The 72,089-nt window shown below is 40.8% G+C and overlaps 2 protein-coding genes and 1 long non-coding RNA gene across 4 annotated transcripts in view; 2 read left to right on the top strand and 1 right to left on the bottom strand.

Moving 5' to 3' along the window:
• LOC118237091 (zinc finger protein 436-like) overlaps positions 1-4,839 on the top strand; it is a 13,035-nt gene extending 8,196 nt beyond the window's left edge. The window contains exon 2 of the mRNA XM_035435524.1: positions 2,600-4,839. Coding sequence (XP_035291415.1) covers positions 2,600-4,305 — 1,706 coding nt within the window. The 3' untranslated portion in view covers positions 4,306-4,839. The remainder of the gene's footprint in view (positions 1-2,599) is intronic.
• Positions 4,840-17,350: 12,511 nt separating this feature from the next.
• On the bottom strand, positions 17,351-39,574 carry LOC118237096 (suppressor APC domain-containing protein 2-like). Of its 2 annotated transcripts, none has more exons than XM_035435535.1 (4): positions 39,227-39,574; positions 24,256-24,402; positions 23,675-23,771; positions 17,351-17,760 (listed from the first exon to the last, which is right to left on the bottom strand). In XM_035435535.1, exons 1-4 carry the CDS (start codon positions 39,383-39,385, stop codon positions 17,741-17,743), a joined length of 423 nt encoding a protein of 140 aa, XP_035291426.1. In that variant the 5' UTR covers positions 39,386-39,574; the 3' UTR covers positions 17,351-17,740. The 2 variants fall into 2 exon arrangements, with proteins under 2 accessions (XP_035291426.1, XP_035291425.1); XM_035435534.1 differs by having other exon boundaries at positions 23,670-23,771; positions 39,227-39,569.
• On the top strand, positions 39,325-52,935 carry LOC118237097. Its single transcript, XR_004767119.1, has 5 exons — positions 39,325-39,402; positions 40,293-40,378; positions 51,252-51,461; positions 51,568-51,661; positions 51,919-52,935. It is a non-coding gene; the product is annotated as an uncharacterized LOC118237097 (long non-coding RNA).
• Positions 52,936-72,089: the final 19,154 nt, after the last annotated feature.

Raw genomic sequence — 72,089 nt, 5'->3', positions numbered from 1 at the left:
CTGATATCAAAATTAGGCCAAGTTACAATAAAAATATCAGCTATCTTAGTTCACACATTAAACATGCTGTATTCCAAAGAAATGCTGCTCCCCAATGTTTCCTAAATTATTTCAAGTAACTTGGCCCTGTGTTTTTTCATCTTGCCGTCCGAAGAGAATGTGGTCATTCAAAGTGTATTGTCATTCAAAGTTTATGAGTCTCACATTGGGTAGCAGCATTGGGTAACAGACGACCTCAAATCCAAAACCACCACAGTTAGTCTGGTTTAGGGTTGCAAAATTCCGGGAATATTCAAGGATGGAAACTTTCCATGGAAATTAATGGGAATTTATGGGAATTAATGGGAAATAATGGGAATAAAATGGAAATATAGCCCTATTTACTCAGGCTGCATTTACCATGTCATATGCAAATAGAAACAAATCTTTCACCATATCATAAGCAGACATAATTGCGAACATTCTCTATGACCCCCCTCCAAAAAAAAGACTTTTCTCTTAACAAAGAAGACCCCTAAAAACAGTCTTCCGAGTGTTGTTTTAGAATTCTATTTACATAGATAGTTGAAGCGCGAGTTTTTAGAAAAAGTAAAGGAATGACAGACATGTGGAATAAACATGAACAAAATACATCCATTCTACTGCGCAAGGTTCTAGTGATGAGCAGTATACCGTGAGTAGTGCCGAGTGACGTCGGCAGCACACTACATGACCAAAGACAGAAAGTTTTGAAGAGAAGCTAACTGCTTGTCCAAAATTACCAATATTTATACGACGTCTCCATGCCACTTCACAGCGATAAAATATCCTATCAGACGGCGTTAATTTCATCAACTAAAAATATTAGTTACGACCCCTTTTTCCATGACAAAAACAAAACATAACGAAATAACAATTCAGAATAGGCCTTAGGGTTTAAAGTGAACAACTCATTTATAAAATAAATGTTTTACAATAAAGAATGAATAGAAATAGATTCATTAAAACTCCTCAATTAGCATGCTCAATCAAGCTACATCACGTGGTAACAGCTAGCTAGCAGAAGGTGTTAATAAAACTGTGTACTTTGCATTAGGCTACTATCTGTCGGTGAACTGAAATATAAAAAATATAAAATATATTCACTCCAGTAATAAAACTTACCTGAAAGCATGTAGTCCTTTGGCTCAGACAGTGCGGTAGTGTTGGCAGTAATGTGGGCTGCACACATGATGGGAGAATGCACTGCATGCAGAGGGTTGTAATTTTACTGAATTCCTATTTAAAGGTGCAGTGTGTAGAAGTTAGTGGCATCTAGCCATGAGGTTGCAGATTGCAACCAACTGAATACCCCCCCCCCACCCCTCCCTTTCCAACAACATAGGAGAAGCTATGGTGGCCTGTAAGTCCCAAAAATGATGTCATCGTCTACGACAGCATCGAGTAGCCAAGTGTCAAGTGATGAGGTTCCTTGATAGATATAGTATATATAAATTGTATTTAGTTAGTTAGTCTGTAAAACTATAGGTCATAGCTTACAAGTAAGATAGCGATTATGATTGTTAATTGATCCGCATTGTGGTAGCATTTTATTGCTAACGTTAGCTGCTTTGCATGGTAAATCATAGAAAGACATGATGCGTCACAAAAACTATTACACTACTAACTAACGCTTACATTACAGTGTGAAATATCCTCATTATAAAATACCACTAACCTATTTAAAGACACTCAATTTCAAAAATAACGTATATAACCGAAATATTTTGAGCAGTAATACTTACATAGCAATGAAATCTTATCTGTTTTCAATAGATAGAGACAGAGACAGAGTAAATCCAGTGCATGGTTACAATTCAATTAAATGGGAATCCTTTTAACCAAAACATGCCATAAGACCTAGTATTGCTTTTTTTAGGTGTATTCCCCCCCAAATAAGTTCACTGTTAAAAGGTAAGATTTTTATAATGAAATTGTGCAAAATTCCCGAGCTTAACTTCCGTTCCAAAATTTCCAGAAATTTACCGGAAATATTCCGACCCTTTGCAACCCTAGTCTGGCTCTGGCTAATGTTAGCCATTTCCCTCATTCCTAAACGGCAGAGCAAGATAGCTAGCTTTTTTTTTTTAAGCAGAAAAGTCTTTTATTTATTGCTGGCACATGTAAAACTAAAGTTTATTGAACTTAGTGGTACTGGTAGCCTGGTATACTGGTATATTGATATACAAAATGTAAGTGTAATACAGTATATTAATTTGCATCCAGATGAATGAACCAGATGGATTTGATAGGTGTAGAGATGGTATCCCGGTTGACATACACAAAATAGTGTTGTCACTTGTCTGCTGCAGGTACAGTTTTCAAGCGTGCCCATTGGTAACTCTACCAAAATAGCAGTTTCAGGTAACCAGTGGAACTATGTAATTGTTAAGTCTTAGTATGCTGAGCATGCTTACCGTGTTGCTTCCTTATTTCGATATTGGTTTGTTTGTCTGTTATAGTTTAGACATTTATAGAAATCTGTGGGTCGATCTGTTGATTTAACATTTATTTCAGACAGCTCTTTCAGTTTGGATAAAGACTATTCAATGGCCTATTGCTCTGTTTATGCTCTTTACAGAAGTCAAAGGGAAAGACTGCACTCTTGTTTCTATGGCTGTGAGCAGTGAACTTCCCAAGCAGTCAAGAGGTAAACTCAAGCATGAACCAGTCCAACAGCAACCAGGTGACGTCAAACAAGTCCTCAAGGATCACCACAGGTACCGACAGCAGGAGCCCAGTGGCTCTGTACCCATGACAAAACTGGATGCTGAGAGGTGTCTGGAAGCTCAAGCGGCAACAGCAGGATCTGTTGGCATTAAAAAAGCCTCAGATTGTGTGCCGTTAGCGCTTAAGTCAGAAAATGCAGAATACAACCTTGATGTGGAACAGGACTGCGCAATGGACCTTTCCACCACCCATGCCCCACCCAGTTTAGAGGCAAAGATGATTAAATCAGAGAAGGATGAGGAGGAATTCACAGACCCAGAATACTATGCCAACACACAGGCCCCACATAGTCCAGACTTGGATTCCAGAGACAGTGATTGTGGTGTGAGCACAACCATCATATCTGACCATCACTTGAACATTGGTACTAGTGAGGAAGAAGCAGTGGAAATGGAAGAGTCTGAGCAAGAGGAGCCTGGTGAAATGCTGAACAAGCAGCTCTGTAGGACGTTTGCATCAGATAATCACTGTCAGCCTAATGTTTCAGACTTTGCACCTGACATAACTGGAGGGAGTGACATTAGACCTTCTACAGAGCACCAACAGCCAGACCCAGATCTCTCCAGCACCCTTCTGAAATCATTATCTGCTGTGCATGTAAATATAGCAGAGTCTACCAAAAACAGCCAAGGTTTTTATCCATGTAACCTGTGTGAGAAGACCTTCAGTCGGGTGGGAACTCTTAAAGTGCACCTCAGAACTCACAGTGGAGAGAAGTCACACTGCTGCAGCTACTGTGGGAAGCGCTTTGGCCGGGCTGACCTGCTGAAAGCACACAAGCGCACTCACACAGGAGAAAGACCTTTCAGCTGCAATGTGTGTGGAAAGAGTTATGGTCAGCCTGGGCAGCTCAGAATACACAAGCGAATTCACACTGGAGAGAGACCATACTGCTGTCCTCACTGTGGGAAAAGATTCAGTGAGCACAACCAACTGAAAGTGCATCTTCGAACTCATACAGGAGAGAAACCGTACCACTGCAATGTATGTGAAAAGACCTTTGGCAATGCTGGAAACTTAAGAATACACCAGAGAATTCACACAGGAGAGAAACCGTACAGTTGCTCTCAGTGCGATAAGAGATTTAACGGCTTGGGTGATCTCAAAACACACTACAGAGTTCATACAGGTGAGAGGCCATACCACTGCAACCTGTGTGAAAAAACCTTCAGTCAAGCAGGCCATCTGACCATACACATGAGGATACACACAGGAGAGAAACCATATAGCTGTGCAGATTGTGGAAAGAATTTCAGTGTAGCAAGCAGCCTAAAGCTGCACCAGCGAACTCATACAGGGGAAAAACTGTACAGCTGCTCATACTGTGAGAAGACTTTCAGCAGAGCTGGACATCTCAAGAGACATGAGCAAGTTCACACAAAAGAGAAGTTGTACTCTTGCACCCAATGTAATAAGAGTTACAGTGACCAGTCAACCCTTAAAAAACACCTAAAAACACACACAGGTGATGAACCCCTTGCACAGAATGAGGAGTGTTTCAGTGGATCTGAAACTGCTGAAAATGACCTGGAAATTGAAACTGTAGAGATATTGTAGAACTAGCACCTTATCTTAATCTGTCCTAGAATCTGAAGAATGTTTTGCTAAACAATATCAAAATGTGTTGCTTAATTTTCTGTCCATCTTCATTCTCTGGCCATAAAGCCAGCCTACCCTAACAGGTACACAGTTGTGGGATCAATGTATTCCAGCAAATAAATGTTAGTGCATTTAAACTATCAGGGCTCTGGTGTATTGAAAACAGTGAGAACTGAATTTGAAGCTTTGGAGCAGTTTGCTGATCTATGAATTTTCTGAATCACTGAATGTTTTTCTTTATTACTGTCCTAATTATTTACATGAGTGATTGCAACTTCCCAATCTGGGAGTGTGAATATTAACCTGAATTAAGCTGCTTGTCCTGTTTAGTTGGGCATAACCTCAGACATTCAGGAGTTTAATCAACATTTGTCAGTAACAGTGCTTTAAAAGTCTACTTATAAACATTTAAGCATATTAGTGTAATGTGTATGACAATTAAATGTTAATGTAATTCAGAATGAATAAATGTTGGCAATGTGGATAAACTAAGTGTGTGAATGTTTACAGAATTAAATGTTCAAAGGAGTATGTGTTCCATCTCAAGAAAAATAATTTTCATTTCTTGGAAATGAGATGCCTGTTGGGGACTAAACCACTTAACTCGTAGAAAATGTGGCTAATTGGATTATATTAAATGTATTGCTCACTCCAAGACAAAACCTTACAGAAAGGTTAAGCGTTCAGTAGAGCACATCTTATTTTTCACAATTGTGGAGGCTGCAGCAAAATGTATGCATTATATAATGTGTCCAATTGCACATTTTAGGTCTAAACTCTGAACCCAGCACAAAATAGCATACTGTGTGCTCTTTGCTGATATACATTTACGAACCCTTTCAGAATGTTCGCCTTTTATTTCATTACAACCTTAAAGACATACTACATGGGATTTCTTTGCCTGTATTTACAATCAAAGAAGTCTCCTCTGTCCTCAACCCCACCGACTCACGCTGAGTAATTTACCTCGCCAAACTATCTGTCAATATCTAGAGGTAACGTTAGGACTAGATATGAATTTTTCAAGACTGATACCGATTCCGATGTCTTAGAGAACAGGAAGACAAATATGATGTTCTGCAATGTATTTTTCAATATATAGCCGATACATATTTGCAGATACAGTGCCTTCAGAAAGTATTCAGACTGCTTCACTTTTTCCACATTGTTACGTTACAACCTTGTTATAAAATGTATTAAATTCATTTTTATTCTCATCAATGTACACACAATACCCCATAATGACAAAGCGAAAACAGGTTTTTAGAAATGTTTGCAAATGTATTAAAAAATAAAAAAACAAATATCACATTTACATAAGTATTCAGACCCTTTACTCAGTACTTTGTTGAGGCACCTTTGGCAGTGATTACAGCCTCGAGTCTTCTTGGGTATGAGGCTACAAGCGTGGCACACCTGTATTCCGGGTATTTCTCCCATTCTCTGCAGATCCTCTCCAGCTGTCAGGATGGATGGGGAGCATTGCTTCACAGCTATTTTCAGGTCTCTCCAGAGATGTTTGATCGGGTTCAAGTCTGGGCTCTGGCTGGGCCGCTCAGGGACATTCACAGACTTGTCCTGAAGCCACACCTGTGTTCTTCTGTAGATTATTCATAATGGTTGCTTAACACATGCTAACAATCAAATTGCTTGGTTTTCCCTTGCTGTGCCCTCTGACTTATTATACTGAACTGTCAGGGGAAAGGGAGGAAGGGAGACCTAGCTGTATGTAGCCCTGCATATGCAAACAACAGTTTTTTCTACTTTATCCCAAGCTGTTGAGAATCTGCAGCTCAGCTTCAATGCCTTTTAGATCTCAAACTAGATTTAAATGGCTAAGTATCTGCGTTCATTTGCTAATTACATACCGCTTTAGATTTAAACTTTTCCCTGTGTGGTAACTGTTCTTTGTGTTAGGTTTCTATCTGCCGCTTTTTGATTCTTAGAATTGATAGAGTGGCTACTTCGGCTTAGCGATTGCGATTATTGTATTATTACTGACTGAACCTGTGTAATCAGCACGTTATTCGATTCAGGTTTTCAATTGCTAATTAGGTACACTCGGATGTAATAGTTTGTGTTCAGTCTGCTCTCTCCCCCTCAGAAGACGCTTCCAGCGACGTGGCCCCCCTCGACAACGGAACCTCTCTAACCTCTGCTACCCCCCGCTGACCCCCTGTGAGAACTTCACGGTCACAGGGGGGCTATGGAACTGCCAGTCTGCTACGCGCACGGCGGAGTTCATTTCCGCCTATGCCTCCTTCCTATCCCTGCAGTTCCTTGCCCTCACAGAGACCTGGATCACACCAGACAACTCTGCCACTCCTGCTGCCCTCTCGTCTTCCTACTCCTTCTCCCACACCCCCCGGCGATCTGGCCGTGGTGGTGGTACTGGTTTACTGATCTCCCCCACTTGGAAATTCTCTGTTCTCCCCCTCCCTGACTTGTCTATATCCACTTTTGAATTCCATCCTGTCTCTATCACCTACCCTACTAACCTCTATATTGTTATTATTTATCGTCCCCCAGGGCCCCTGGGAAGCGTCCTGGATGAGCTACACACCCTGCTCAGCTCCTTCCCTGAGGACGGCACCCCGCTGATCCTCCTGGGAGATTTTAACATCCACCTAGAGGCCTCCCAGTCTGCTGCCTTCCTACCACTACTCCACTCCTTCAACCTCTCCCGACAACACTCTCCCCCAACCCACAAGGCAGGCAACCTCCTAGACCAGATCTTCCTGAGGAACTGCTCCAGCTCCTATCTCACGGTTATCCCCCTGCATACATCTGACCATCACTTCATCTCCTTCTCCCTCCCTCTCGCTCCCCATCCTCCCTCTCCTCCTCCCACCCCCACTGTCATTGTCCGCCGTAACCTCCGCTCCCTCTCACCCTCTTCTCTCGCTCCCAGAGTGACTGCTTCCCTCCCCCCTCTTCAATCATTCTCTAAGATCCCCACTAACTCTGCATCCTCCACCCTAACTTAATCTCTCTCCTCAGCACTCGACTCCCTATGTCCTCTTGTCCCTAGGCCAGCACGTTCATCCCCTCCCAGTCCATAGATGTCTGACATCCTACGCACCTCCAGGGCCAGCCTCTGCGCTGCTGAGAGGAAGTGGGGCAAATCCAGGGACCCATCTGACCTTTCAACCTATCAGTCTCTCCTAACAGAGTTTTCTTCTGCTGTCACTGCCGCTAAGGCAAATTTCTATCAAACTAAAATTCATAACTCCATTTCTAACCCTCATCAACTGTTCTCTATTTTCTCCTCTCTCCTCAGCGTGCCACCTCCCCCACCGCAGTCTTCCTTCACTGCAGATGACTTTGCAGCATTCTTTGACGAAAATATCGCAGACATCCGCAGCTCCTTTGCCCCCTCTGCGCCCCCCGCCCCCTCTGCCCCCTCCGTGCCCTCCGCCCCCTGTTTCTCCACATTTTTTCTCCTCACAGACTCTGAAGTTTCCCAGCTCCTGCTCTCCCACCGCCCTACCACCTGCGCCCTCGACCCTATCCCCTCATCTCTCCTCCAGGCAATCACACCAGACATCCTTCCATTTGTCACCTCTCTCGTGAACTCCTCCTTATCTTCTGGATGTTTCCCCTCATCCTTCAAGAGGGCCCACATCACCCCGCTGCTGAAGAAGCCCACACTAGATCCTTCAGTCATCCAGAACTACCGCCCGGTATCTCTTTTCCCTTTTCTATCCAAAACACTTGAATGTGCTGCATCTAACCAACTCTCTGCTTTCTTCTCTCAGAATAACCTGCTTGACCCCCACCAGTCTGGCTTCAGGCCTGGCCACTCGACAGAGACTGCACTCCTCTCGGTCAGTGAGTCTCTCCTCTGTCCTGATTCTTCTAGACCTCTCCGCTGCATTCGACACTGTGGAGCACTCCATCCTCTTGTCCTCCCTGGCAGCAACAGGGATCTGCGGCACGGTCCTTGACTGGATTGAGTCTTACCTCTCCGACCGTTCCTTCCAGGTTGCCTGGGCGGGTAAGGTATCGCCGCCCCGTCCCCTTGCCACCGGAGTTCCCCAGGGCTCAGTCCTCGGTCCCCTTCTCTTCTCCTTATACAACAGATCCCTCGGCCCTGTAATCTCTGCCCATGGCTTGTCCTATCACTGTTATGCCGACGACACAACTCTTTCTCTCCTTCTCCCCATCGGACACACAGGTCCCTGCCCGCATCTCCGCTTGCCTGAGGGACATCCAGAGCTGGATGGACAATCACCACCTGAAGCTCAACCCGGGAAAGACGGAGCTAATCTTTATTCCTGCTCTAACCTCTCCCCTCCTCGATTTTTCCATTTCCCTAGGGGACACCTTAGTGACATCATCACCCTGTGCCAAGAATCTCGGAGTGGTGATGGACAACAGGTTGTCCCTCTCCAAGAACATTGCAGCGGTAAGCCGGGCGTGCAGATTTTTCCTGTATAACATCCGGAGAATCCACCCCCTTTCTCACCACCTACTCAACCCAGCTCCTGGTCCAAGCAATGGTACTATCCCACCTGGACTACTGCAACTCTATTCTGGCTGGACTACCGGCATCTGCCATCAGACCCCTGCAACTCATTCAGAATGCTGCAGCTCGCCTGGTCTTCAACCTCCCCAGACACTCCCACGTCACTCCCCTGCTCACTACCCTGCACTGGCTGCCTGTTATAGCTCGCATCAAATTTAAAACATTGGTCCTAGCATACCAGGCAGTCAAGGGATCAGCCCCAGCATACCTCCACAAGATCTTCAAACCCTACATGCCAGGCAGACCCCTCCGTTCTGCTACCTCAGGATGCCTGGCACCTCCCCCTCTTCGCACCTGCGCTTCCCGAACACGTCTCCTGTCTGTTCTGGCCCCATGATGGTGGAATGACCACCCCGTGGAGGTCAGAACAGCTGAGACCCGTTTCAAGCGACGACTGAAGACTCTTCAGGCTGCACCTCTCCCCATCTCTCCCTACCTCCCTGTAATCTCTTAAATGACTGTAAGCTTAGGGTTGTAACTAGGTAGCTGTTTCGTAGGTGATTTAGTTAATGCACCTGTCTTAACTACTGCTTGTATTTTTGCATAGACTGCGTTGATGCTGTTCTCGTTTGTGTTAGTGCTAATCAGTTTAACCTTCAGGGTCCAAGTTGAACTATGCGGTTGTTCCCTGCACTTGGAGCGGTACTTCTCTCTAGGGTTTTCAACATACTTGTTCCTGGTTATGGTTATACGCTTTGTTGTACGTCGCTCTGGATAAGAGCGTCTGCCAAATGCCTGTAATGTAATGTAATGTAAATTCATACAAAATAAATACATTTTATTTACCAGATCTAAAAGGACTGATTTTAAGTTAAAGCTGAACTCTTTGATTACCATGGGCCAATGCAGGACCCTGATTTAGAAACTGGCTACCTTTGAATGTACATGTTCTGACTGAATTGAACTGTTTTATTCATTTTATTTATTTTATTTTATTTTATTATATTTTATAATTGATTTATTTATTTTACATTTTTTAAAATTAATTTTCATATATTCATTTTATCGCTTGGAACCTTTAGCTTTTGTCTGTTAGACAGTTCTTTCTTTTGTCATCAGGGCTCCGTTGAAAATGAGACCTAGTGTCTCAGTGTGATTTCCCCGTATAAATGAAGGTTTAATAATAGCTTTGTAAAATGAGGCAGAACCTCTGGCTCTACGAAAAGACAGGGAAAGACATTAATTTTTTGGTTCACCAGTCACTGTGGCTTGAGGTTTTCCAAAGTCAATAGCAGCCATGCATTTGTTTGGGAATAACATTTATTTTATGTGTGCGTGCATGAGTGAGTGACAAAATCTGTGCATTGCATATCTTTTCAATGAATATTCTCCATGTGTCAGTGCAGAGAATGAATGAGTCACTCATCCACATTTATAAAACATGCAAAATTTTGCAATGCATCCATTATCTATACCCACTTATCCTGATCAGGGTCTTAAGGGATGCAGGAGCCTATCCCAGCATGCATTGGACGTGAGGCAGGTTGCCTATCTATCCCAGGGCACCCACATCATTCACTCACACACTCATACCTATTGGCAATTTAGAGTCTCTACTTAGCCAACCTGCATGTCTTTAGACTGTGGGAGGAAACCGGAGTACCCAGAGGAAACCCTTGGAGATACAGGGAGAACATGCAAACTCCACACAGGAAGGCCCAGGCCAGGATTCGAACCTGGGAGGTTGTGAGGCAACAGTGCTACCCACTGCACCACCGCTCTCAGCGGAGGAGAACTGGGTATGTCTGATGGTACTGATAATTATATGAATACAATGTGCTTACATTAATTTATGTCAATGTTAAAGCTCTGCTGATGCCCTTTTCTTTTTTTTTAAATTGCAATGACAAAATACCAGTATTGGTGGTGTAGCAATAACTACGCCTGTGTAGACTTACACACCACATACCACTGCTTAAACCGAACACTGCAACAAGTCTACTTTCTTTTTTTTGTAGTGCTAAATAAACGGAAGCGACTTTGAAGTAATGGACGTTCATCTCTCCAAATCAATGTGCTATGTGTGGTCTAAGTTCATGCTCTTTTACCGAACCATTGTTGTTTTCTGTGGTTCTGCAATTACTGTCACTTTTCCCATCAGAATTGGAGAATCAGAATCTGTGCTGTCCACTGGCATGGAGTGTCACTAAACGAACACTATGAAGCCACAATGAGTTTGGGTATGCCATTATCATTTAACCTCCTTGAGGTACACACACGTATGTATGTGATGCCGTGTTTGACAGTTGTTTGATTTCGACTGAGTTTGCCTTCTCCCACTGAGGAAGCCAGATCAATAGGGTGAAGTGCATGGCGAATGGGATGAGCATGCAGTGTGCAACCAGTGCTAATGGCAATGGTAGTATCATGTAGAATCACCATGAATTGACTTACCTGTTTCAGATGCAAACTACAATTTTTCATTAAAAAGTCACCTGCCAAACTGGTTAGTCAGAGTGAAGGACTTTTGGCGGGTGGTGGGTGTTAATGTCAAGCCCTGGATTTAGTTCATATCTCTCACAAAATGCAACTGCTCTTTTGATATCATACGCAGGCGGGTGCACACTCAAACACACACACACATATGCATGTGAGCAGGTAGTGCCTCTACAATAACTCAGTTGTTTGGGTTGTTCTTACCTTGACCTCAGACGTTTGACCTTTCCAGTACAGTAAAAACTGTTTACAATAATAGTGTCCTTTGTCCAGTGGTGTAAAAAGTAATCATAATTCATACTTAAATAAAAGTACAGATACCTTACTGGAATATGACTCAAGTCAATCAATGCAATACTACTTCAGTAAAAGTGTTAAAGCATCTGGTTTAAGTGTACTTGAGTGACAAAACTAAAAGTAAATTGTTCATAATCAAAAAAAAAAAAAAGCAATAAGTTTTTTTTTTGTTCAAGTACTGTATATTTATTCTCCCTATCCTTTGAGGTACAGAATTAACTTGAAGTGACCAGCTTCAGTAAAGAAATAAAATACAATTAGATGCATAAAGAAAAGTCCAATCCAAAAAGGATAATCCCAGTCTTTTCTAACTTTTTAATTTACTGTATAAATACACTGGAATCAAAATTTTAACAAAAAAAACTTTAGTGTCTTTCAGTGGTCCCTGCTGTGAACATAAGCCTGCTGTGACTGGTCAGACATGGCAAGCAAGAAGTGACAAATATTTAACGATCATAAAAGCTGGAGAACAGGAAGACAATGGCATGATCGCTCCATTCACCCCTCCTACTTTCATTGCTTTTCCCCTTCTATCCTCCTTCCCTGATTCCATTCCTCCCTCCATCCATCCATCTTTCTGACTGTATTCCCCCCTTTTCCCTCCATGATATCCTTCTTGCTTCCACCATCTCTTCCTCCCTCCATTCCTTTTTCTCCTTCCTTCACTCTGAACTTAATTGCTTCTGCCCTCCATCCATCTCTCCCTCCCTCCATTTATTCCTTCCATTGCTTCACTCTGTCCTTCATCACTCCCTCTGTACCTCCATCTCTTCATCTCTCCACTCCACTCTGCTTGATCCCTCACACTCTTAAGTCAAGTATTGACTCTCATTATGATAAGATAATGAATTTGCGGTTTAACCTCAGAAGAAGCTGGTTTTCAAAACGAATAAATCCATTCTTGTTTTTCAAGTTCAAGTCTGGTGATGGTAAAGAGCCTTTCACTGGCTACAGATGAAGGCAAGGTTTAGCTTCACAGTTTGCAGACAGCTGGAAAGATCTGAGAAAGTTAATGTTCTCTGTTGAACAGGCCAAGTATACTTCCAATTGTCTATGAGACAATTTCAGGGAGGAACAGTAGTCATCTTCATCTGATAAATTGGACCTGATGGTGTCATACAGTAATTCCAATCTAAGGTTATTTTCTTCTTTTATCTTTCATTTGATCTGAGAAAATGGCCCATGTAGGCGTATGTATTATGTTTCATGCTCAGATGTATTTTTTATTCAATTGACTTGTGAATTAGCCAACATTACTCCACCTCACCTCCTCACCTATATCAAAACTAAGTAACAGACCCAGTAAGGACTTTGGGTTTAATGTGTTGTTCTCAAATCTATGAATTGTCAAAGTGCACACCCATGCATAGCTGCTTATGATTAATGACGTCATACATTTATCATTTTTTTATGATTTTCATTTCATTATATTGTCGTGCCAATTCGGATTATGGCATCAACCTTTGTCCATGCTTTTTTAAATTTGGGAAGAAGGGAGCTGCATGGGAGTTTCGTAGCATTCCCAGTTTTAGAGGATCCACCAGAGGTTTACAGCATTTCAACGGCACTATACGATCACAACAAATGTAACTGTAGATATGAAAGCGAGCTACACCGGATCATTCAGTGTGGTTGTGTCTGTCATTGTCCCAGTCTGAGAATAAATACATTGAATGCTCCATCCACCTTGATTCCTGTCCAGTGTGTGGGTCAGTGGGTGGAACAGAAACAAGGTATCACACACAAACACACATATACAGACGAGTGACAAATTAAAGGAAAAACCTGAATAAATGAGTGGAGAAACATAATGAGTACAGATACTTCCATGCAGGTGTACTGCATGATACAATTAAGCAATTAACATCCTATCATGCTTCGTGGCATGAATAAAAGTGCTGAGCAGGCCCAATTGACCTCGATTTTGGATCAAGATGACAAGAGGAAAAGACCCAAGTGACTTCCAAAGAGGGTTCATTACTGGGGCATGGATGGCCGGAGCTTCAGTCACAAAGACTGCTCAACTGGCTAGTGTTCCAATAGGAACAGTGACTAAAATGACATCTGCATTTAGAACTATGGGAAAACCATCAGTAAGCAGGGTCAGAAATTGTGTTGAAAATGCACATTCGATGACCTTGATGTTCATCCATTGTGCAATATGTAAGGAAAAACAAAAGAGCAACTCTTCCTCAGCTCCGTGAGAATGTCAATGGATGACGTGATCAGACTGTGTCAGCAAGAACAATCCATTGACAACTACATAAAGAGGAATATTATAGTAGGGCTGCAGTGCATAAACCCTTCATTACAAAGACGAATGCACATTTGTGAGTTCAGTGGTGCAAAACCATGGGCACTGGTCTGAAGAGATGAGGAAAAAAGTGATATAGTCAGATCCTTCACCATATTCTCAACAAGTGGGTGAGTGTATGTGTGGTCTACACCAAGAGACCAGTACAGGCCTGAATGCTTGTCTGGTGGCTCTGTTATGCTGTGGGAGACAATTTCCCAGCATGGTTTGGGTCCACTTGTCACCTTAGAGGGAAAGGGTCACTGAAAATCGATACAAAGTGATCACCTTTATCCTAAGATGAAACATTTGTCGACTGATGGGATTAGTCTCTTCCAGAATGACAATGCCCCCATGGACACGAGGGGTCACTGAATGTATGAAAATGATGTGAATGATATGTTATGGCCTTCATAGTCACCAGTTACCCATGGGAGATTCTGGACTAACGTGTTAGACAGCACTCTCCACCACCATCATCAAAACACCAAATGTGGGAGTATCTTTTGGAATGGTGTTCCATCCCTCTAGTAGAGATACAGGGACTTGTAGAATCTATGCCAAGGTGCATTGAAGCTGTTCTGATGGCTTTCACCGGCCACTTCATTAGGTACTTGCTAGTACCGGGTGTGGTCTTCTGCTGCTGTAGCCCATCTGCTTCAAGGTTTGACGCGTTGTCCATTCAGAGATGCTCTTTTGCATACCTCAGTTGTAACAAGTTGTTATTTGAGTTACTGTTGCCTTTCTATCAGCTCAAACCAGTCTGGCCATTCTCCTCTGACCTCTGCCATCAACAAGGCATTTTCACCCAGAGAAGTGCCGCTCACTGGATATTTTCTCTTTTTCGGACCATTCTCTGTAAACCCTAGAGATGGTTGTGCGTGAAAATCCCAGTAGATCAGCAGTTTCTGAAATACTCAAACCAACCCGTCTGGCACCAACAACCATGCCATGTTCAAAGTCACGTAAATCACCTTTCTTCCCCATTCTGATGCTTGGTTTGAACTACAGCAGATCGTCTTGACCATGTCAACATGCATTGAATTTCTGCCACGTGATTGACTAATTAGATATTTGCGTTAACGAGCAGTTGAACAGGTGTACCTAATGAAGTGGCCGATGAGTGTATATATATATATATATATATATATATACGCCTGAACATCACACCCATATGTGCTTGTTCAACATTCCAAAACCATGTGCATTCATATGGAGTTGAATCCCTCTTTGCTGCTTTAACAGCCTCCAATTTTCAGGAAAGGCTTTCCAGTAGATTCTGAAACATAGCTGGGTGGATTTTCTTCCATTGTGCCACAGGAGCATTAGTGAGGCTGGGCATTAGTGAGGTTGGACACTAATGTTGGGCATAAGGCCTGGTTTCAATTCATCTTGGGGGCACTGTCATGCTGAAACAGAAAAGGGCTATTCCCAAAATGTTAGGTAAGCACAGAATTGTCTGGAATGTCATTGTATGTTGGAGTATTAAAGGCATACTATGTAGGATTTTGAGGTCCTTGTAGACTCTGTTTATAAACCCCACTCACACCTTCTTCGTCCTCAACCCCACCCACACCTCCACTGAGGACACACCCTAGAGAAGTGGTTCTCAACCTTTTTGCCCCCAAGGCCCCCCATGTCCTCAGAAATATTACAGGACCCCCCCACCCCCCCTCCCCCACAAGAGATGTGATAACATCCCTGTCTGTCATCATCGCAATTCAATCTGTACACACTCCAATGCAGTTAGTCAAACTTATTCTAATTAACCCCATAAAATGGCATTTTTGTAATCCTCAAATATTTACAAAGCAAAAATCTTTTTCCTTTTCCCCATTCATAGTAGACAAATGAGTCTGACATCTACAGAAAGTAAAAAGGTCATATTTTATATACTATTCATTTCTTGCTTTGTATTATTTTTTTAGCTGAATAATTACTCATGTCTTGATGTTTTGCAATTGAAGCTTTCAATAATGTTCTATCATCTCAGGGCCCCCCTGGCAGCTCCCTAGGGCCCCCTTTTGGGCCCCGGCCCCCCTGTTGAGAACCACTGCCCTAGAGCACCACAAGCAAAATGTCAAGTGAAGAGGTGAGATGGTCAGAGATATTGAAAATAAAATTTTTAGCAATTTGAATGATTCCATATATATGGTAACAGTAATTAGGCAGTGTTATAACAATATTTACACTGAGTGCACCCCTTAGCACGTGCAAACATTGTATGGTAGCTACTCTGTCGTGCTGGTGTAGCTATTTTGCATTTTTTCTCGTTTGGTATTTTGCTGTTCTAGACCCTGTTTCATGAAGCAGGATTACTGACTGTAAAAGATTTGGGTTTTACTCCACTCAGTTATCCAGCAAAATCAGCAATCCTGTTACCTGAAATACCCCCCTAGACATTTAGTTAGAACTGGGATGTAAACATGGAACTTGAGTTTTTCATGAAGTTACCAGTAGCCTTTTCAAAGTTGTCAGCAACTTTGTTAGCGAAGTTGGCTACAGATAACGTTAGCTAGATACGCTGTATCAAATTAATTTCCACTGATTGAAATAGATGCCGTTGAATTACCAAGCTAGCTAAGTTGCAACTATTAACAGTTTCCATGGGGGGAAAACATCAAGATGGAAGAACAGAATTTGATACAAAAGCCCAACCTCGGACATCTAGCTGCATAAGATAACTAGCTAAAAGTAACGTTGCTTACAGGTCCAACATAAAACAGGCCAACTCCGCATAGCTTTTCATCCCCTTTAGTGAACTTCAGCTGACGCCACCGAAGAAAAGTAATTCCAAGGTTGACTCTAGTTTTTGAATGAGCCCTGTCGGCTTCTCTTTTTGCTTTGCTGTATCTAGGCTTCTTAGCTTCTGCCATCGCACCACTTGACTAGCAACAAATACTTTGTTGGAATCTGATCCCAAACCACAGACTCTGTAGCCACATCCACCCCTCCCCACATAGGAAAGAGTGCCACTCACAGAAATGTCCCAAACACACATTTTAGAATAACAAATACAGGTAAAAGGTGCACAAATTCTGCCAAAGTGTGTAAATACTGAGATTGCCAGTGCATCATAGATATGCCTTAGCATAGTTATTTTATAATATTTTCAAATAAAAAATCCTGCATAATATGCCTTTGAGATTTGCCTGCAGTGGAACTAAGGGGCCTACCCCAAACTATAAAAAACAGCCCCAGACCAAGGGGCATCCAGATACTTTTGGTCATATAGTATACCTCTGTGAAATTCAAAGAAAGCTTTGGGGGAAGCATGTGGACACAAATCTATTTGATTCACCCTTTGAGTCACTCGTTGCTGATTACATAGTAATGATTCTAGTTCAAATATAACCACTTCAGTCCAGCAACTAATTATATTTTTCAAATTGTATCTACATCATTCTGAACCATTTTGTTTGACTCTCTAGTTCTTGAGAATTGACATGCATTGTTTGGGGATAGTTTATTTTGTTATTGGACACTGTAGCAATAGAATGGAAAACTTTTGAACTCAAGTGCTTGATCTTTGTCTTATTAACCACCCTATCCAGTAGCAATTCTGCTTTAGAGGATCTTTAAACTAATGGACATGTCCTTAGGGGAGGGTCAGAGATAGGTGGAGTCAAGGGAAATGGGCTTGGTCAAATGTAGTCAGGATCCAGGATGCTGCCCTTGTGGGAGAGGTCTAATGGCAATTGATGCAGTGGCACCACCCCTTTGTGTGCAGTTAGATGAAGGTGGAGTCCAGAGTGCTGTCATCTTGAGTGCTTCGAGCATGTTGGTCAAAAAGCTTCTTTATCAATGCAGATTTATCTTGTTGAAGCTGAGTGATCATGTCACTCTTTTCTCTCACTTCCTGAAAAGGAAGAAAGGCAGGATAGATGATGAAGCAGAAATAGAGAAATGAAGAGATCGTTAACAATTTACAATGGAGCCAAAAAACATTTGTCTGATAATAACATACAGACTGTTTGCTGACAAATCTTTGGAGGTCCAAGCAACTCAGGTACTAGAATCCTGTTTTTGTTATCATTTTTATGAGAGGTCCAAGTACCAAAGGTGCTGGAACATTTTTTGTTCAGATGGCTGACCTCAAATAACTTACAGCTGGCATTTCAGAGAACAACTACATTTGGAAGGCTTGATTCAGTTCAAATATGATGTCATGCGACTATTATAGTACACGACTACTTCCCATGACGTAATTTGGTGCTGTCTGGCCACAAGGTAGTACTATACCAGGCAACTGAATTGGTCAACTGAATTGGTAACCTGCCCTGTTTGACTTTGTGACTTCAAACTAACATCTCTGGATCCCTCTCCTCATTCATGGTCAATAAATAAACCTCAAACTATATTTGATTTTTTAAAGTTCATTCATAATTTTTGAAAAACCCTAATTTCACAGACAGATTTCAATTTATTTGTATAGCACATGCTAGGCCCTATCTTAATAAATGTTCCACTTTTATAATTATGTCAAATATTACAAACTTATAGGACCAGCACGGGAGGTGATGGGCTATAGAGAAAGACAAGAACCAGAGAGAAATAGGTATAAAATGTAACACAATTTGCCTACTAGGGGTGGAGGGGGATTCCACTATTTGTATCTGTATTTATTCAACCAACCTGAGAGACACAGAAGTCAATTATAAGATGAAAAATGCTTTTATAATAAAAACATAGTTCCCCATCTTCATTATGAACTACTGTATGCAATGAACCACTAATTAAATATAGAAAATGTAAGGCTAAAATGTTTTGCTGTTTTTGTTTGTTAATACTTTTTCTTCTCCCACTTGACCTGTATGTTTGATTTGCATAAAGTTAGGTAAATTAAAGAAAAAATCGAAAGGCTTCCCTGGGTTCAATACATTTTCAGCTATTATGCTTTACTGAAACTTCCACAAGTTGTACTTTGTACAGACAAGCTCCTGCCCATGAGCAGGGAGCAGTCTAGAGGGATGGGGAGACACAACATCCCTTGCTACACTGAAACATTGCTTGAAAGACTCGTTGGGGGACCGGTCATATATTTCACAGCCAACGCTGCGTGTGTAATTAGCCATCAACCTATGTCTGTAATGTTTTAACTGTAGAAAGACTGTGTTTTTACAATGTACTACTGCTACGCTGATGGACAGTAGTGTCAGACATATCCAGCATTACAACATCAATTTCTGCACCAGCAGCAACCTAATTTCATAAAGATTACAAAACTATATACTGCAAAAAAAAATTTAAAGGACACAACTGAATCAATTTCAATGTTTGTATTTCTAAATTATAGTGGTTTTTTTATATAGGCTAAGGGGAGATGTATCAAGGCATATTGCAGGAATGCTGAGAAAAACACTACAAAACACAAAATGGTTCAGTAGTTAAATACAAAGTGCAATATTTTTTCAAGTAATTTCTTCGCTCCCTTCTCCCAGGAGTGTGCTTTGACATGCACCACCTATGCACCGTCACTCTCCTCTTATCAATTCCACTGAGATGGCGCAGCTTTGGTGGTTTGCACGCACACAAATCGATTATATTTCACACAGTTGTGGTATAGCTATTCTATTCAGTTTATTCAAAGTCTTAGTTTCAGTGAAAACTCGAAAATATGTTGGTGCCATTATCTCAATGAAGTTCTAAACTAATCCTTTCTATAACTACAGCGTCCACAATTATTCATCCCCACCCTTTATCAACTTCATCACAATTATGGTGAATTAATTTTGTGTGATTTGTGTGAAATTAGTTTCAATTCATTGGGAAATTTGTATCAAAGCATCGGTCATTCAATTGTTGAATAGCAAGTCGGAGTGGGCAGCGACACGGGTAAAAATGGTGGGGGCGGGGGGTTTTGTGAAGAAAATGACACAGACTGGCTGTATTTCTTTACTTTTTTATAATTTAAAAAATGACATTATTTTAAGCCCAAATATTTAGGAAAGTCCCCAAAGCCCCATGGTGTCGCTCTGGCCACTCTAGTTAAGGGAAACTGTCACTCCCTGTCTTGCTGTCTTGCCCAACATTACTACTTTCACTAGATGCAGGAAAGCTTTTGTTAATGGCCTTTCCTATGAATATGTAAATACATTTTTTGGTTTGGCACCAGCGTGCACTACTCTATCTAACAAGGAGTACTGTACATCTCCCCTACTGAACAGGAGGAATACTAGAAAATCTCCCAGTATCTAGAAGCAGATCCAAAAAACAGGTGGTGCTGGGGTGGTGGAGCGCAATTCTGAGCAGCAGCAGTGGAGCCTGCGAACCAGCGCTATCCACTTAGTGGTCTGATTGTTGGTTTAAAAAGGCACTCCATGGTAATGTGTGATTGGATAGGTAAGATTGGATGGGTAAGAGAAAGGTGTCGTGTGTATGCAAATGATTGATCATGGAAACGTGTGAGTATGCAGTTGCTGGGGCTAGGCTGCAATTTTGAGTTTCCTGACAGAACTTGCTTTGTGCATTCCATGTGCACAGCTCATTAGTTCCAAACAATTTTATTTGCACCCAGAAACCACAGAAGGATACCCACTCTATTTTTCAAAGTAGGATGAATTCCCTGCTGCTTCCATTTATAATTTCAAGCTATAAAATTGGAAATCCGAAAATTTAAACCTATTTTCGCTTTAGAAATTCAAGTCAGAAAATTGAACTAATAGCCATTACTTGGACTATCATTTATATAGGTGTAGCTTTGCTTTGCTTTCTAATACTCTCCTCTACCCCCCTTGCCATCGCTTCACCTTTCCCAGCTTTGCTCTTTCCCTTTTAGATTATTGTCATCCCCCTATTTTATTCATCCTATGGTTGATAACGGCATCCCAGATTTGTCAGCTGACGAAAACGCTCCTCTTCTCGTCCCTCCTCATTTCCTGCCTCCTTTGTTCCCTTGGTTCATAGCGCCAGGCCGTATTACACCCATATTACATATTATAGTCATTAATTCATTTGCTTGTCTCATGTTAGTTGAATCATATTGCTCTGTTAATTTCTTGTTCTATTTGTCTTTTTCTATTTTTATTTGTAACCTATTATTCATTGTATTGTCTTTATTGTTATTATTATTATTATTCCTGTTTTTAGCTTGCTTACAATCTTTTATCTGGTGATTTATTAATGTTAGATTTCATGTGTTTTTCATATTTCTGATCAATATTAATTATTAAAGTTCCTGAATCTAACTTTCACAATATCACAACATCACAATAAATTCTATATTCCGATAAGAAAAAAATATTTATAATGGTATGTTTCCCTCTGTCGCACTAACAACAAATGACCATGTTGGGAAAACAAATTCAGCAATTTAATCAATGTGTGGCATTCTAAATCATAATTATTAAATTAAATATAGCACACATTACCACTTGTGTTGTGTACTTAGAGTGCTGTATGAACACTGTATAAGGGTACTGACTGTTGGAACTGCTGGATTCTGAAAGTAAACATATTTTAATTAAGCCTCAGTTATTATTTGTTACTAACCAAAATGAACTACCAAGTGTTATCTATCGCATTCATTCGTTATTTTTCAGCCCTCCGTAAAACATAAATCAATTTTATACTGGAAAAATGCATGTCCCAAACTGACATCTATCCAGAAATGATGATCGTTTCACAGACCATCAGCTCCAAATTTAAAAATATTATTTTCTTTAAGCTCAACTATATGACGAAATGGGCAGAGTCCAACCCTTCTACAAACATCAACCAGCAGTGAAAACAGGGCCATGCAGAGACCTTTGGACAGGCAGGTGCCAAAAGTGAGAAAAAGGCACACCAAACTAGTTCCTGTTTTATCTGTTTTACGACATCCAGTTATTGTACATAATATAACACCCCCCCCACCCCCCCCCCCCCCCCCCCCCCCCCTGGGCAAGCAGAACACAAGTACCAATCTAATCCATCAAGGGCATATCTGTCAGAATGTCAGAAAGCCTGTGTCTGCTGGCTTTCAAAGTGTTCTAGTGTTACTGATTAAGTCATTGATTGGTTAAAAAGCCCACACACCGTGTTCTCAAGGCCCAAATTGGCTGCTGACTGAAAGGAAACCAGAAATACTTGCAACCACTGCAGACCTCCAGACCTGGAGTCTGACACACCCTATCTAGGGGAAACTGTCTCAATACCCCTGCAATAAATTGCATCATTAAATCTAACACAAAGATGAATACATTATAGTAATTTAACCTGTAACCCCCCTTAGGCCCCTTTATAACAAAAAAACCCATTAATGTCCATCTGTGGGAACAGATGGGCTTCACCCATCTACTTATTTCACAATATTTCCCTGATTGACTTTGAAAAATTAAATTTAGTCCCAAAACTCAATTCCTATTTGTATAAGTGAAATACAAAATGACAACAATACAATTCTTTCAAGAATTCATATCACAAAATGGAAAAGTTTCTAATGGATTTTAAAACAGACACCTGTTCACACTGCTACAATATCACAAAAAACTATTTTGTCTTCTTCTTTTATTAACCATTCCGGGGCAGAGGGGGGGGGGTGTTAAATACAAATTTGGGAAATTACTGAGCTACAGTATTCCCTGTTGCGCTTTTTAATATGTTCGGCAGAACATATCACTGAGCTTAACATCTCCATTAACCCATAGAGAACTAAGGTGTTTTTTTATGTTTTTTCACTATCCTCAGTTTTTACATATTAAACAGGTTTACCTTAGATATAACCCCTCATTTTGTTCACAAAACTAGTCTCTATTAGGAAATGTCAAGCTTAGGCCTGCATGCTAGTTGGTAGGCCCCATTTTATGAGAAAGAAAAATCATTTTCACTGACTAAAAAATGTGTGTGAGTATTCTCCAGAATCAAAAGTCATAGTTCAGCCATCTTACATTATGAGAACAAGTTGTATTGAGCAACCACATCACAAAGCCTTGTCAATAGGACATACCATTGCTTAATAATGCATAGAAACATCAGCAGAGTACCTGGCAGAAATACACTATATAACCAAAAGTATCTGGACACCCCTTGGTCTGGGGCTGTTTTTCATGGTTTGGATTATTCTGGATGAGTCTGTGCTCCTCCCATAGTTTGGGGAAGGCCCTTTCCTGTTTCAGCATGACAATTACCCTGGGCACACAGTGAGGTTCATGTAGTTTTCCACACTATTCTCTCTTTTGTCGAGGACAGTGTGGAAGAACTTAACTGACCTGCACGGAGCCCTGACTTCAACCCCATCCAACACCTTTGAGATCAATTGTAAAGCCAATTGTGAGCCAGGCCTAATCGCTCAATCAGTGCCCAACCTCATTAATGCTCTTCTGTCTGAATGGAAGCAAATCCCTGCTGCAATGCCCAACATCTAGTATAAAGCCTTCCCAGAAGAGTAGAGGTTGTTATAGCAGTATCCACAGGACTTGTAGACCTAACATTATGAATTGTATGATTAGTACATTTATTGGCCATATTAGACTGTGGTCCAGCCTATGGGTGTTCAATGGGCATTGAGTTATCTTATCAGATGCAGCTCAATACCCTCTATGAACCTGAGAAATTGCATGAGCATAAAAGATTTAGTAGACCGTTAAGCCCTAAAGTCATACCTTTGAGGCTTGGAGCCCTAATATGGTCAGTATTCACATATTTCGATTTTCAAGACAAATTTAAGCTCTGTAGAATTTCTTCATACCCAGTTCTTTCCAGATCATCCATTTATAGTTAAAAAGCCAATCAGCTTAATTGTGCAGAGGGTATTAATTCTTTAAAGCACAATTCACTTAATACACTTACCATACCAGAGCAAGACAGGAGGTCACTGAGGCAGTGGTTGACCAGTTGTAATTTGGGTAGCAGGATGTTCAGGCGACTATGGCTAGGTTCTGAGATAAAATCCTGGGAGAGAAATGTTCTGTATCATAAGTTAAGATCAATCAAAACCAAGGTTAAACAGTGCAAAAATGTCTACATTTGGACTCTACAATTAACATTTTAAATGTTTAAATGATTCCAGCATGAGGGTCTGTTGACACACCCTAGCTTTGCATTTATTCCATTTTACTTTAATGCTTATGTGATACAGCAAGTTAAACGGAGGTCCTGACACGCTGTTGTCAAGAAAGATTTATTTTAATTACAAATAAGTGTGTAGCTGTGGTTTCGTAAGCAAATTCTCAAAATGGCTTTTTAAATTTGGCAATGTAAGCCTCTTCCAGTGCAAATCATTTTCATCTATACTCTCGCTAATGCATGGTGACTGTTCCAGCACAAACTCAGTTACTATGAAACACCCACATGAGAAAGCACTCACTAAAGTAATTTAATGATCATTAGATAAAAGGTGCTACAAAGGAAAGCCTTTAGCATTATGACCACTCACCATGCAGTGGTTGCTTTGGCCCATGTGCCTCTGTCTCTCAGTCACAAGCTGGATCTGGTCCTGAATCCACTCCCGGGCCTGATCCAATACTTCCAGTCCTGCCAACAGTGTATCTTTCTCCTGCTCCAACTCCTTCATCTGCTTCAGCTTGAAGAGAAAACCCCACCAAGTCAACAGCTGAGTCACACCTAAGGTACAGTGCCCACCAAAACTGTGGTAAGAGTAGAGTAAAATTTGTTATTTTTGCTTTACCGCTTTGTGCATATTCCAGATGGTTTTCTGATTTTGCCAGTCTGTTAGTTATAAATTGGGCCATCACCATGCTCAACAATTCTCAACAATTAAAAAATATATATAATATTGAAAAGCAGTAGAGCTAAACAGCTAAACTTGATCATAAAATTACAGATACAGATAACAGTAATGTACATGCTTAAAGGGACAGTTACCATTTTTAGACCCAGGTCCACTGAGCTACTCACCACAAATTATGTGATAAATTGCGGGGCTCAAGCTCTCCTAACTCGTGTAAGCACAGCTCGCTCTGTCTGCCGTTAGCTTTGTTAGCCAAATAACATTAATTTAATGGGGTCTGAAAATCACCACCTGATAGCTATTTAACAAAGACACTATCATAATAGCTACAGTTGAGGCCAAAAGTTCATGTACACCTAGGCTAAAAATATTCATGTTTTTCATGTTACCATACATTTCATTTGGCAAGTCAATTAGGGCATTTACTTTGTTCACATGAGATGTAATTCTAAAACAATTGATTAGAGACAGATTTATTTCAGCTTTAATTCACTATATCAGAATTCTAGTGGGTCAAAAGCTTACATACACCAAGTTGACTGTCTCTTTAAACAGTCTGGAAGATTCCAGAAATTGATGTAATGACTTTTTATAAGCTTCTGATTGGCTAATTGTCATAATTAGGAGTTAACTGCGAGTCAACTGTCACCTGTGACTGTATTTAAGGACCTACCTTTTTTGCCCTTGATACCATGGGAAAATCCAACCAACTCAGCCAAGACCTCAGAAAAAGAATTTTGGATCTTCACAATTCCGGTTCCTCCTTAGGAGCAATTTCCAAACAATTGAAGGTCCCACAAGCTTCTGTACAAACAATCGTATACAAATATAAAAATCTCTGGACCACACAGACACATTGTTCAGGAAGGAGGCACAAATTAACTCCCAAAGCTGAATGAACTTTGGTCCAAAAGGTTCAAATGAACCCCAAGACAACAACAAAGGAACTGGTGAAGGAGTTGGAGGCACCAGGTGCCAAAAAAGATCTACATCCACCATTAAGACAATCCTACATTGCCATCACGCAAGGAAGAACCCCAACTCCAAGACCAGCATAAAAAAGCCAGAATTAAGTTTGCAGGTGATCATTAGGATGAAGACCTAGACTTTTGGAGGAGTGTTCTCTGGTCAGATGAAATAAAAATCAAACGTGTGGAGGAAAAAGGGTGAGGCTTTAAATCCGAAGAACACCATCCCAACTGAAGCACGGGGGTGGCAGCATCATGTTGTGGGGGTGTTTTGATGGAAAAAGGACTGGTGCACTTCAGAAAATAGGTAGCATCATGAGGAAGGAGGATTATCTAGAAATACTGAAGCAACACCTCAAGACATCAGCTAGAAAGTGAAAACTTGGTCGCAACTGGGTCTTCCAGCAGGACAATGATCCTAAGCTTACCTCCAAAGTTGTAACAAAATGGCTTAAAGACAACAAAGTGAGAGTATTGGAGTGGCCATCACAAAGCCCTGACCTGAATCCCATAGAAAATTTGTGGACTAACCTGAAAAGGTCTGTCTGAGCAATGAGGCCCACAAACCTGACTGATTTACGCCAGTTCTGTCAGGAGGAATGGGCAAAAATTCCATATACGTATTGTGAGAAGCTTGTGGAAGGCTACCCAAAGCTTTTCAAGTTAAGCAATTAAATGGCAATCCCACCAGATACTAACAAATGTATGTATACTTTTGACCCACTGAAAATCTAATGGAGTACATAAAAGCTTAAATAAATCAGTCTCTTAGCTATTATTTTGAAATTACCTCTTATGAAATGAAGTAGATACCCTAATTGACTTAACACAGGAAATGTGTTAAGTCCAAAATGTCCAAAAGATACCCAAGTTTAGTGAGATGTCTTGATTGTCTTCTGTGGTAGGGTCTACAACATGCAGAGCTGCCAGCAGAGATTTGAAACAATAACACAACATGAACAACCTTGCCCACGAACCCTGCAGTGAATCAGTTCCCTTGTGCTTTACATCTGGGAGAGGTGAGAATCTCATGTAAATGAGAAGCACCATTAAATTGTAAAACTCATCCTCATCTATCCATGCGCCTTGGTAGTTAGCATACAATGGGCAGAGCACAAGTTCCACACCCCTGAAGGTTAGTAAAGCCACAAATCTCTGCAACTACATCCTGCATAAAAACAAGAAATCAATTTCATGCAACATTGTATTTACAGTACAGCCAACCGCACTGCTCTACACACAACACTCAAATGTATAGCAAATGGATACTGGGGTGTAAAGCAGAGAGGCTTAGGTGCCTGAGCATTCCTGTCAAAATAAGAAGAGAAGGAGGAGTCAGCAACAAAATTATGCTTTCTAGCTGTGCAAGAATGACAAACCACACCCAAAATAATAATGAAATTCAAGTTAGAAGACAGTATTGATGTCAATAACAGACATAAGGACGAACAGTAAATATCAATGCAGTATTATTCAGATCGCCGGTATTAGGGATGAGCAAGTACACCGTTATCTGTATCTGTATCTGTTCAACCAACATCTGTACTCGGAATGGGCGAAGCTTAAACCGGAAGTGGACGTGGCATAACAGGAAGCTGGTATTTTAACGTCTTAGCAAAACCCCTAGTGGTCAGCACACTGGCGTGCTGAGATTACTGAACTCAGACATTCAGTGCTACTGCAACCAAAGTATGAGTTAAAAACAGAAACACTTTGTTTTATACTGAATTTTGCCGCGCCACCATTGTCACTCTGGTCGTTCATTTAACACGCACCCCCTCCCTGCAGTCTCATCTGCAACTACACCCCCCACCCATGACATAATGGACAATATTGTCTATCTCGGCATTCATAAAAATATTCTTTCACCACTCAAAAATCGTATTCCGTCATAGCAACAAGATAAAACCGACAATAGCCCTAAAATATACCAATACAACAGTGAAAACGCTGCTCGCTAAATAACAAAATAAACGAGACAAAGTTTTAAAAAATGATACCATGTCATTCTACAGCCAATATCTGGGACTAAATATTGAATAAATACACAACCTAACCATTGGTTTTACGCATAGAGATGTCCCTTTTGAGACTGAGTGGTCATATATTGTCTTGGACAATCCGTTTGTGAAACAGACGCGCATTTGTAATGCTTGGGTACCTTCCAAAATAGCTGTGCGTAATACCACACATGTCGTTTACGGCATTGTCGCCCTTTTTAGTACAGACTGGCTTGATTGACAATTCATTTATTCAGTAGGTAAGAGTATAAGCTTTCTAACGATGTATAACATGTCTAATTTTGCTTTTGGAATAGCGTTTTATAGGTCAGCGTAACCAAAAATTTTCTTATCATCGCATTCACTTTGTGGTAGCAGTAAAAAACGCTGTTATCGTTTCTCTGGTTTTATTAGTTTTTTAAATGAACTGAATGGTGTAAAGACAGTAGTAGACAGTAGTAGACAGAGCGCGCCAGGTTACAGTTGGCTAACCACGATGTACTGTATGTCTTATGATTTCAGGTGAGCGACGACATCTAAATTTGTACAAAAGTGATATTGCATTAGTACAGTGGATGTATAAGAATTCTAGGATGTCAATGATGCTAGTAGAGTGTGTGTATGAGATTGCTAAATGTTAGGAAATACATGCTTATATCATGTAGTCGCTAGCTAACTGGCTAGTTAGCCCCACTGTAGCAGCTAGTTAACTGGCTAGTTAGTTCCACTGTAGCAAGCTAGAAGCTAGAAATGTCCGTTTGTAATCAGTAATTTGTGCATACGTGTGAATGTCCAGTAAATGTGTGTTTAGCTATGGTGAGAATAATGTGTTGATCCGAATCTGAGAATTGCAAACTTTATTTTATTGAGAATATATGACAATAGATAATAGATCGCTGTGGACAGAGTGGCTGTGTTTGACGATGGCAAGATTGTGTTGTGTGGCGCAGCAGCAGTGAACTTTGTATAGGCTCTGTGTAGAGGAGGAGCTCTGTGTGTGGCTGGCCTATCACAAGTACGTATATTGACACATTTTACTCGGATGGTACTTGTGCTCCTAAAAAGTACATTATCCGTACCAAATACTCGTTTCATCCAAGTATTCGGCTCAACCCTAGCCGGTATGCCATCCTACCAAGTTACGACTTGGTAGGGCAGCATGCCGTATACCTATACAGCACTGAGAGTTTACTGACAGATCTGTAGTTTCCTAGATAAGTACAGACCCCTTTCTTATATATTGGTATCATATTACCTTGCTTCCAGTCATCCGGTATTTCTCCAGTCTCTAAAAACTGCCTGAAAATACCCAGTGATTAAAATATCACTTAACTTGAGTACATGCCACCAGGGCCTGCTGCCTTATGTTTCTTTAGTTCATGTAATTTATCCACTGCTTCTTTATCCCCAATCTCAATATCTGCTAAAATATTCTGAGTACTGCATATGCCTTCCGACCTGTAGTAACCTCCTCCCTAGTAAAACTCTCAACAAAACAACTACTTAAGATAGCAGCAATATCCTTATTCTTATAAATCAATGTCCCTTCTTTATTTATAAGGTGTTTAACCTCCTCCTTATCTTTCCTTTTCCTACTGAACTATTGAAAGAAACATTTGGGATTACTTTTTGCATTTTTGGCATGCATGCATATTACAATATTCAACCTTATTATTGTCAGTATTTTCGCATTTATATATCTTATAAAGTTTATTCTTTTTTACTAAACTCTCGTATAACTTTATTCATCCCCTGGGGAGACTGCTTTTTTAACTTACTTTTCCTTACCTTTGAAATAAATTAAATTGTGCCTCAAGAATAACACTTTTGAACCTGCCCCACATTTCATTTGCAGTCTTACAGTCAAGAAATTGCACCCAGTCTATATTACTTAAATTTGCTTGTTATATTTGGCACACCCAAAATTATACATTCATTGGACATAGAGGATGCCCTCATAATCTGCCAAAATATATCAAAACAAACTGTGGAATGATCACTTGTCCCAGGTGGCTCCACTACCTTTATGCAGCAAATTTTGGCAGGAATACCACACTGTACTGTCATAATAATTGAGTCCCCCACTATCACTGACTCCCTTTTCTTGGAGGATGTGGTCATCTGGGGGCCATCTGTCTGCTCCAATTCCTGCTAGGGCTGGAATTAGTTGGATCCTGCAACCTCTGGAGATGTCACTCCTGTGTCGTATAGACACCCTTTTTTGTGTTTGCACCTTACTGACATCAAATTCTCTCTTCCTGCCTGTTCTGGAGTCTCTCCCTTAACAGCTGTGTTATGCAGTTCCTTAAAGAATTCACTACTTAGTTCCTGGAACTCAACCAATCGTGAACTGTGGAGTCCAGCAAGCTGGAAGCTCTTGAGATCAAGGATCTTGCTCTCGAGGTGCTCAATGAGCCGGCAACAGTAGCAGAGGAACTCACACTGGAAATCACTTTCCAGAAGTATGATCATCCTGCAACCCTCACACAGCTTTGGCCACATTTTAATCCCCTAACTATCTCCCTATTTCTCTCTAAGTTTAGATAGAGTAAATTACTGCTAAGACAGAGACATCAAGACCACAACAAAAAGAAAAGGAGGTGACTCCAAACAGCTATCAGCAGAAACCAGGGAGGAAAACAGGGCACTTTTAACTATCTAACATTAAGCATTTATTAATTAAATGTTAACAGCCAGACCTTCTGCCATGGCCGGAAAAAGGGGAACAGGGCAAAATCAGTGGTTAGCCTGGTTTTGGTAGGGGCATGGTGGAGAACCGCTCAAACCTTCCTCCAGATCTGCCAACATCAGTGGGTGAAAACTAACCTGCTGCTGGAACCCATACTTACACTTGAAGGGAGACAGGCTGGTAGAGGAGCTTTGCACATGTCTCTAAGTTCTGGGTTATGTGCTCCGTCTGGCTATTGGACTGTGGATGGAACCCAGAGGACAGGCTGGCAGAAGCACGTAGGAGAATTCAGAATGCAAGAGAGCGAGAGCAGGGAGCCTAAAAATATGCTGTATGGCCTGCTGTGCAGTATTCCTGGTGGACAGGAGCTTAGGCAGAGGGACAAAGTTAGCGGCTTTGGAGAACCTGTCTATGATGACCATGGTGGTGGTATAACCCTCCAAGGGAGTGAGAGCAGTAATAAAGTCTGTAGACAGGTGGGACCAGGAATGAGTTGGTATAGGGAAAGGGATGTAGGAGACCAGAAGGAGGCTGGCAGGAGGTCTTATTCTGTGCACATCTGGAACAAGCAGAGATAAAGGCCCGGTCGCCTGTCTTCATTATAGGCCAGCAGAATCTCCTCCTCAGAAAGTCCAAGATTCTCTGGGCTCATGCGTACCTAGCCAACTGAGAAGAGTGAGCCCAATAGTGGACATCGGAATGGGCCTCACTAGGGACAGAGACAGTTGTGTGGGCTGACTCTGCGGTCAGGCTCCTGGCTTACTACTATTATGGTTTCCCAGATGACTGGAGCAATCATAAGAGAGATGGGATGATAGAAAGAGGATATTGTTCCCACTTTGACTGCTTAATGACGGCATCTGGCTTGAGGTTCTTTAAGCCCAGGCAGTAGGAGAGGGTGACCGAAAACTGGTTGAAGAACGGTGACCATCTGGCTTGGCAGGAGTTGAGCCATTTGGCACTTTGGATATATGTCTGTTTTTCATGGTCTGTTCATACTATGAATGGTTGCTTGGAACCCGCTAGCTAATGCGTCCACTCCTCCAGTTGACTGCCAGAATTTGATTCCCTATGTCATAATCCTTCTTAGTGGGGCTTAGGCACCAAAATAAGGCACACTGTGCAGTTGTTAGTCCTTTTGAGATCACTGGGACAGGACCACCCTTACTTCCATGTTAGAAGCATCCACCTCTACTGTGAAGGGCAGATACAAGTCAGGATAGATCAGAACAGGTGCTGAGGTAAAGCATAGCTTAACTAAATTAACCACTAGGGGTTTTTCACTACCCTATGTCAGGATTCTACTCTGTTTTTGTTTTTCCTTTTTGGGCCACCAGATGGTGGCACTTCAGTTTTGTTTCAGTTCGTTCTCCCCCTGTGTTTTGTTGTATTATTGCTTTCTATTATTCAATCATTGTTTCCATTTGTGCCTCGTTATCCCGTTCCCCTCTGATGTGATTGTGCATTGTGCCCTCCTGTGTCTCGTTAGTGTCCTGTCTATTTAAGTTATTTGTTTCCCTGACTCGGGTGCTGGTTCCTTGCGTATCTGCCTGTGTTTCCGCCTGTGTGTTTCTGCCTGCGTTTCTGCCTGTTTTTCTGCCCGTGCATATCTGCCTGTGTTTCCGCCTGTGTGTTTCTGCTTGCGTTTCTGCCTGTGAGTTCTGCCCTGCCTTGTGTTCTGCCTGTGTTCTGACCTGTTTGTGTTCCGCCGGTATGTTTTCCCCCTGCCTGTATTTTGCCAGCCTATGTTCTGCCCTGCCCAAGTTCAGCTCTGCATGTTTTTGGTCTTTGAAGTTCTGCTTTTTTGTTCTGAAGTTTTTTGTATTTTTGAGACCTGCCCTGCGTGGCCTCGTTTATGGTTTCCTGGTTTTGTTCTAGTTAAAGTTACAATCTCAAAGATTTCAGTTTCGTTCTCTATGGCGGTGCCAATGGCGAGAAACGGTAATTGCAGGTGCGTTTTTGGACCTCACTTCCCATAGATCCAACCCGATCCAACCATTGTCGCCTGTGTGACGTCAGTCAGTTGGCACCTGGGCCACGCCAACTATAACACTCTGCTTTTAGAATGTTGCAGAGATAACTGCAGCGGTGTGAACTGGTTAGTAGCAGAGCCGTTGCCTGCCCCTTTAGTTAGCTACATTGCAACGTTGGAACAAGGTAGCATTGCATTCGAGAGACGGTTGGCAAGGTCGGTACCGGTCAGTAGTGTTAGCTAGCGTTTTTTCTAATTGTTAGCTGACATTAGATTGTGTTAATTACATTAGCTAGCTAGCTAACACAAAGTTACCTGATATGAGAGATGGATACTGTGCGCAACGTTGTCTAAACTAATGTTGCCTTTCTTGACATGGTCCGGTAGCTAGCGTTAGCTGTGCAAATAGCTATATAATTTAGTAACGTTACATTGTCATCAAATGTAAAACGAAATCTACATCAACAAATAATATGACCTCTCATGTTACACAAGAACTTTTTACGGTTCCATAACTTTCTTTGTTATTGTAGCAGACACCAGAAAAAATAGTACGCCGCTCACACACAAGTGAGTTGAAGAGCAAGCCTGTTGCGTTAGCTCTGCCTACCCTCTCTGGTGGACCAACCACTGATGGGCGATGGAAAACGCGTCACTAACTATGCGCCGCTTGTGATTTTTTCCCGGGAATGTCGCCACAGACACCCAGTTCTTTAATCATAAATAATAATAATAATAATAATATAAATTAATATAATAATAGGTTCAATCACCATTGTGTTACCTAATTCGGCGATAGATAGTGACTTAACAGACATTTATTTTAATGAAAATCTTCGAGATTATTACTTTAAGTAAAGTCTCTGTTTAAATTTACCATTTGGAGTTTTGAGGGGTTTTTTTCACTCTGTGTCTGGGTCCTAACCCTCCCGTGGCCTGACACCCTAAGTTTTTTACAGATTAAACTGGTTTATCCAATAGATAGCCCCACTTGAAGACTTGTCCCTGGGCATGTCAAGTTTAGGCCTGGATCTGATATGGATTAGTTGGTATGCCCTATTATAGTGGGAAAAAGTCGTTTTCAATTACAAATGTGTTCACTTGAGTATATCTCCAAAACCAAAAGTGTCAGCTCAGGTATATCAGATTACCTTACAATAATAGGTTGTATGGAGTAACCACATATTTGAGCATGTCAATCGGACATACCCTTAGTTTATAATGTATAAAAAGGGTACCTGGCAGAAATATGCTTAGAAATTTTAAATTGTTAATCTGCTTTCTTTTTGATTGCAATGCAATCAATACAAACAATAAATAACTATGTTTAACAATAACAAACTATATGCAAATAAATAAGCATTATATACAGCATAGTCTGACTCACAGGATATAGACTGTGGGTATAAGCCTGCCATTGGCCGACTATTTCAGTCGGAATTCTGCTCCCCTTCCGCTATCTGCATGTTACCATTTTCAAAGTCCCCGTCGTTACGTGATACAACAACAACAACCTCCAAGCTAGCAACCTACACACTGAAAATGGCGAAGATTTGGATTGTGCAATAAGGCAGGCGTGCTTGGTTCTTTCAATGAATGGTTGTAAAGATATACAAACAATATGTTTAGAACATTTGCTGTCTAACAGGGATGTTCTTGCATGTTTGCCCACCAGTTATGGAAAAAGTTTCATATACCAAGCATGGCCTATCGTCTGCAGTGAGCTAGCGAGTGTAAACACAGAGACATGGTGTGAAAATGCCATGGTTTTGGTAGTATCCCCCTTGGTCATGATAATGGATGACCAGGTGAAAATCCTGCAGTCAAGGGGGGTAGTTGCAGCGTACACCGGGCAAGATCCAGACACGGACGAGAAAATAGCTGCTCCCCGACACTATTTTGCAAGGGCACCGTCACTGCATCCTGGGCTTAGCGCCACCCAAGACGATTGTGATTGGTTTAAAGAAATACAAACAAGCCAGAGCGTTTTTTCCCCTATAGCGTAATGATAATGGGTTCAGCCAGACCTTCTCCAGCATGGCACAGCGCTGAAACAAAGTGTGGAGATAGGTCTGGCTATGCAAGACTATACACAGCTATAAGACAAACAAAAATAAATACCTTTATAAATAACAGTTATATGCATATAAATAATTGTATTTTTTGTCATGAACGGTATAACTTAGGGTACAAGCTATTGAAGCAGGTGACAAAAGCCTACAAAAGTGAGATGAATCCCAACAGTTTGAGAATAACTGTAGGATATGTATTGCCTGTAAAACAATGGTTATGTTCCAATAGTTATCGTAGTCATCAATACAATAGAATATTTTAATAGTAACGTTTATATTTCATTACACAAACAGTAAAAACAATACGTTACCTATTAGAATAGCATGAATTTGTGTTTTTGTTTCACTTCGTCTTTGATTGTGTCATCCTTTCACTTTCACCTCCTGAACCACGCTCTTTCTTCATTAAAATTAATTATGGCATGAAGTGACAGTTCTACTGGCAACATTTGTTTCTGAGGCAAGTTTCTGAAGTATTACAACAACATGTCCTTGTGTGTTTTCACCAGCTACAACTGTTGGTGATGAAGTACCTGACATCTAGCTAAATGTAGTCGTGGTTTTCAAACACAAATCAGGTTTTATTGTCAGTCAATTCAACATATTTGAGAGTTGCAAGTCTCCACTGCATAACAAAAAAAACGAAAATGGTTTTTATGATGCCAGTTGGCAATATCCAGGTTGAAGGAGTTAAGTTCACCAAAGACCTTCTCTACTTTGGGAGGCCAAGTGGGAGATGGAACCCCTAGTGAAGGTGGTTAGAGGAGCTGCCAGGGTGCTGAAATTCCTGATGAAACAGTGATAAAACTGGAAAAAGTATGAAATTCCCCCACACAGAGTCCAATATGCCTTTTGCAACAGTTTCACAGATTCTGACCCAGGAACGTGCGTGCTATGTATCAAACAGCAAATGCTGTATCTTTGAAGCATATGCATTCAAGGGAGGATCACGTATATATCAGGTGGGGATATTATAATTGTGGCTTATTGTGTATTCCTTCGAATTTCTTAAAGTTCAGGGTCAATTTTTGTGTTAAAATTCTTTGACACTAAAGAGCAGGTGTAAATCACAACACAAGCAAGATGGAGACACAGGTATAGGCGCCAAAGATTAACTAAGAGAATCTCTGCACAGATAGAATCTTTGCAACAGGAATCTACTTCACCATTTCAACTCCCCAAGCAAGAAATCATAAAGCAGTACAGATTAAGCAACCATGCAATAATTAAGGCTGGGTGTTTGCAAAGAAAATACATACTAAAGTCATGGAGCGGCCATGGCATAGTGAAAACAAAACAAAAGAAAACAATGATAACAAAATCACAGCGTGTTTAACCTTTCTCCTGAAGCATTTATTCAGGCAATTTTCACCTGGGTGTACTACTCTTAAATAAAGCCTTACAGCTTTGTGGCAACACAGAGCAAAGAGCTTATGGCATTATTATTGTGCGCATCAAGACTATGTATCAAAATTGAGGAAATATGTGAGAATTATTCATTTGAATACACAAAATATACATAAAAATGCAACGGTATTGTTTATTTCACAAAATTCACGAGCTAGCTTCCAAATTATTAAATAAAATTCACCTGCAAACTCTTTCCCCCGACTGCAAAAAAGAAATTTAAAAAAATAAAAAATAGTGATGTCTAAAAGCAGTGAAATTTTGCAAGGATTTTTCCAAGATGTCCCAAAACCTCTCCAAATTGCACATTTTGCATAATGTTTTGAACACATAATCTATACCACAAAAACAAATTTTCTTCACTCAAAACATATTTTGAACGAATATGAGAGGACAATCAATTCTAACATGTTTTAAGTGTCAATATCTTACAAGAATTGACATTATGTTCAATGCTGAAATACGTACATTAGCTGGTAATAATTCTAACTGAAAACTAATATTAGTTTGGGTTGAATGTGCTTTGCTGTTGCTAATGCTGTTGCTGTAGCGAATGTCACACACCGATTGCCAGATAATTTGTCCATTAAAAGCTTTGCAAAAGAGATAGATGGTCTGTATCAATGGCAGTGGCAGTGACCGATTGTAGCTTCCATCTGAATGTGCGTTTTTCACATTCTGAACGTGTTAATCAATGGGAAATTATCCGATGTGAAATCATAAACATCTAAAAATATACCTGCATTATTTGCACGAAAAGCACAAGCCACTAATTGAACTACTAGCCGAACTTGGTTGGTCTTGCTGAAAAGCTGTTGGATGAGAGGCATATAGAATGTTTATGTGGAATAAGAAGAAATAATAAGGAAAACACTAAACTCGCTTTTTCAGTGAGATTAAATGCTTTCCTGTGGGGTCATAACTTTGTCTAGGACCCCATCCCTTGAGCAAACCTCCACTTTATAAACATGAAAATGAAGCCTCTTATTGAGATCCACTTTTTCAAGCTCTTCAAATACTTGTCACAGCTTAAAACCTTTTTCTCCAATCCACCATAATTATAAATACATTTTATAGCACAATGGCAAGTTGTTAGGAGAACTAGCTGGCTTTTCAGTTGCGTGCATTCACTCACTATCAGCACGATCTTCAGGATGCAGAGCCCTCCCTGACAGTATGCAGTTACGTTACTTGGGTATGACATTGACACCAATGAGGGCTCATTTGTCTTGTTTAATTTGTTCTGTAACTTGATTGACTTAAAAGTAAACCTATCGCTGGTCAGATAAGCAAATATCTGCTATACAAAATACTACTGTGCTAAATAAAGCATGGGGCGGTCAGATAAACCAGCTATGTTTTAAATGGATTCTTGTCAGAGTTGAAAATAGCACCTGACCTAGCTAACAGAGTTAGCTTGAATACGAGCAGAGGCATTTTGGATTAGCCTACAGACACATGTACATTGGACAAAGGAGCCAGTATTGTATACAGTATTATATGGACATTTAAAACTTTTTTCTGAATGATTTATTTGGTGATCTGAGGTACTGTTCTGAAAGCTGAAAGGGTATACATTTTTTTCTTGCAAAAATAAATGAGATTTGGTAACCGCAGAAAGTACAAAAAATACGTTTTATGATATGGGTTACTGTGTAATAAGTGATTCGGGGATGGGGAGGCTACTTTTATTTTACTGCTATTTATTGCCCTGGGCACTGATAAGGGAACAAGTGGCGTTGTTGGCCAGAAAGGAGTCTGTTGCAGGCACTGACCTTGAATCTGCAGTGTGTTCATGAAAACTGCTTTGACTCCACAGCAGAGGCCATGTTCAATGAGGGAATTGCTCCTATTATATAACAGTGAGCATCTAAATACATTCTGAAAATATATTTATTATTCACGCAACATTCACATTCCATCCCGGCAATAGTCAAGTTCTTTGCAACTTTCATGTGGATTGATTCGATAGACCAGTGGTAACCAACCCTGTTCCTGGAGGTCTACCGTCCTGTTGGTTTTCACTCCAACCCTACCAAGGCATACCTCATTCAACAGCTAGAGATCTCCTTGAGCTGCTAATTAGTAGAATCAGGTGCTCCAAATTAGGGTTGAAATGAAAACCTACAGGATGGTAGATTCCCAGGAACAGGATTTGTTACCACTGCAATAAACAATCGCCGCACCTGGAATATCACAGTCCACATTATTTCCTGTGCTGTCCGTAGTGCTGGATACGCACTTACGTCGCACCAGAAGGCACATCAGTTTCTCCACATCCAATGAAGATATTCAATTCACCACAGGAGTTTTTCAATGGTGCCTTTTAAGCTCTGCTTCACTCACAAAATACAATTAGTAAACAGTCCCATACAATGATTGGCTACCAAGCAAAGAGCTATTGTTGATTCCAAATGCCAGTAGATACTGAGTGTGCCAGTGTGCATCAGTCTGTATGTGTGTTTGTGTACGGTTATTTGCCCAAGTATTGCTGAGAGCCACTCTCTGATACAATAGGAAGCAGGGGGCTGCGAAGGTCAACATCAGGGCAGCTATACAAAGTAGAACAAAAACACACAGGCAGCCATCTCTATCTCCCTGTTGCTTTGTGCTCCGTCTGTCCCTGTCTCTTTTCAGTTCCTTTTCAATTTGACAACTGTGCAATGATACAAAAAGTGGCATCAAAACCAATACAGAATAAATGTCCTATCCATAACTTAAAGGGCTGACAAAGTTCCAGTATTTTCCCAGACAGACTGAGTGAAATATAATTTTCTTTGTGCCAAGCATTTTGTATTCCCTACAGTTAGTTAGTTTATGACTTTGTGTTGTTCAAAAACTTTCTCTAAAAAAAAATTGTCACACAAAATCTTGTATCCCCAAAACTGAATTCTCAGGAACAGCAAAAACATTTTTACCAACACAGTACTATTCTTTTGTCACATGAGGTATTGAACATGGGGCATAAATAAACTTGTGAGATAATCACAGAGGTCAAACTATAAGCTTTCAAAACAGGAAAAATGACAAAATACAGACATAGGTTTTTCACAAGACTAATAATAAATAATTGAATAATTTGCAATAATGGCAGAGTAACAGCAAGAATTCTTCCATCATATTACAAATGGCAAGTTCTGCAATGCAGCTGCCTGAAAACAATGACCTGACAGGCTACCAGGCATCCAAATGGAGGGTATATACAAGGTAGTGACAGAGACTAAACAGCGTTGCTGCAAAAATACAGTACCACAAAGCAACAGCACTGAAGTTAGTTTAATGCATCCAACATATGCTGAAACTGACCACAGACAGGCTCCGCAGAAGGTCGGTTCAGTTGAGACGTTAGTACTGATACAGTGTCACACACTTTACACTGGCATGCTAACATGCACACACAATAAACTTACACAGCTCCAGATCCCAAACTACTTTGTGCCCTGACCTTATTTTTCCTCACCTCTTCTCACATTTCACCCTCACCACTTCTCATATTTCACCCTCCTTCTCTCTCTTTCTCTGTTTCCTTGTCCCTCTGTCTCACTCACCCACAGGAAGAAGTTTAGTGCCTTGCTGCTGTACAGACTGCTGCTGAGAGGAATGAAGACTGTGGTGTACGTGGCCCAAACTGTTTTCCAGGCTGGACTGGGTCGGTCAGGCAAGTCCCCAGCTTCTAGGCCCCTGGGCCCAACCTGGCTTGTTACCATAGAGACGGAAGACCAAGGTAGGGGACGGAGAGGGGTGGGTCAGATCCAGCTGAAGAGCAAGTGCTGGGAAACAAAAACAGGAAAAATCAGGAGCAGGACTGTTTGCAGAAAAAGAGGGGGACCGAATAGAGAGAAAGAGAAAATGCACTGGAATAGTGTGAATAGGAAGGGTGGAACAGAGGGGGAAAGGGGAGGGTGAAAATTACTGTGGGAGGGTAATCGGGTATTGACAATGGGAAGGGTAGAATTCAGGGTGGGCAGGGAGATGAGTGTGCAGAGTGTGTCTGAATGCCATGGAACAGATACAACTTGCAAACAAATAAACCTATTATCTTCCATGTCTACTAGTACTTCCTTGTTAATGCCCAAAAAGTAAAACAGTACATTTTCTAACGATAACAGGTTATTTCATCCATGTCAACCTTAATTTGACTGCACAGAAATACCATCTCTTTATAAATCCTTTTTTTATATTTAACGATATATCAGTGCTTGAGGGAAATCCTCTTTGAATATAGGAATGAAATAGGGATACACTGAGAAGAATGGGCAGAAAGAATTTGAATGTGACCAAATGGCATTGTCAAAAAAGCAAGTCTTAACAGCTTTCAAGCCTTGTACTTTACAATCACTGGACTGAGTGCATGTGTAAAGATACTTTAGCAATGTAGTGGTATTTCCATTTGTTTTAAAAACTGTTGCTTTGTCTGGCTAACTTTATACTAATTGATTATAAATGGGCCTCCTGTACCTTTCTGGTTATACTACATTTTGTATTATCTGTATTATCTGTAAGTGACTGAAATTGGAATTGTAGTGCAGTACCTTTGTTAATCTTGGCTCCTCCCATGGCTCCTTACCATAGCCAATCATGTGGTTGTCTCACTTTGATTACTTCATGACCTAGGCAACCCTCCACACTCAATTCCATCAGCAATAACAGAGAAGACCACAAAGAGAAAGAAAATGGATAAAGAAAGGCACTAAGAAAGAGTACGTCAGTAATATTATGATTCAGATTCACTCAACTCAAGGTTTCAGATCATGTATATTTACACCAGAGTATATTTTTGAATTTTTCATTAGTTTGAATTTCCATAAGTTGTCGATTTTGGTTTTCAATTTCAATATAGTTTCAGTTAATTTTTCAGGGGGGTTTAGTTTTAGTTTAGTTTTTACTTTGTTTTAGTTTTATGGTAGGGATCTGTCAGGGATATGATTTAAGAAGGTCACAATGCATGAAATACACACTGTGAAATTAGTCCACACAATGTATTGAGATGTAGGCTATAAAAAAATAAGACGTGGCAAAAATGTAAAAAATGGAACAATTTAAATATGTATTTGAAGGGTTATATATTCTAAGTGCCAAAATTGTGGGGAAAATACAGTCTATACATAAGGACTTGTGCATTGTAAAGGGGTCATTCTACAGGAATAGCGGTGTTTGGAATTATTATATGTTTTGAAATGAGTTTAATTTCTGTCACTCAAAACTTATTACAATACAATATTACAGTATTACTTAAACTTTTAACTTCATGAATTCACACAAATGCCAGCTTACTGTATTTAAATTATTTTATACATTCACTCAAAGAATGCTTTCATCAGCATTTTTGTCGCTGGTGTCGCTTTTACTCTACACAACATTAATGTGTGAGTTAATGCAGTAGAATCCACTCATTTGCATTATGGATTATCACATAATTTGGGTATTTTGGCATAGAATTGCCAAATCCCAAACCATTTGTCATCCAGTGATTATATTTGTATAAACTATTAGCGCATATTTCACTATTTCAATAATACAATTACGTGCATATTTATGCACCAGATGTGGCATAAATATGTGGCACGTAGTGAATTTCCTCTTGTAAACAGAAGCCACCTCGTTTTCCAAATCAATATTTTTTGCAAATGAAATTAAAAGAAGGTTTAGAACTAAACTAAGACACAGTGTGTACATTTTCAAAATGTATTTCTTTGATTGTATATGCAGTACATAGAGGGACAGATAGTCTGATTTATTCTTTTTGCTCAACGTGGTCAACAGGGGGCACTTGCTGAATTATCCGCTGTGGGGGAATGTAACATGAAATAAGCAAGAAAGAAATGCTAGTGGATGTGAGTGAATAATATTGAAGAAGCAACAATGTGCGCCTGATATAAACCTGTATATTTTATATTTCATCAGAATTTCCCAACGTTAAATGTGGTGCACCAGACTGGACTGTATGTTTCATTCATGCACCTGCAACAAATAAACCGACAATTGCCCTATAAAGACACAAAACTGCTAAAATTTTCTAGGATAGGCAGTTGCTGTTGAAAATCACATCAATAATGGACACCTAAAGCCCGTTCCACACTGCTTACCTCACCTGTGCGTGACGGCTACCTCGCTAAACTGCTGCGGCTCGCACGCATGTGTGTCCACACCACCAGCGTTGCTGCTGCGGCGCTGCTACTGCTAGCCCTATCTTTCTACATTGAGTTTGCCTTTGATAATGGCCATCAATAATAGAATGTTTGATTTCATTTAATTGTAAATTTAATTTATATTTGGTTTAGACAGAAAAAGGTTAAAAAGCGTGGGCTCAATTGTAAAAAAAAATAATAATAATAAAAATAAATAAATAAATAAATAAAACATATACAGCAATCCCTCTTCACTTCGCTCAGTTTAAAAGCCATTTCCATTAGGGGTTTCTGTTCTACAGGTTTCCAGGGGTGGGCTTATCGAGAAGTATCTAATTTACATTATGAGCGGGACCTTAATTTACATTATAGGCGCCAAACCAAATCTAAAAATGTATAAACAGATGTTCTGGGTTCAGTCTCTGTTGAATCAGAAGTGCTGTGTGTTTGTCTTGCCACTATATCTTGCTTCAAGTTCAAGATTTTTTCCCCCTTACAAATGGGTAAGTAGGCTCCTCTGTTATTTGTTTAAATGAAAAATATTTTGTAAAACAGCATGCAGATCATGCATGTTTTTTATTAGGCTACCTGTCTATTCGCATTTAGGAAATGCGAATAGACAGGTAGCCTAATAAAAAAAATCTAAAGTAAAGTAACATTACATATAAAAAAAGAAGAAAATAAATAAATAATAACAAGTTGTCCTAGGCAGTCTATTTTCTGCATGATCTGCATGCTGTTTTACAAAATATTTTTCATTTAAACAAATAACAGAGGAGCCTACTTACCCATTTGTAAGGGGGAAAAAATTATTATTATTTACGTGCACTGTAAATAATAATAATTTTTTAACAGGAAAAGCCTTGTATTTTTCACGTTTTTTCTTGTTTTTTCAAATAACACTGAATATCTGTTGAAGTTATAGAGATTACCCATAATTTTACATTTCCCCTGTAAAAAAACAACAAAGTGCCATACATGTAAAAAAAAAACAAGTATATCTACGTTAAAAAAAGTGGATACTGCCACGAGCTGCCTTTTTTTTACAAAGATATACTGTAGAAAATATAGTTATTTCTAGTAACTCAACTACAGTTATTTACTGTTATTTTACAGATATTGGATGTAAAAACTAAGTTAAAAAGTTTTGATTTAATGTAAAAATTTAAAGTCCAACAATGAAAATTTGCTTTAATTACGTAAACATCTTTACGTTTAAATTGAATAGCCAAAATTATCACTGTAAGAATTGAACATGAATGTTTATTTAAGAGATCTACTCAGCTTAATGAGTAGTTGACTGAGGACAGTAAACAGTAATTGACTCCTTTACACATTTTTAGGACTGCCCATATGTAGTAAGTGCCAACAAAGCATGACAAACAAGAGTTAATAAAATAAAATTGCAATCAATTTATATTGGTCTATTCCAAGGGGCCAGGTAAAAATATGGTGGAAAATGGATTCGGAGAGAGTGGTGTTAAAGGCCCTCCTAATCACCGCCGTCTTTCAAGATCCTTTAAAAAAAAAAAACCACAGATCATACACATTTTTCTCTTTCTGCCTCTTCCCCTTAGCCCACGGATTCAACATTGATACGTTACTCCATCTCGAACGTGTATGTGGACGCTGCCAGCACATGCAATTAAAAGCTTATGATGTTTCAGTTTTACAATAGTTATGGATGAGGACATTCCTATGTGCCGATAGTGGAAAAAAAAGCTTGCAGTACCACCCTTCGACCACAACCACTAGAAGTGTGACAGGTGGGGATTTGAACCTAGGTCCTTCCTCACACTAGACCAACGCTCTCCCCAGTACGCCACAAAAATCTCTTTCGTGGCACAAGGGATAGGTGTTATGAAGTGTCGCAGAGCAGTGAAGCACCGGCAATGGGTCTCATTTCGCTACCCGAGCACACTGCAGCTAACTAGCCACTCCACACCTGTTACAGAAGCGTACTGGATTGGTCTGACCTATGTGGCGAGTTGTGTTCAAAGTGTGAGCGCTTGATATTAACAACACACAAACCAGATATTATGAGATTTTAAGCCTGATTTGATCGTATACGACTAATTTAAAGTAGGGCAGAATTTTTTGATGTTGTTTGACATGCAGTTTGAGCAACCTAGTCTCACACGTTCGTTGTGTCTATGTCACGGTTGACACTCTCACTTTGGCATTCCAATTTCCTCCTGTGATTCAAGATAGCTGCACACAATCTGCCGTAACCCAATGGACCATGCAACTCAAGGTTTCAACCCCTTAAGTTATGCATCTCACAAGCAACGCCAGGAGGCAAAGGGGAAAAGTGGATATGGGATAAACAACATCAATAAATGGGCTAATAATAAAACAGTGTATTTCAATAGTTTAATTATACCATGTTAAACTCCAGCTCTCGGCTACAGGCCTAATGCCTACTAGCTTGGTCTTGTGACATAGGCTATGTGTCGTCGTCGTCGTCCCCCCAGACAATAGGAGATAGGAGACAATAGGAGTAAATAGGATAATGGGCCTATATCTACTCACACTTGTTTGATGATGATGATGATGATATTAATAGCAGCCAATTTGGTCAACTCAATCAAGTGAACATTTCCTTATCAATTCTTAGGTAGACTAGGAGGATTATTGTGTTCTTACATTAATTTAAAAATCAGCTAACAGCTAGCAAATCTAGCCGGCTAAAGCAGAGCAGCAATTTGAATGTGATCATCCCAAAGTTGGCTAGAAAGCTATAACAAAACAATCTTGCATGGTCATCATCAGACATAGGCTACATTACAGCTACATGTATAAATGTAGGAATCTACATTTCTGATGATTTACTTAAAGTCGCTTATATTTTGTACTACCCTTGGTGGTAAAATAGGCAGTGTCAGCTGTTTTATCAAATCATTTACAATTTATAATTTTTTGTTTTGAATTATAGAAATTGATGTTTCAAAAATCACTGCACCACCTACTGTGCTTTTTCCCACATTTTTTTAATTGCCGCTTCATGACATCACGAAGTGGTTTCATTTGCATGCAGCCTATCACAGCGTGTATTTACTTATGATTTACATTGAGGGCTAGGCTGCATTTGCCACTGTCAAGTCTGGCAAACATGGCAACTTGCAAGCGGCATTGTTGTGTTGAAGGATGCACAAATACTGACTCACTACACGCAATCCCGAAGGACACAAATGTAAAAAACAAGTGGGTAGCATTTTTATCAGGTTCATTAGTGTCAAACAACACAAGAGTCTGCAGTCTGCATTTTAAACCAGACGACTTTTTGAATTGGGCGCAAAAACAGAGTGGATTTTGCAAAGAACTGCTACTGAACCCTGGAGCAGTCCCCACTGTCCAGTTGTAGCGGGGTTGTCTCTGTGTTGTGTTTTCTTGTAAAGATGACATGACAACTTCTGCGTGGGATCTGCATTTATTGCTGTACAGAGCGATAAAAAGATTGTTGGAAACAGGTTAACTCGCAACTTCGCACTCAATGGCGCGATAAACGGATATTGTTGGTAACAGGCTCGCTCGCAACTGCGCCTGTTAAAATATCCAAAAACGTCTTTTAATGTATACGTAAAGCACATGTACTTTTCCTATGCAGTACAAAATAAAAGAAAATATATATTATTCTGTGAATGGCATGGTATTATCACTTTGGCCAAGGCTGTAGGTGACTAGCACCATATAGCAACTTTAGCAAATAGATAATAAAAAAATGCACGACAGAATGCAACTTAAAAATACGTTGAGCAGTCCCCACAATTCGACCAAGCACAGTAGTATGGAGCAGTACGGAGGATAACCACAAAGTAAGTTTCTTACATTATTATATTTTGGATGTATAATTACTGAGTGTATGAATTACCTTCGCCCAGCTTACAAGGAGGATAGCTAACAGATACATTCGCTAACGTTAGCTGGCATAGCTGAAAAGCAATCTTAGCATCAACATAATTATCACACGAAATATAAAGCAACGATTCAGGAAAGCCAAATATTATTTATCTAGCTAGCTACGGCGATTTGTTTACTTTGTGCAATATAACAACTCATTTAGCTTTACCTATCTACTGAAATGTAGCCTGTCACCCTATTATTTTATCTTGATGGCTGTCACAGTCAATGTTTTCAGACGGTCCGCCCACTAGCTGTCACTCAAAACGCAAGGAGTACGCCCTCGACCCCGCCCACGCAGTATCCGACCTCCATAGTAACATGATAATAACATTTTTGTGATATGTCCAAAAGTATAATTTTTTATCATTAAAAAAAAAAACATTTTAAAACCATGTAAAAACAATTTTGCAATGATATAGAATATAAATAATGATACAGTATTTCAAATTTCAGTCTGACTTTAATCTAATTCCACTCGAGATTGTACAGACAAGGAATGGGGCCCTTCTGTACAAAGCATCTTAGAGTTTGAAGTAGAAGTGCTGTTTTAGGAGCTTTAAGCTAACTAGCTAGTCACACTAGCCCTTGTTATCTTGCTCAACCCTGATGTCTTGAACTGGAAAGTTAATGTTGAGAATGTTAAGTCAATGTTAAATACATGATAGAGGTTTGTGATTGTGCCAGTCCACAGTATTTGGTCGATGTGTACTGCATGCACATGTAATGTAACCTCAAATTCAAGCTAGACTAAAATAAACAAATAGTGACCCTACAATGATATACTAGAAATATAGTGCTTGGTTAGAGGGTATAGACTGAAATTTAATTGCAAAGACGTTATATACCAGTTTGTAAACACACATACTGAAATATAAACATGAAGTAACTCAATTGTAAATTAATTTTTGAATATAAATTATATTCATCAAGAAATAATTGGTATTTATGTTAAAATAACTGAGGGACATATTGCCTTTGTTAGTTTCATGCTACAAACCCAGAACGTTGATACACAACATTTATCTGAAAAACCCCTAGTTATGGGGCATTCTCTAATTAAATAGATATATTCTTTTGTGTGTGTTGGTAGAGCTTTACTGGTGCAGTAAAGTGTTAAAAACAATTCAATACATTTGAAACACGCTTTTTTTCCAATCCAATCACTTCAACGGAATCTTTTTTTTTTTGACAATTAATTTTGACTGTTCGAGCCACCATAGTTTATGCTGCACTTTGTCAGGAGCTCTTCATGCAGCAGGAGAGGGCGCGAGCGATGGTGTTTGTTTCATCTGTAATTGCAAACTTGGAGTATTTTGTGTTGGTTTCAAGTCAGAAGGCAAGAGTTCAGTGCACCTGGAGGGATGGCGTGCTCGAGTTCAGGTCGTAAAGGGTTTGTGAATGCTGAGACTGGGACGAGTAGTTCGGCAGAGTCTGAATTAGACATGGATTGGACAGAAGTGAGAAATAAAAAAGCAAGGAAGAAAAAGTCGATATCAAGTAGAAGTGAATCGGAGAACGACCAAAGTGAAGTCAAGAGAAGGAAGACAAATGAGGGAAAGAGGAATGGGGAAAAAGAATGAAAAGTCATGATTGTGTTTGGGGGAAATGCTGGAGGAAACAAGCTTCATCCAATTCAACTCACCAAGGCTATCAAGAATGAGATTGGAGATACAAACATGCAAGGTTTTTTAACAAAGGGAGACTTTTGGTGTTTGCTGCTAATCAGCGTCAGCAGGAGAAAATATTGAAAATGGAATCTCTGAATGATATCAGTATTTTCTGTCAGGACCACTGTCATCAAAGTAGATCTTTATTGACAATAAAGGCAATACAGTTATGTTTGGCGGTATGGCTCTGTTCTGGAGCTCTCCCACCAACCACGCAGCCCGCGTGGATAAGGCCGGGAGGCCAGAAGCCAAACCCCCTTAGAGGGGTACACACAGAACAGATCCAGCAGCAAAGCAAGTTCTTAACACATAGGGATGGAACAATACAAATTCTTAACACATAGGAATGGAGAAATGCAAATTCTTGACACATAGGGATGGCGCTGGGGTGGTGGAGGGGATTTACAAAACAACGTGCAGCAGCTTGCATGCAGGAGGAGCAGCCGAATGAGTAGAGGGAGGCTGTTTAAGTAGACTGCCCTGTTAAGTGAATGTACTGTGATAGGCGAACATCACTCAGCTGAGCCATCAGCTGATTCAGCTGGAGCGCTTGACTCTCGTGGCCTGCCAGAACTACGCGATGCTTCATTTTTAAAAAGTCACGTTCCTGGTGCTAATACAAAGATTAGGGGAGTGACAAGTGGTGTTCCGCTGTCAATGAGCACAGAAGACATAATGGAAGAATTAAAAGGGGGAAAAGTAACAGAGCTGAGAAGGCTCCCTTGCAAGAGACAGGGCATAAAAACAGAAAGCCTATCTATCTTGCTTCAGTTTGAGGGTCAGATGCCAGATGTGCTAAGTGTGCAGGTGAACATGAATATGGTGCTTGTGTAGCCGATGCCAAGGTTAAATGTTGCAATTGTGGTGGCGAACACAGTGCAGCATACTTTGGATGTGCAGTGCAGAGGAAGGCGAGAGAGGTCCAGCGATACAAGGTTTTGAATAAAGTCATCATATTCTGATCAGGTTAGGGGAGTCAACCCTGGCCCCAGCTCATCTATTAAGTTTGATAGCATCACAGAATTCCTTAAGCTACTGCAGCCTCAGATAGGACTACAGAAGCAAAGCTCTAATAAATGTTCACATAAGTGTGCAGTTTCAAGAGATACCCTGATTGTTGATAAAACTTAGTTTTGTTGCCTTCATCTGTAAGGTTATTAATGTGACTATTCAACGAACCGAAGAAGGCTCAAGACTCAAGACAATAGTCGATGCAGCAGGAGAGTATTTGGGAATAACCAATGTTAGTGTTGAGCTGATTGATGAGATGTTACGCCCGATAGATGGCCAGTCCCAGAGCATTGATGATTAGTTTTATGGTATTCCTTACTCTGCAGTCGAATGCCAGGAGCCTTATTGCCAACGGTCAAGAATTTAAGAAATTTCTTGATGAATTAGATGTTAAACCTGATATTGTATTTATTCAAGAGACTGGCTGAAACCTTATTTAGATTGCATTCTCAGAGGATATCATTCGATCAGACAAGATAGGGTAGGTAATCAAGGGGGAGGATGTAACAGAATTAGAAGTTGTAATTGTAGAAATATGGGTAGAAATAAATAGTTTTGTAATTGTGAACTTCTATAATCCATGCAAGAAACTAAAGTTGGAAGAACTGGATCAAATAGGACAGGAGAAGAGCAGATTGATTTGGTGTGGGGATTTCAGTGCTCACAGCACCCTATGGGGCTGTGGTAAAACAGATTGTAATGGACAAGTTGTTGAAGATTTATTGGATGTAAAAGGATTAGTATGTATAAATGATGGGAGGGGAACAAGGATAAATATGATAAATGGAAATGAATCGGCTATAGATCTGACTCTGGACATTTGGATGCATCTCTTTCATTTTTTTGTCTACCCAACTTTCCCTCCTCTGTTATCTTATTTTCATGTCACTCCTGTGGCATTTCTTTGAAAACTTTGAATGGTTATGTGGATCATCAGAGATTACATAAGCATGAAGCACATGGTCAATATGCATGTTGTATTGTTGGGTGCAAACTTGTTTGGTGCAAACCAAATACAATACTTTTAGGATAGGACCAGTAAAATGTGAAAACTTTAGTTGCCAGAAAACATGTCTAGATCTAAAAGATCTTCTTGCACATCTTAGATTACACACAAAACGGGAAGTAGTAAAATGCCCAAATACAAATTGTGACAAAACGTTTAAGCTACGGTCATCCTTTACTGCACACATTTCAAGGAAACATAGACCTACTACAGAGGTGCAAGTGTCTACTACAAGTGCTGTTAATCTAGAGTCTCATCCTCATGTTGTTACTGAAAGTACTGAAAGTGAAGTAACCATAGAACCATAGATGATCATGAAGATATGCCAGATAATATGATAAATCCTTATTTAAAGAACATATGCATGTTTTACATGAAACTGCAGGCTAAGTACCTAATACCATCATCTACAATACAGATAATTGTCGAGGAGATCAATGGTTTAAGTGACATTTGCCATCAGCATGTGCAGAAGCAACTCAGGGCAGCACTTAAAGCTAACCCTAACTTGACAGAGTCAGAAATTGACACAGTTTTAAAGATGTTGGAAGAGACAGACTTGCATTCTTCCTGCAGCTCACTACTTTCTACACAAGGAAGCAATATTTCCAGAAGAATTTTTCTTATGTGCATCCACAAACGGGAACGTATCTATGTTCCCAGGGTCCTAAGTTCCCAAGGTCCTATGTTCCCCAGTTCAATATTCTTTTAACACACATTAACTCTCCTATTGTGTTCGGGTCAAATTTGACCCGTTTCAAGTTAAAATATTTAATAAATATTATCCAGTTTTTTTTATTGGAACAGGCTTCAAAACAGCTATATAAACACAACAAAACCAATGGTTATCATTTTATTTGATTATATAGAGCTGGGGAACATAGGACCCTGGGAACATACAACCCTTTGTCATGTTCCCATTAAGTGCCATATACATATGGGGAACATAGGACCCTGGGAAAATAGGAATGACCCCCCACAAACCATTTATTTATGTACAGATGCAAATCGCAAGCCTCGATATGCTCAATACATTCCTCTAAAAGACACATTGCAAGCTATGCTAAATGACCCTGTTGTGTGGCAAGAATGTACCAAATGTCAAGTTGACTTTAGTTCTCCAGATGTTTTGAGTGACGTATGTCTGTGACGGTTCAATTTTCAAGTCTAATGCTTTGTTTGTGGGGTCAGACATAAGCTTGAAGTTGATTTTCTATCAGGATGCATTTTAGGTTGTTAACCCTCTTGGGTCATTAAAGAAAAAGCATAAGATATTGGGTGTATACTTTACACTTGCCAACTTTGACCAATTTTATCGTTCCAACATTGACAATTTTCAGTTGTTGCTGTTGTGTCATAAGAGGGACTTCAACTATTTCAGACACGCTAAAGTGTTCTCAAGGCTGATATCTGATCTGAGGGATTTAGAAAACAATGGGTTGGTTACCTCTTCAGGCAATGTTGTTAAGGCAACAATCTTTTGCATTACAGGTGACAACGTGAGTTGGACAGTGTGGACAAAAGTTTTCCTGTTCGATTAGTTGAAAACTACAAAGGCGCCGTAAACGTTTTACATGACAGCAATGCAATTTGAAATGAATGGATTGAAACGTGACTCAGTTTTCAATTCCCTTGAACACTTTAATGTCTGTCAGCCAGGCCTTCCTCCTTAATTAGGTCATGATCTGTTTGAAGGTATCGTGTCGAGTGATTTGGCCATTTACCTGAGGCACTTTGTGAAAGTTAAGAAATGGTTCACCTACCCACAGCTAAACAGGCGAATACGACAGTTCAGATATCATGGTTCTGATGCTGCTTGTTGAGCCACTAATTACATTTCTATCAATTCTTTGTGTAGATATGGAGAGTGAAAATGAGAGGCAGGATCTTGCAGCCTTCATTGGGTCAGCATTGCCGAATTTAAGCACAAATGAAGTTCTCCTAGATGCTTTAAAGACATTGGGTGTGGAGGGCCTGGAAGACTTTAAATATGTAAATGGAGAAGATCTTCTGCATGTCCTGAAGCCTGTTGAAGCAAGGAAGCTAATAGCCCGCTTTAAAGTAAAATGTAAGTGTCACATTTTTACATTGTACACATTTGTTTTTTTTGTTTTTTTTTGTAAATCACAGAAACAGAGAATTAACATCTATTCTATGTTTCATGTGCATTGAAGGTGAAGAATCCAGTTTCCCTACACCATCCACACCAAAAAGTGTGCCTGCCAGTCCAAGGTCTTATGTAGAGGAATCACCTGGAATGACTTCTGCGTATGAGTTAATTTTCTCATCACATTTTTAGATTTGCAATTGACTTAGTGTGTAGTACTAAATGGAGGTGGATGACACTAGCAATAGAATAGTCTGCCCTGTGACTGAAGTCTCATGAAGGCCTGCTTAAACTGTCGACTGTCTTTATTAGAAACATTTTTGTCATTATTTTCTCACACGAAAAAGCTATTTCTCTCTCATTGGAAAATAAAATCTTGGAATTTAACGTTCAATAGTAATTTCATGTCTTACTACAGGGTTCCAAGACCGGCATCCAAGGTCACCAGTGGCTGGATCCTCAGAGTCAAATTCGAGTGCTTGCTCCACACCACATAGACCAGCAACAGGGGATAATGATTGGCATTTCAGTTTTTCTGTGCCATGGCACAGGATGGCACCAGAGGTCTTACTAAAGCTGGAGCATCAAGTGTGCCCAACTGCTGGGGAGGAGCAGGAAATAATTAGAATTCTTGTCAGTGAAATTCTTACCTGCTGTGCCAACCCTGGAAAAAAAACATTTGAACGAAGTAGGCAGGCAGATGGTTCTTAAATACCCCAAGTCTTTTAAGGATGTGATGGAGGACCGGGTAATCAGAAGTGGCTATGATTCCCTTGTCAAGCAAATACAGTGCAGAATCAACAATCTAAAAAGAACAAGCACTCCCATATCAAGAAGAAAAGCCAGTAGCAGTCCACCTGAAGAACCAGCCACAAAAAGAGTTTGCCATGACAGCTATGACTGTATCAACTGGCAACCAAGAAGGCTGTTAGCCAATGAAATGGAGTCACTAAAAAAGCTGCAAGAGGAACTGTATAGGATGTTCCATAACCAGAGTAAAGACCAGAGCAAGATTAATAAGTTCATGAAGGAAACATTTTCCACCCAGAGACAACACATCCTAGAAGGAATGGAAACCAGCGACCTGCTGGAAGCATGACTGAATCTTTTTGACATAAAGGGAATAGAAGAACATTTTACACAGTTGACAGGTGTTGACCTTGATGATGAATTTCATCAGGCCATGTCTGCTAAATTTGAAAGAATAGCGACCTACCTAAAATCTCTTCTGGACAAAATTCAACAAAGAAAGCTGGACAATGTGATCAACAGCACAAGCATACCGACTGCTGTAATGTTGTTGCTTTGGTTTTTCAACAAGGATGACAAACAAATGTTTTTTTTCCCACGGCACGCAGGAACTAGCGCCATGGGCTATGCGTGGCAAATTGTGGTCACTCACTCTCTCACTCACTCACGGACAACCTTTGAGGGAGGTTTGGTGGGACGCATGCGCAGGTGGTGCTTCGTTTAGTAAGACGCATGCGCAGGTGGTACGGCACTACATTTTTAAGCACAGCTTTATCGCCTAACATTACTTTAGCTAACCCTAACATGTTCGCGTTTCGTCTACTTTAACTAACCTAGTTAGCACATACGGATGCTATCCTGCAGTAGGAGCTAAAGACACACAACTACAACCACCAATACAGATGTATGGACACATGGAGGACAACAAATACAGGTCATGACGTGCCATAGCTAGCTAGCTATATAGTACGGAGGGCAAAACGGAGCTTTAGAATATCACCAGCAGTGTATGCGCGAGTTTGACAACACATTTCTCATAGAAAAGGTAGATTGTAACTTTTTTTTTAGTTCATCACAGTGGTGGTACAAGTGACAAGAAGTAAGTGGTACTGTGCTGTTAGCCTTTATTGATCGCTGTACAAGGTTCATGTAAAGAAGCTAGCACAATCTGACAGCACTAACCCATAAAAATGTACTGTGAGTGGTACTTGCTCAATCGAACAGTAAATGTGAAAAACATTCGATTACAGTCAGCGGCACCAAAATTTTCTGTCACACCCTCAATAAACGGAAAAACTCCCAGTAGAAGATTGAATTAAATCTTTTAACGTTATATATTTTCTGAAACGTTATCGATTTCGCTTGGCCACAGTGAATTAAACTAGGCGATCTGAGCGTATAGTTTCAATGTAACTTACGTCAAAAGGATTCAGCCTTGTTGTTTGCTACCTAAACTTCACAGCACAGTCATTACCGTTATCATGATTGTAGCATAAAGTGTCTATTTTCAACCAACTGCCACATATGAGCGCATAAAATCAACCAAAAAATATAGTTCACCAAGTTGCGCCGTGGGTCTGGACGGTTTCGTGCTTGTTTATGTTGACGACACTTGTCTGCCCTCTGAGGTGAACCTGGAAATGCTACCTACCATGCCTTCCATTGTGGTTTGCAGTAAGTAACAACATTTATTTGTTATGATGACATGCTTGTATTAACATTCTGTCACTTAAAGTGCATCTATTTATTTTATTGTATAACAAAACTGGACCACATTGCTTGTGTCGTTTGCACACAGGCACCAGTCCCCTGACAGCGTCAGCCTTCATGATCACTGTGAAAAGTAATCATCAATAGAAATGTCTCCAGTTTTTGCGAGGCACTGATAATAATGTTCACGGCTTACTACTGTCTAAACATCAACTACCCAATGGAGTTGGCTGCAACCTTTTTTTTTAGGTAAAAATAAATCCGTTTCAGGGTCATGCAATATCTGACAGAAAATTCAACCTTTTATATTGGTCCTAATTAACAGTTCAAAGAACTAGAATTTAGAAAATATGCGGGCAACTAATGTAGGCCTGTACTTTCATTCAATAGGTGCATCTTCAAGGTAAACCCGGACAAGGTGTCAAAGGTCGAGGATAAAGGAAAGAAAAAGACCTACTCCCTGAACCCAAAAGTCCTGGCTCTGATTTCTAGCATTTCAGATTTTGAGTGGAGGTAGACTTCTCCAATGAAGTGACACCCTTGCTTCTGAAATCTAGGTCATTGCAGCTTCCAAAATTTGTTATGCTTTGGTGATTTGGTCAACCTGTTTTTTAAAAATATATTCATATGTTTCTCTTTTACATCTGAGTATTATTTCATACAATAAATCTTGACGAGAGCAAGATACAACTGACAGGACACTAAAAAGAGTTGGGATCACAACTGAATAAAACTTTTCTCGGTCTCGTCCTAAGTTCACTGTGCTCTCATGATACAGATTTGCCTTTTGGGGGCATCAGAGTACTTCAACACATCCCTCATAATGTTGTCTATGGGTCCAGAGTTTTGATTTAGTCGCTTTAGTACTATTGAAACTAAAGATTATACAGGATGCAAGGCTACCATCTACTTTATGATAGGTTACTGGTAAGTGGGACAATTTTGAGGAACGTTTTCACAGAGGAAAAAACATTATTACCATTAATACCAGTTCCTTGACCACTCAGGTCAAATTGCTGAACAAGAGCATGTTCATTAAAATCACTTGGTGCTCTCCTTTACAACCATACAGAACTTCCAGCTCAGTATGGTTTAGAGGTTAAATAATGCAGTTATGTACAAATATGGATACTTTTAGAAAATGTTATGTTTCCCTTTGTCCTGCTTCTTATGACCATGGCCCTGCACAAAATGGGATGATCCACAATGGTCTAAACTTGTGGATCATATGTGAATAAAAATATCCTTTTTGGGATATTTTGGGATAAGGTATACCAATCCGGTCAATTTAGGGAATTATGCTTGACCTTACTTCTCATGATGACCTTTGATGACCTCTAGGGAAATAACACCGTGAAACACACTCACACAATTTTTGGAATGTAAAGCGGATCTTTTTAGCCATTTTTATGAGTAAGGTTTTGCAAACAATTTTTTTAGCTATTTAAATGTTGCAAGCTATCAGATCTGTTAAATACATAACAGGAAAAAATATTACAATGGAATATGTATAATATATATCTGCCCCCATACCAATCAGCTTACTAGAAGAATTGCATGCACATTCCTGAATTCCTGACATTGGTGCAGATTCTAAAATTGACTTTATAGGCAGCAAGTTTTTTTTCATAGGATGAGTTTGAAAGGTTCATAAACAATTCACAGCAACCTTACCCTAGCTTATCTTGAGTGATAATAAAAACATATGAGCCAGTCTTACATAAGGCAATATATGTTACAAACAAGACACCTTTTATGTGAACATGCAGATAGCTTGAGTAGGAAATCCTGGGTTGACAGACTGAGTTTATAATGCAGTGTCTGCATTTCAATTATCTGTGAGTATTCACGAACATGTGAAAACACTAGGAAACCATTCAGGAAGCTAGGAACATGAAGGCCTGGCAAAGATCTGGGGAAGTTCACACAAAGACACAAGGAAAGGGAAACAGGCAGCATCTGATGGAAAACAGGAGAAACTTGTGACAAATTCTTTTTGACACATTTATTGGTGAAATGAGAGAATGAATAACTTAGTTGTGAGCATCACGTCTCATCCGTCATCGTGCAATGAATGATAGGTGTGGCAGGGCTCGGTTTGTGGGAGGAATTCAGGGCAATTAGAGGACCACACCTACTGGTTAAGTAGGCACACACCTGGATGATGTTACGAATCAGTCCAGGTTTTAAAAGTGTGCTTCTTTCCACAGTAGGGGTCTGAGGCCGGGGATCCCCTGCGACAGAGAGGGAGAGCCCGTACGACGTATGCAGCTGAAAAGTGACCCGTATAATTTCATTTATTTTGTCTTTGTTTTAGTTTATTGTTTTGCTCAGATCCCGTGAGGGTGACGGGCGAAGGTTTTTTGTTTGTGTTTTGCTGATTGCTCTCTCTCTCACTCGCAATAAAACGTCGGAGATATCCGGAATTTCCGCATCTCCCTGTGTCCAGCTCTTCTGTCCCCTCCAGGGTAATCATGGCGTGTGACATATTTGGTGCCTAACCCGGGACAGAGGAGTCTCCGACCATGGAAAGCTCTCCACTAGTGCAGATGGTGAAGCAGCTAGCACAGATGCAGGAGTCGCAACACCAAGCTCTCCGCAGCCTGCAGGAACATCAGCAACAAGCGATGGAAGCTACGTCTGCGTTTGTATTCGATGTTTTTATTGCTTGAAACGTAACGTAAAATGACCAATGGGGAGACATATTCTTTGTGGGCTAGGACTATTTCTGGGAGCAAAAAGGAGAACGCAAAATCCCCTTAGTTTGGGGCTTTATTGTATGGACATGTGTAGGTGTTTATGAATTCTGTCTGTTGAAATTGGGTCAGAATGTACAGAAATTAATGTTTTTAAAGACAGAGTCTGTGGCTGTTGTGGTTATTTCTGTGGGGAACCCAGAAAAGTGCCAAACTCTGTGCTGTATAGGTATAGGGCATGCCCCACCAAGCTGTAACTTGGCTGGATGGCATACCTGCCATCCCAATTTTGAAATTACCTCTTATGGAAATAAGTAGATACCCTAATTGACTTAACACAGGAAATGGTATGGTACGGTGGCAGACTCAGGCTGTTTGAAGGGCAGGGGCGAAAAAATAAAAAGGGCACCTACTGCATGACATGGGGCCCCACCTGCACGCAAAAAGATATTGTGGCAAACACGCCTGCCACAGGCCACCAAAGTGGCTTTCCAAGGGGCCCTCCAGCACAGAGACACAGGGAGAAGATGTTCAAATAGTCCACATTTATTTGCAAGGGTTTGGCAAGATGGTACAGCCAAAGGAGCAGATCTTAAACACTGTCATGACAGAGAGGCTCCCCTGTGTGGGTGGGGATGGCAGATTTAAACTGTGCGCAGTGATTACCTCACTACGCACAGGTGTAGCCACTCCTGTTCCTGGGTCCAATTAGCCTGGCCAATTATCCAATTGGCCAGGTCTAATTAGCTTGACCCAGGGCAGGTGTGGCTGCTTAAACCAGCCATCCCCACACCACATACCCCCAACGCCAAACTGAGGCCAGGGAGAATCCCTGGCTGAAGCCTACTCCCCCCCCAGCACTCCAACCAAGCAAAAAAAAAACCCAAGCGCCCTTAACACTTTAAGGGCCCCGGAACAGTCCAGTACATAGCCGTGACCCTCCCCCGGACAATGAGGCAGCCCTCCCCCCGTCCCCCTCCCCCCTCCCCCCTCGCCCCTCTCGGAGCGCGGGGATTCCTGGGCTGCTCAGCTGGCTGGTGGGGATGTCACCGGCTTGGGCTGTTCCAGGGGCTGTGGTGGGGTGGCTGGGCTGGTAGGCTGGCTGGGCTGGTGGGCTGGCTTCCTTGTGGCGGTGGGGGACCAGGAACCCTTGCAGGTGTGGTGGCCGCCAGTCGGCTCTGCTGGAAGGCTGGTGCAGGCTTTCCCCCCCTCACAGGCTCCGGGCAACCCAACCAGGCCAAAACAACGACCTAAAACAACCAACAGACAAGAAAGGAAGCAATACGGCGCGGCCACTGCTTGTGCGCCGCCCGTAGCTGACCCGCCTTCCCGGCCAAGTCCAGCTCACGGCGCGACCACCTCTCGTGCACCGCCCGTAGCTGACCTGCCTTCACGGCCAGGTCCAGCTCCCCAGCGTCCCAGCTGAGGATCGCTTCCTTCCCCTCCGTGGTCATCTCCCGCTCCCCGTTTTTGGCCTGGAGGATCCTCCCGAAGCCCTGTCGGGAACACCTCAGCTGTCCCTCCTCCAGTGTGCTTCCTGGCTGGCCCTCCTGTGCCTCTTTCCTGTGCCGGAGCGGCCCCACGTTGGGCGCAACTGTGGCAAACACGCCTGCCACAGGCCACTGAAGTGGCTTTCCTTAGGGCCCTCCAGAACAGAGACACAGGGAGAAGATGTTCAAATAGTCCACATTTATTTGCAAGGGTTTGGCAAGATGGTACAGCCAAAGGAGCAGATCTTAAACACTGTCATGACAGAGAGGCTCCCCTGTGTGGGTGGGGATGGCAGATTTAAGCTGTGCGCAGTGATTACCTCACTACGCACAGGTGTAGCCACTCCTGTTCCTGGGTCCAATTAGCCTGGCCAATTATCTAATTCTTAACCAATTATCCAATTGGCCAGGTCTAATTAGCTTGACCCAGGGCAGGTGTGGCTGCTTAAACCAGCCATCCCCACACCACAGATATGATGCATCATATTTTCTCACTTGGAAGGGCATCTAAGAAGGCACTTCATGAGTTTTTTTCATCAGAAAGACACCTGTAGGGAACCTCAAGTTTATCTCATTGTAAGGGCACCTATATGGCACCACATCACATTTTCTCCACTGGTGGGGCATCCATTAGGAAACTTCTCCACATTCTCATGCATGTAGGGACACCCTTTACAGCACTGCATCACATTTTATCGACTGGAGGGGCACTTCTCCATTAGAGGAGCACCTAATTGGGCACTTCATGATGTTTTCTCACCTGTAGGAGAACCCTATACCCTATGCATCCCATTTTCTCTACTGGAAAGGGCACCCTTTGGGACACTGTCATGTACGGGCGGCATAGAGGGTACTTCATAACGGCACCCTTTTCCATTGGAAGGGCACCCATAGGGAACATCAAGTTTAGACCATTGTAAGGGCACCTTATAGGGCACTGCATCACGTTTTCTCCACTAGAAGGGCACTCATTAAGACACGTTATCGAATTTTCTTGTTTTCTTGACACATCATCATAATTTATTGCATGAAGGGTCACCCTAGAGGGCACTCAATCATTTTTTTCCAATGTGAAGGGCAGCCAATAGGGCACTTCCTCTCGGCACTCTAGAGGGCACTTTAGCAAAGCTTTTTCAACCATGGGGGCACCAGTCCGCCAGTGGTATGGTAACATGAAATGTGTGGAGTTGTGAAAAATTAGGTGTATGTAAACTTTTGGCCTAAATTGTAGCCTGGCCATGTCTAAGCTGGCTAGAAAACTTTCATTTTTAATTCAATCTAGCCTGGTTTCACCAAACATCATTGTCATTTAAATGATCTTGATGCGCATGCTTTGTTAAAGATAGCGTTTTAGATTTCTTAGATTTCTGTGCTCACTCTGTCTCACACACACAGTTTACTCAGGTTGGATAGCTGTAATGGTTTCTGTTCAAATAAAATGAGTGGCTAGTGACTTTGGGAAACCAGTAGTAATAGTGGGTGGTGGGGCAAAAAGTTAATATCAAGCCCTTAATCTGAGCTTGTCAAATCGGCCATGTTGCAGACTTCCCTTGAGAAAATTTGGGGGTTAGCCACGAGGAAGTAAGCCACAAACCTCACTTAATTGGATTGGACTCGCACCTAAAATGGTGACCGAGGGTACATCTGGTTCTCAAAGGTATTCCTTCATTTGAAGTTTGCAATTGAAGTTCACAAGGACAGAACTTGGGCCATTTAATATTATGTTACATGAGTTTACAAGAGCAAGAACAGAATAGACATTGAGAAACACCCCAGGTCTTGAGCCCTTGATTAAAGGTATACATTGGGATATGTACAAATGGAGCAAAGATTATGTGATGACCAATTGCGAATGGAAGTTGCACCCATTTCATGGGGAGACCTTCAATTTTGTGCGTATTCCTGGTGTATCAGAATACAAATGTTACTTGTTCATAAATTGAATGTACGTGACTTTTCATATTGATTTGCTAAGGAAGCACCCTAGCAATCTATAAGAGGCATTCCACCAGCAGGGTCGTGTGTAAACATCAGCCATTCATTGGTCTCTGCAAATGTATCTGTGCCTCATATGCATGGTCCCTAAAGACATGTTGTCGCTCCAAGGCACGATTAGCCAAGTAATCCAAAAGCAACAAATACTCCATTTCTAAATTGGTTTTGCTGTGCATTTGTAGGTCTTTATATCTATATAATTATAAATCACTTATCAATAAATGAAATTAATTACAGAAGTTCCCAACAAGGTTATTATTGTAAAAAAAAAAAAAAAAAAAAAAAAACTAAGATGAAAAGTTCCTGAGGGCAAAAAAAAACTTCATTACAAAAAAAAAAAAAAAAAAAAAAGGGTTTTTCACCTAAATGGTTTTTCAAGCCACCTAAGCCGCCTATAGGAGTAATTGGGCAAAAAATCCTGGAAAATGATCAGAAATGGTCTGTGAACTTATTGGTACAATTTCATTGTTATGTTGTTATGTCTGCAACCCTGTTAATTGTGCTGCTGCCTGTCTTGGCCAGGACGCTCTTGTAAAAGAGATTTTTAATCTCAATGAGACTTTTCCTGGTTAAATAAAGGTTAATAAACAAATAAATAAATAAATAAAATTGTGAATGATACTGCATTTCAAGTTTTAATTTGACTGCTTTCATGTTTACTTGCAATCTTAGGTATGCTAAATTAACTACAGCAGAATCCAATTCATTGCGTAAAAGAATAAAACTGTGCCGAAACTTGTGTGTCTCTTAAGCCCGTGCCACACTGCTTACCTCACCTGTGCGTTACGGTCGCGGAACCTCTTGCTTTTAATTTCGGCGCCCATGTCAACAAGTTATAGCAGCCACACAGCCTGCGTGAGATGCGCGTCTGAGGCGCGGCTCGAGCCTCGCTGCAGCGGCGCGTCATCTAGAGTTTCAGCGTGGAGTGTGGATCTTTCACGTGTGAGAACCGCGCCTCAGCAAAAATAGACAGTGAAAAGATCTGTTGATAGTCATACTGACATCATACCAGCAACATTACATAACTGACACTTTTCACTATAGTTTCAATGTCTAGGCTTTATCTGACTGCTTTCTGGTTACAACTCTTCACTTTTTGGACCGCTCATCAATGTTGGATGACATCACACTCATTGTGGAGGTAGAAAATCACAAAGAGCTCTATGACCCACAGAATACATATTATAAAGATAATATAAAAAAGGAAAAAGCATAGGATGCAGTTGCCTCAGCTGTTGGTTCAGATGGTAAGTTTATATATATATATATATATATATAAGTTTATATATATTATATATATTTTGTGATGCATGACATGTAGTCTTTCACCCCAGATAAATGTTTGAGCAGAGACATAGCTGTTTTTTACTGTGTCTTTATATATAGGCCTATATATGTTTGTTTTTTTTTACCGTCATGGGCCCAGTTGTCCCCCTCCTCCCCCTCCTTCTTAAAGCATATTGTTTTTCACCCCAGTTAAGTAACTTAGCTAATATTTCAGCAAAGAGATAGCTGTTTTTTAATGCGTCTTTATAAATAGGCCTATATATAGAGGCTATACACAGTTGTTATTTCTGTCTGTGCCTACTTTGAGCTATGTAAAAGATTGTTGTTTTTTTCACCGTCATGACAGACTATGTTAAAGGACCCAGTTGTCCCCCTCCTCCTTAAAGCCTATTACCATCCCTCACACACCTGAAAGTTTCTCACTATCCCCTCCAATGTAAAAGAATCTTCCCTTCCACACCAAAGCAAAGTCCCTCCACTAAATGTTGATGGAGGATGGAACACAAATATTTTTATGCTAGCTGTTATTATGTGTAAACAGTTGTGTTATTACCATAGTTCAACATTTAATTGATTCTATTAATAAATGGAAACAGTGAGAGATTACATGCAAGTATTTATTTAAAGCCTTCACAACAAATTTTAAATGAGTAAGCTAGGCTACTTTCAAATTAAGTTGTAGTAATAACTAACTAATATTTGCAACGTTGTCATTTCTATACTAAACCACTCTTGGTGACTTGACTTAAAACCCTACTCTTGTGTGATAGGTATTGAGCCCTACACCATTTGGTCCTGCCAGGACACTTCGCCCTCAGGGGAGCTGAAAAATGCTCTGAGCTTCTCACGCACATCATATGCATCTCTGCTTCCCCTGTTTCCACCAATGTTTTGAACTGGTGGTAGTGTGTCCCCTCTTTGTTCAGCCTCATCCAGCCACATTTAGTTTTGAGATGGGGTTAGCAGGTAGTTGTGCAGGATGCACGTTGCCATGACCGCAGAGTCAACATTTTCTGGCTTCATGTTGATCCTAGTGTGCAGCACCCTCCATCTTGCTGAGAGTATGCCGAAGGCACACTTAACCACCATCCTAGCCCGGGACAGTCGGTAATTAAAAATCCTTCTTCATCTTGGGATATGGTTCCCAGGAAATGGCCTCATTAAGTAGGTCTTAAGGGGGAATGCAGCATCCCCCACCATGGTGTATGACATGGGACCCTGTACACCCGACCCTGGTAAAGGGCTGTCTGCAGGCACATCCAAAGTTTTGGCCTCCATACCTCTTCCGAGCGCAGAGCTAGAGTACACTCCACCATCGCTTGCTCTTCCGAAGTCCCCCACCTGGACAAATGTGAAGCGGTACTCAGCATCTACCAGTGCAAGAAGAACAATGGAGAATATCTTCTTGTAGTTGAAGAACAGACTTACGGTGCTGCTATGATCACGTTTGCCATCAATGGCACCTAGGCAGTTTGGGAAGTCCCATTGGACCAGAATTTTGAGGCAACGGCTTTCCACATCTCTTCCGTTGGCCTAGGGAAGTGAGTTGCCATCATCTGCCTCTCAATTGACCAGCAGGTCATGTGTACAGCATCAGCAACAGTGCTCCTCCCAAGCCGATATTGGAAGGCAAGGCTTGTGAAGCTTTCTGCTGTTCCTAGGAACCTGTGTAAAAAAGAAAAAAGTGTCATTTTTATTATGTTATTTTAATAAATGTTTTTTTTTTCCCCACAGTTGATGAATGCAAGCGGTGGAAGGTGCTCCGGGATGCATTTGTCAAATACAAAAAGCAAAAAAATCTGCCAAGTGGCTCTGCTGGTGGCTCCATCAAGGAATGGAAATATGACAAAGTTCTGTCTTTCCTGCTACCTCATGTGCAGCCCAGAAGGTTAGTATGCTTTGTTACTTCATTTATAGGCTAGACATACTGAATAAGCATAGTTCTGAAACCAACAAAACCATTACTGTTTTTGAATTGTATGTAAAGTTAGTCAAAATGTGTGTTTTACCTACAGGGATTCATGTTTTTAATGGACTTGGTACCTGGTTATTATACTGACATCTACTATTAATAATTTTAGCTCAAGAAATACACTGCAGCCTCTGGAGGATGTACAGGAGGCACTGGATTTGAGTGCCATGGAAGAGGATGTGGAGGCAGGACCATCAGGATTGATCTCAAGACCTGCAACTCCACTCCCTTCTCTACAGAGGGCTACTAGCCCCACCCTGCCATTTACATCCCAAAGGTCCCCCACCCTCACCCCCCACCCCCGAGTGCAAGCTCTGATAACAGAGTCATCTGCACAGGAAAACAGACCAACATGGGAGAGGAGAAGGGCATCCATTTCTCCCACAAATGCAGAGCAACAGCTATTGGACATTATAAGTCAACCCACAACTACTGCTCCACCACATGTCCCCACACCAGGTGAGGAAATGTATTATTTTGCCCTCAGTTTAGTGCCCAGATTAAACAGGCTGTCCCGTGGGACCCAGGCCCAGGCCCAAATTCACATAATAACATATCTAGCAGAGTTAGAAGATCAAGACCAGGGACAGCTTTCCACACCAGCCCCACCGGCTGTCCCAAGAGCAAGCCCACTGTAGACATATACTAGTCATACAGCATTTCACCCATACCACTCCACACCCTTCTACCAGCAAGGCCAGACCTCTCAACATCCAGCATCTCCCCCATGAGCCAACCAACAACAACAAAGACCATTTTTGGAAGAGCTATGAAACCCCTTTATCCCAGCAGATTATTGTTGTTCATTATTGTTGGGTCTCTTTTCTCACCCCATCCAACCCCACCCCCTCAACTGATATTTTCGTTGCCATAATGTTGTAAATGGTTATTTATATTTTCACATTTTATTTAAAGGCTATATTTAGTATTAGTAATTCATGTTTGTTTGTTTGTAGGTTAGTAATGTTTATTAAAACATGTAGTACTTTAACTTTGTTATCGTTAAAAAAATGATATAGCTTATGTTATTTAATTTTTTGTTTCATTTTCTAAATGGGTGTAAATTAAATAAGTGTTCGTTTTAATTTGTTTTGTTTTTCAATAAAAACACTTACTACATTTATTTATTCCGGTCTTTGCTAATGCATGTCCAATAATAGTGAAATAATTATAATTACCTGAGTGTAACAGCAAGCCACTGTTTGGGTTCGATGGAAGCCCGGTAATTTGTCGCCTGCCTGGTCAGGTCGGCTCGAACCAAGGAAAGAACATGATCCATCTGCTCAGCGCTCATTCTGAAATAGTTCAGGTGCTTGCCCTTAGCAAGATGGTGAAAAGCTCCAAGTTGCCTCTTTCTCTGGTTTATTGGGTGAACCCACATTCTTCACCGGTTTCTCCTCCAGAGCATTCGGAGCAAAAGATAAAGCGCAATGGCTTTCCTTCTGTCTATAACTCGCACTAAAAACCAACAAAAAAAATGCATTAACTACACTGTAAAAAAAAAAATTCTGTAAAAAAACAAGGAAAGTACGGCAGCATGGCTGCCAAACAAATACCGTAAATTAACAGATAATACATATAAAATCTAATGACAGCGATTCACTGTAATAAGACAGTCACTTTACTTAAAACACATGAAATGACTGTTATTTTACATACATTACATACATACATTGACCTCCATTTCACATGCAAATTCACACTTAATAACATGTGTTCCATGTTAAAATAGTCCATTTCTAATCATATAATTGTAAAAAAAAAATAATAATAAAAACTTTGTTAAAATGTACATTTATTAAAAATAAAATGTAAATTCAATTAGTCAATTAGTAAAAATCTAGATCAAAGTCAATTATTTTAAGGATGTCCTTAATTAATATACAAGCTTTTCCTGTTTGAGAATGGTATTTTCCAGTGTAATTACATAATATTCCCCATAAATTCACAGAATTGTTAATCTTTAATTCACAGTAAAAACATATCAAATAACTAATTGTGTGCAGCACATCTGTGAAACTAATACCATAATTTGACACATAATCTATGTAAATTGTGATGACAACTGTCCACTGTAAAAATATGGTACACAAAAATATTACCCAATTTTGTTTTTATTGACAATTTCAAATAAAACATTTTACTAGCTGCAATGATCTTTACCTTTCAGAAGCAAGACATTTGAACAATTATTTCGCTATGCCTCAATGGATAGAAAGTACCAATTATGCACAACACCTCCCTGTATCTTTTCTATTCAGTGTCAAGTATGCTACATTTTGAGAAATTACTTTGATTTCGGTGTAACTGTGAGGGGCGTTGGGGCATCTGTCCAGCAGAGGACAGTGGAGCAGTGATGTAGGTCACTATGGGTCGGGTAACGACCAGATCAGGCGCAGCTGTGTTAGTGCGCAGGTGTGTCTGGTCTGGTGATTGTCCACGGTTAGCTGTCTGGTTTGGCCAGACCAGACAAACCTGTGCACCAACACAGCTGCGCCTTATCTGGTCGTTGCCAGGATTTACTCAGGTGATATTGTTTTGTTTTCAAAGTGAAATACCCCTTAAAGCTCTATATTTTCCCTACCTAAAGTACATCTTCAGAAACAAACAAAACCCATCAACTTAAACTTGATAAAATGGTAGCCTATTTATCATAGTACATCAGTTACCATGTCAAAAAAGAGTGTTTGGTTTAATGAAAATCTACTTGTGCAAGAAATGCAAGAACATCCTGTCTTTTCATTGGTGTAGTGGTAAAATGCATACTTACATTGTACACCTGCACCAGTGAAATGTTGCCAAATTCATCCACTAATGGTATGTGCATGGCTGGATTATGGACTGGGCCAGTGGGGCCTGTGCCCCAGGGCCTCGGACTGCCAGGGGGCCTCCAAGCCTCAGGCCACACGCGGTGCGTGGCCCAAGACTTCCGATGGAAGTTGAACGCCAGGGCCCTCAGTGCGCAAAGCACAAGCTGACCACTAGGCCCCTGGGTGCTTATAGCATAAGCTAACCCCCCCAGACTCCTCAGCGCTTACAATGTGAGGGCCCCTGGGCCCCTTGGTCTTTAAAACATGAGCTGACCACTACGGCCCCTGGGCCCCTGAGCGCTTACAGTGTGAGGGCCTCCAGGCCCCTTGGCGTTTAAAGAGTGAGCTGACCACTAGGGCCCCTAGGCCCCTGGGGCTTAAAGCATGATCTGACCACTAGGGCCCCTGGGCACCTACAGTGTGATGGTCCCTGGGCCTCTCCGCGCTTAAAGCATGAGAGGACCACTAGGGCCCCCAGGCCCGGCAGCGCTTACAATGTGAGGCCCCTCGGTGCTTACAGTGTGAGTTGATCACTAGGGCCCCCAGGCCCCTCGGTGCATACATCCAGCGTAACACCTGGGTCCCTTGGTACATACAGTGCATGCTTAAAACAAGACCCTCTCGGAGAGTACAGTGCTATACAACTAAGCCACTGGTTGTCACGCTACAATATGCTGTCACATGATACGATATTCATCAAGTCAGTTAATTCTGCATAACAGGACAGTTTGAACGGCGTCATATTACGGCAAGCCGTTTGTTATAAATAAACTGACTTGACTTGTTATTTGACTTACTGTAACTAGCTATCCCTTTATTTTAGCTAGCTGCCCATTTTCCCTAGCTAGCTGCCCATATGATTCAGCTTGTTAACAGAAATTAATTAGCTAGCTGCCATTTTTGCCAGCTAGCTGCCCTTTCAACCAAATTAGCTGCACTAAAAAGCCAGCTAGTTGACAAATTATCGACCTAAAACTCAGCTGTCTAACTAGTTAGGTGGTACACAACTTAACTAGTTAGTTAGGTGGCATTTGTTCATGGGTCATCTGTGTGAAAGGGGTATAAGATAAAGGGGTAGCTAGCAAGAGTGGGTTGAATAAATGTTAAAACAGCACGCCATAGTCATGATGCTTAAATGAAATCTACTAGCTAGCTAACTATTAGTGCTATTAGTTCAAAACTACTATTAGTTCAAAACATGGGATGCTGTGGCCGTGGGAATAAAAACCTCATTGAAAGCTTATTAGCCAGCCCAAATGAACAAGTGTGCTAAATGCACATTGTGGTGTTGTGACACACTAGCACACTGTCTAGTGGTTATCATTTAATATTGTTGTTTATACTGTATGTAAAATTGTCTAATCTTCAGGTAATCCATACATCTTTTTCCATAGACCGTCTGTTTTTAGATCCACGGAAGTAGATAATGCTAACATTGACATGCAAATTGTCGACAGCTCTTACGAGGTCTTTTTTTCCCCTCCCCATCGATGGGGTGTGGCCTATGTGCATAGTCTCCACCATGTCATTTCACTGACTTATCAGAAACCTTTGTTGGTTGTTCAGCCAATGAAAAAAAGTTATCGTTTTAATTTCAAGCAACATTATTCTCTCTGTGTCAGGCAGGTATATAAGACATTTCTTGGTAGGAAAAGCCACAGACAGATGCCTGTTTTCTTGCTTGGTATGCCACAGTAATAGATTCAGAGACTTTTTTCATCTTTTTCTAAAACAACAGCCTTTTTAAAGGCTATTTCAACAATCCCTCCTAAGGGCTATTTTTTAACAGCCTTTTTAAAGGGTTAGGGCTATTTTCTTTTATGTGCTTTTCTATTTCTTTCTTTTATCTACACAAAGCTGCCTTTAGGTGCAAGTAGACTATAAAATACTACCACTTGGTTGTATTTTCCAACAACAGTATTTGAAGGGTGTTTTCATTATTAATATATATTAATTAAATTATTATTTAATAAGTATTGAGATATGCTATAAATATATTCATATAAATAGCATATTAGTTCTGAAATACGGACCAAAAACATTGGAATAGTGGTGCTTCCAAAAGGAAAGCCAAAAAAAAGGAGGCAAGAGAGGCAGTTTTGCTTCAAAGTGTTCCACTCATTGCCAACTTCTTTCAAAACCCCTCTGAGAGTAATAATGATGACAGCAGCACTATTGTCAGCTGTGAGGAAGGAACTAGCACTAGTTCAATTTCCAGTAATGTTGTCACTCCCCCAGAGCCATCCTTTGAAGGCGAACCCTCAACAGCTAATGGTATACAAGAACCATCATTTCCACCTCAGGAGCAGTTGGGCAGTTCACAAGAATCAAATCAGCAACCAAGCCATTCCTGGTGCTATGAGGTCACTGACTCTGCATTATGGCAAAGCACTTCCAGTGACATTGTTAAGTCAGTGCTTATTGAAAGAGGAGCAATCCCCGTCCAAAACCGTAGTGAAAAATACCCAGCTTCGGTCCGAGATAGAGCACTTGGTGGAAAGACTAGAAGTTTCAACAATGAACTTCTGAACTGTATATTGCCAAATGGGCAGAAGGTTTCTAGACAATGGCTACTGTACTCATCCTCAACAGGTTGTGTGTACTGTTTTGCATGCAAACTGTTCTCCAGCAAGCTCGGTGGCTTTGGTCAGGGGTTTAGTGACTGGAAGCACCCTGAAAGAATAGGGGAACACAAAAAGAGTGCAGAACACAGATCATGCATGCTTGCCTTGCACCAGCAGGCAAAGGGCAGTGCTATAGATGCGGATGTCATGCAGCAACTTGATGGGGAACGTAAATACTGGAGGGACATTTTGAAAAGAGTTGTAGCAGTGATCAAGTTCTTGGGTGAAAGAGGACTTGCGTTTAGGGGAGATGATGAACGGTTTGGGTCAACCCATAACGGTAATTTCCTTGGCATCCTAGAATTGCTATCACAATTTGACTGATTCTTAACTGAACATATTAAAAAGTTTTGCGGAAAAGGAAGAGGTACAGTGTCCTATTTGTCATTGACAATATGTGAAGAACTCATTGAGCTAATGGGTCAGAAAACTTGCCAAACAATAGCAGATGAGATTCGGGATGCCAAATATTTTTCAATAATTGTTGACTCCACCCCAGACCTGTCAAATTTGGACCAACTGATGTTCATATTCCGGTTTGTTAACAACAGCGGGAATGTGGTGGAGCAATTCCTGGACTTTGAGCCAATTGAGAGCCACACTGGTAAAAGTTTAGCACACTGTGTGACTTTGATGGTGGAGGGCCTTGGGTTGGACCTCTCAAACTGTAGAGGTCAGTCATATGGCAATGCAAGCAACATGTTAGGAAAATACAATGGGCTACAGGCCCACCTGAAACAAAAAAACCCTCTGATAGAGTATGTGCCTTGCGCAGCGCTTACAAGTGTTTGACCAGTCTCTTTTGAGTTCTGTTTATGTCAGATCAGGTGTCTAACAGTGATGTCATAGTGGAAAAGGTAAATGCACTCTCCGCTGCATATCCATCAGACCTGAACATGAACTTTGCCAACAAACTCAAGTCCAATTCAAGAATTAAAGTCTTTCATGTCTGACTCTGAGGGTGAGAAGTGCCCAACTAAATTTCTTGAGACGTTGCAGGCACTTAATCTGCAGTCAGTGTTCCCCAATGTTCTTGTGGCACTTCGTATTTTCCTTACTTTGCCAGTGACAAACAGCCAGGGTGAGCGGACATTTTCCCTTTTAAACAGAATAAAGAATGAGCTGCGGAGTAGTAGCCTATGTGCCAAACACGTCTCAGCTCATTGTCACTTATGTCAATAGAGTCAGACCTTGTCAGACAGCTAGATTTTGACGATCTAGTGGATGATTTTGCGAGGAGGAAGGCAAGAAAGGCACCAATATAGGAAAGGGGGGGGGGGCGGCTCCAAAAGACATGGTGCATGGTAACGTTATTGACATTGTAAACAACCAGAAATGGTAGCTGCTGTTACACCTTTGTGGGGCGGCATGCCCCATACCTACACAGCACAGAGGGTGTGTCACTTTTCAGGGTTTCCTAAATAAAACCACAATGACTACAGACTCTCAGCCCTTAAAAACATTCATTACTGCACCTTCTGACCCCATTTCAACAAACAGATTTCACAAACAAATCTGTTCCGCACAATAAAGCCCCAAACTTCAGGGATTTTGCATTTTCTCCTTCTTCTTCTTCTTCTTCTTCTTCTTCTTCTTCTGTTTCCTGCCTGATTACATCATCACAATGTTCCAAGCCCACAAACAATTTTAGCTACACAAGCCAATCAAAACTTTTCATACACACGCATGAAAAATAGACATATATATTTTTGACCAAGACAAATCTGGGCCAATAGGCCTACTTTGTTGCATTTTCTCCTTCTTCTTCTTCTTCTTCTTCTTCTTTTTCCTGCCTGATTACATCATCACAATGTTCCAAGCCCACAAACAATTTTAGCTACACAAGCCAATCAAAACTTTTCATACACACGCATGAAAAATAGACATATATATTTTTGACCAAGACAAATCTGGGCCAATAGGCCTACTTTGTTGGTGGCTCAGTGGTAACATCATTGCCTTAGGAACGTTGAGGCACAGAATCGAAAACCGCCTGAGGCTCAGGCAAATTTTTCCTTTCTTATGAATTCTTATTTACTAACTAATAATTCTCTATTGCTTCTAAACCATTGCTTTTGCAACTGTACAGTTCTTCTGGATCCTTGTGGACTAAATCTAGCCGGTCTTTCACTGAATGTATAGACTGTATTATGACATACCATCTAGCCGTTCGGTTAACCAGCTACATTTGGTTGCAATGTGAAAGTTTTCTAGCCGGCTAGGATACAGCCAGGCCATATAGAATAAAACTGGGGCTGAATTGTGCTTACTGAATTGTGCTTACTACGTTACAGCCTTATTCTAAAATTGATTAAATTCATTTTTATCCTCATCACTCTACCCCATAATGACAAAGCTAAAACAGTTGAGGCCAAAGGTTTACATACACCTAGGCTAAAGACATTCAAACTACATTTTTTACGACTCAACACATTTCATGTTACCATACATTTCTTGCGTTAAGTCAATTAGGGTATCTACTTTATTTCCATGAGAGGTAATTTCAAAATAATAGCTAAGAGACAGATTTATTTCAGCTTTTATGTACTATATCAGATTTTCAGTGGGTCAATTGTTTACATACACCAAGTTGTCTCTCTCTTTAAACAGTCTGGAAGATTCCAGAAATTGATATAATGTCTTTTCAGAAGCTTCTGATTGGCCAATTGTCATAATTAGGAGTTAATTGGGAGTTAATTGGCACCTGTGGCTGTATTTAAAGAGCATCTTGCAGGTTAAATTTTTTACAAAATGTATATTTAACCTTGTCTGAAAATGACCATTTGAAAAGTTTATGCAGGATTTAATAATTTTTACAAGACATAAGGGCACAAATTCAGAGGAACTAGTGGCCGTTTTGAGCAAAGCTCCTAAAAACGCCTTTTTTTTTCAACACTGCGTCATAGTACGTAACAGAAGCGTTAGCCTTAGCCCAGTGTGCAGTAGTAGGTGGCAGTGAGTCTGAGCGGTTGTGATAAAGTGAGTTGGTCTTTTTTCAGTAGTTTTATATTGCATTTCACTGTGTATTGTAAGGCCCATGGGAACAGGCATAGAGTGGAATTTCCTCTCTGACTGTCGTAAAGCAATTCGCCAGGTGCAGAGTCTGATATTGTCGGGACAGAGTGGCCCGTAAGACCTTGGCATCTGGTTTTGCGACAGTTAACAGGTGACACCTCTTTTCTACGGGAAAGCAATTCTAAAATTACCCCAACGTCCTGGAGGTTTCAGATTGCAAGTAATAAAATCACATGATAG

Source organism: Anguilla anguilla, chromosome 10 (assembly GCF_013347855.1).
Source record: "Anguilla anguilla isolate fAngAng1 chromosome 10, fAngAng1.pri, whole genome shotgun sequence".
In the NCBI taxonomy this organism is placed as follows: Eukaryota; Metazoa; Chordata; class Actinopteri; order Anguilliformes; family Anguillidae; genus Anguilla; species Anguilla anguilla.
Note: the sequence above shows the minus strand (reverse complement) of the source record. Positions and strands in the feature narration are given on the sequence as shown.

Coding starts and splice junctions, on each gene's coding strand:
- LOC118237096 (XM_035435534.1), bottom strand. CDS start 39,385: ATGGTAACAAGCCAGGTTGGGCCCAGGGGCCTAGAAGCTGGGGACTTG. Junction 24,403..39,226: donor CACTAAACTTCTTCCTGTGG/GTGAGTGAGACA, acceptor TTTCTCTTCAAG/CTGAAGCAGATGAAGGAGTT. Junction 17,761..23,669: donor TCCTGTCTTGCTCTGGTATG/GTAAGTGTATTA, acceptor CTTCCTTTTCAG/GAAGTGAGAGAAAAGAGTGA.